This window comes from Triticum urartu, chromosome 2A, assembly GCF_056163025.1.
Source record: "Triticum urartu cultivar PI428250 chromosome 2A, HENAU_Tu73, whole genome shotgun sequence".
Lineage (NCBI taxonomy): Eukaryota > Viridiplantae > Streptophyta > Magnoliopsida > Poales > Poaceae > Triticum > Triticum urartu.
Genome location: NC_141874.1, coordinates 7,517,055 through 7,588,695, shown reverse-complemented (window position 1 = coordinate 7,588,695; position 71,641 = coordinate 7,517,055). Strand labels below are relative to the sequence as shown.

The 71,641-nt window shown below is 44.0% G+C and overlaps 3 protein-coding genes and 2 pseudogenes across 4 annotated transcripts; 2 read left to right on the top strand and 3 right to left on the bottom strand.

The window, feature by feature from the left end:
* Positions 1-32,028: 32,028 nt before the first annotated feature.
* On the bottom strand, positions 32,029-33,947 carry LOC125540568 (uncharacterized). The gene is made up of 3 exons (XM_048704179.2): positions 33,640-33,947; positions 33,308-33,522; positions 32,029-32,771 (listed from the first exon to the last, which is right to left on the bottom strand). Exons 1-3 carry the CDS (start codon positions 33,854-33,856, stop codon positions 32,184-32,186), a joined length of 1,020 nt encoding a protein of 339 aa, XP_048560136.2. The 5' UTR covers positions 33,857-33,947; the 3' UTR covers positions 32,029-32,183.
* Positions 33,948-37,933: 3,986 nt separating this feature from the next.
* LOC125530737 (uncharacterized) lies at positions 37,934-40,037 on the top strand. The gene is made up of 3 exons (XM_048695137.2): positions 37,934-38,214; positions 38,567-38,784; positions 38,888-40,037. Exons 1-3 carry the CDS (start codon positions 37,995-37,997, stop codon positions 39,479-39,481), a joined length of 1,032 nt encoding a protein of 343 aa, XP_048551094.2. The 5' UTR covers positions 37,934-37,994; the 3' UTR covers positions 39,482-40,037.
* Positions 40,038-40,233: 196 nt separating this feature from the next.
* On the bottom strand, positions 40,234-44,494 carry LOC125534969 (fructokinase-like 2, chloroplastic; annotated as a pseudogene). The gene is made up of 7 exons (XR_015615511.1): positions 44,342-44,494; positions 44,090-44,132; positions 43,809-43,985; positions 43,009-43,297; positions 42,281-42,893; positions 41,158-41,625; positions 40,234-40,847 (listed from the first exon to the last, which is right to left on the bottom strand). The product of XR_015615511.1 is annotated as a fructokinase-like 2, chloroplastic (transcript).
* Positions 44,495-54,319: 9,825 nt separating this feature from the next.
* Positions 54,320-56,038, bottom strand: LOC147982778 (uncharacterized). The gene is made up of 3 exons (XM_087539344.1): positions 55,624-56,038; positions 55,380-55,520; positions 54,320-55,058 (listed from the first exon to the last, which is right to left on the bottom strand). The coding sequence occupies exons 1-3, from the start codon at positions 55,702-55,704 to the stop codon at positions 54,522-54,524; spliced, it is 759 nt and encodes a 252-aa protein (XP_087395470.1). The 5' UTR covers positions 55,705-56,038; the 3' UTR covers positions 54,320-54,521.
* A 3,039-nt stretch (positions 56,039-59,077) lies between these two features.
* Positions 59,078-59,624, top strand: LOC125534682 (alpha-amylase/trypsin inhibitor-like; annotated as a pseudogene).
* The last annotated feature ends 12,017 nt before the right edge of the window (positions 59,625-71,641 follow it).

Genomic DNA, 71,641 nt, shown 5'->3' with positions numbered 1-71,641 from the left:
CATGGTGCGATTGTTATCACAAAGCCGAGCATAAAAACTTTGAATAATTATTTCTCTTGAGAGCTCATGATTGGGGCATGAATATAACATTGATTTAAGCCTCCCCCAAGCTTGAGCGATGCTTTCTCCTTCGCGAGGCCAAAAATTATATATATAATTGCGATCACGATGAACAAGATGCATAGGATAAAACTTCTGATGAAATTCCAATTTCAATCGTTTGTAGTTCCATGACCCCGTATCATCACATAGCCTATACCATGTCGATGCATCTACCTTCAAAGATAAAGGGAAGGCCTTCTTATTAACAACCTCATCGGGTATACCTGCAAGCTTAAATAATCCACAAACTTCATCCACATAGATTAGATGCTCATCAGGATGCTTTGTTCCATCTCCTGCAAAAGGATCAGCAAGCAGTTTTTCTAACATACCCGAAGGAACTTCAAAGGGAACATTTTCATTTTCAGTAGGTTCAATAAGTTGAGGAGCAACTGTTTGCTCTACTGGTCGTGGTGAAGATACCCCGAACAAGCCCCTCAGAGGATTACTTTCCATAGTAACAAGTGGTAGTAAATTTCAGCACACTATATAAATTTTTCCTTACCAAATTCCACCTACCAAAGGCGCTTCACTCCCCGACAACGGCGGCAGAAAAGAGTCTTGATGACCCACAAGTATAGGGGGTCTATCGTAGTCCTTTTGATAAGTAAGAGTGTCGAACCCAACGAGGAGCAGAAGGAAATGATAAGCGGTTTTCAGCAAGGTATTCTCTACAAGTACTGAAATAAGTGGTAACAGATAGTTTTTTGATAAGATAATTTGTAACAAGCAACAAGTAACAAAAGTAAATAAAGTGCAGCAAGGTGGCCCAATCCTTTTTGTAGCAAAGGACAAGCCTGGACAAACTCTTATATAGAGAAAAGCGCTCCCGAGGACACATGGGAATTATCGTCAAGCTAGTTTTCATCACGTTCATATGATTCACGTTCGGTACTTTGATAATTTGATATGTGGGTGGACCAGTGCTTGGGTGCTGTTCTTACTTGAACAAGCATTTCACTTATGATTAACCTCTATTGCAAGCATCCGCAACTATAACAAAAGTATTAAGGTAAACCTAACCATAGCATGAAACATATTGATCCAAATAAGCCCCTTACGAAGCAACGCATAAACTAGGGTTTAAGCTTCTGTCACTCTAGCAACCCATCATCTACTTATTACTTCCCAATGCCTTCCTCTAGGCCCAAATAATGGTGAAGTGTTATGTAGTCGACGTTCACATAACACCACTAGAGGCTAGACAACATACATCTTATCAAAATATCGAACGAATACCAAATTCACATGACTACTAATAGCAAGACTTCTCCCATGTCCTCAGGAACAAACGTAACTACTCACAAAGCATATTCATGTTCATAATCAGAGGGGTATTAATATGCATAAAGGATCTGAACATATGATCTTCCACCAAATAAACCAACTAGCATCAACTACAAGGAGTAATCAACACTACTATCAACCTACTAGTACCAATCCCGCACTTGGAGACAAGAGTTGGATACAAGAGATGAAATGGGGTTTTGAGAGGAGATGGTGCTGGTGAAGATGTTGACGGAGATTGCCCTCTCCCAATGAGAGGAGCTTTGGTGATGACGATGATGATGATTTCCCCCTCCTGGAGGGAAGTATCCCCAGCAGAACAGCTCTGCCGGAGCCCTAGATTGGTTCCGCCTCGTGTCGGCGGAGTCTCGTCCCGAAAGGTTGCTTGTGATTTTTTCCTCGGTGAAAGACTTCATATAGCAGAAGATGGCCACCGGAGAGCCAACAGGGGGCCCACGAGGCAGGGGGCGCGCCCCCACCCTCGTGGACAGGTGGTGGCCCCCCTGACGTATTTCTTCCGCTCAGTATTTTTTATTATTTCCAAAAATGACTTTCATGGAGTTTTAGGACTTTTGGAGTTGTGCAGAATAGGTCTCTAATATTTGCTCCTTTTCTAGCCCAGAATTCCAGCTGCCGGCATTCTTCCTCCTTATGTTAACCTTGTAAAATAAGAGAGAATAGGCATAAGTATTGTGATATAACGTGTAATAACAGCCCATAATGCAATAAATATCGATATAAAAGCATGATGCAAAATGGACGTATCATCCACAAAAACACTTTTCCACCGCCGCAACCTTCTGTTCCCGTGAGATCCCATCTAGGAGCCTTTTTCGGCATCCTGTCGGAGGGGGATTCAATCACGGAGGGCTTCTACACCAACGCTATTGCCCTTCCGATGAAGCATGAGTAGTTTACCTCAGACCTATGGGTCCATAGCTAGTAGCTAGATGTCTTGTTCTCTCTCTTTGATTCTCAATACCATGTTCTCCTCGATGTTCTTGGAGATCTATCCGTTGTAATCTTCTTTGGCGGTGTGTTTGTCGAGATTCGATGAATTGTGGATTTATGATGAACTTATCTATGAATATTATTTGAATCTTCTCTGAATTCTTTTATGCATGATTTGGTATCTATGTAATTCTCTTTGAACTATCGGTTTGGTCTGGCCAACTAGATTGGTTTTTCTTGCAGTGGGAGAAGTGCTTAGCTTTGGTTTCAATCTTGCGGTGTCCTTTCCCAGTGACAGTAGCAGCAGCAAGGCACGTATTGTATTATTGCCATCGAGGATAAAAAGATGGGGCTTACATCATATTGCTTGAGTTTATTCCTCTACATCATGTCATCTTACTTAATGCGTTACTTTGTTCTTCATGAACTTAATACTCTAGATGAAGGCAGGAGTCGGTCGATGTGTGAAGTAATAGTAGTAGATGCAGAATCGTTTCGGTCTACTTGACATGGATGTGATGCCTATATTTCATAATCATTGCCTTAGATATCATCATAACTTTGCGCTTTTCTGTCAATTGCTCGACAGTAATTTGTTCACCCACCGTATTATTTGCTATCTTGAGAGAAGCCTCTAGTGAAATCTATGGCCCCCCGGGTCTATTTTCCTCATTATATTTTCAGATCTATATATTAAAAATACCAAAAACACATTGTTGCAATTTATTTAATTTTATGTTTTAGTAATCTTTTACATCTATCTCTATTAGATCTCACTTTTGCAAGTGACCGTGAAGGGATTGACAACCCCTTTATCGCGTTGGGTGCAAGTGTTTGATTGTTTGTGCAGGTATTAGGTGATTTGTGCGTTCTTCTCCTACTGGATTGATACCTTGGTTCTCTAACTCAGGGAAATACTAATCTCTACTTCACTACATCACCCTTTCCTCTTCAAGGGAAAAACCAACGCAAACTCAAGAAGTAGCAGCCGACAACTGGAATTCTGGACTGAAAATGAGCAAATCTGAGATCCCTATTCTGCACAACTCCAAATTTCCTGAAACTTTACAGAGAATTACTTTGGAATATATAAAAATATTGGGGGAAGAAATACCAGGAGGGGACCCACCAGGTGGCCACAAGCCTGGGGGTCGCGCCCCCTGAGCTTGTGGCCCCCTGGCTAGCCTCTGGTGCCCATCTTCTGCTATATGAGGTGTTTTGACCTAAATAATAACAAGAAGCCTTTCGAGACGAAGCGCCGCCGTCTCGAGGCGGAACCTGGGCAGAAGCAACTACAGCTCCAGCAGAGCGATTCTGCCGGGGAAACTTCCCTCCGGGAGGGGGAGATCGAAGCCATCGTCATCACCAACGATCCACTCATCGTGGGAGGACCAATCTTCATCAACATCCTCACCAGCACCATCTCCTCTCAAATCCTAGTTCATCTCTTGTATTCAATCTTTGTCTCAAAACCTTAGGTTGGTACCTGTGGGTTGTTAGTATTGTTGATTACTCCTCGCAGTTGATGCTAATTAGTTTATTTGGTGGAAGATCATATGTTTAGATCCTTAATGATATTCAATACCCCACTAATCACTATAACATCCCAAAATTCTAAATTTTGGAATGCTATATTAAATAAATATTTATTATTGTTTGTTTGATTTGTTGTGTGATTGATTCTGTGAAATTGAGTAGAATTTGAAACTTTTTGGAAGTTGGATGAGAGGGAATGAAATGACTTTCCCAAACTTTCAAACTTGCATTTGGATCTCAGTGAATTCAAATTCAATTCAAACACAAAACCCTAGAGTGAAGATGACATGACTTATTCCATTTGAAATGAAAAGGGTTTGGAAAAGATTTGAATTCCATATGAAAATATTTCAAACTCAGAAACTTTATGCAACTCAAATGATTTTCTTGAAAGAGATAAATGACTTCTTCAAGTTATATGAAATATGAGTTGGAAGTTTAGAGGAATCGAATTGAAAGTTCGTTTGAAGCTATTTGATTTTCAGATTTCAAAACCTCTGCAAATATTCAAAAAGAGAGAAACAATATGAACTTCAAATATTTAGAAGCATTTGAAATATTTTGGCCAAGGGAAAAACAGGAAAGACTTGAAATTGGTTTGAAATCCAAATTCAAATCCAATTGGGAGTTATTGGGTTTTTATTCAGATTATTTTTCTCCAAAAATAAAATATATGGAAAAATAGGGTAAAATGATTCACTGCAATAGAAAAGTGGAGAAAAATAATTTTGAAATCACTTTGGTACTTTAAAAATGATTTTTATTGGGTTTTATTGCAACAGTAGCACTGTTTGCCTTATTTGATTTTTTGTTCATTTTATATGGACTTGAAAAATAGTTCATGTTTTAGGATTTCTTTTTCTCAATATTTTGATGTATTATATGCCTATATACTCCCTTCGTTTCTTTTTAGTCCGCATATAAGGTTTGTCAAAGTCAAACTTTGTAAAGTTTGACTAACTTTATATTAAAAAATATAAACATTCACATTATAAAATCAATATTATTAGATGCACCATGAAACACATTTTCATACTATATAGTTTTATTATGGTAGATGTTCATATTTTTTTATATAAATTTGGTCAAACTTTGTGCAGTTTGACTTTGACCAAATCTTATATGCGGAGTAAAAAGAAACGGAGGGAGTAATATTTTTCTTTATTCTGTTTATTTTGTTTTTGTTCTTGTTTAAAAGAAAAGGGTAAAGGTTTTAAATTAGGAAACCCCCGGTGCGGCCCACTTCTCTCTCTCTCTCACTCACCTGTTGCCCACTGGCCAGCCGGCCTGATTGCGTCGCTGCAGATAGCAAAACCCGAAGGGATCGGGCACCTGGTCCGATCGATTCCTCTCTCTCTCTCTCTCTCGCTGACGCTGAGCCCTGCCCACCTTCTTCCTCATGCCACACCCACCCGGTGCCGTCACCTTCGGATCCTCCGGGATTTGATCTCCCCCGATACGCCCCCTCTCCCAAGACTCTGCCCCTATATATAACCCTCTCCCCTCGTCAGATCCCCCCTAAACCCCCCTCCAACGCCGCCTAAATCGCCACTGATTGCTCACCGGAGTCCGAGACTTGCGCCACGCCAATGACACCCTGGAGCCCGTTCTCGACCACCTCACCCCTCCCTGAGTCCACCAACTGCCCCTCGCAAGCTCACCCGCACCTCCCCAACCCCTCGCCCGAGCTTCAACGCCTCCAGAACGCGCTCGTCGTCGACCACCGTACGTCATCGTCACCGTCACGCTCACCACCGTCGCTTCCGCGGTCACCGCGCCATGCCGAGGCCACCTACATGCTCGCCACCGTCGCCCACGTCGAACGGAGCCCTCCCTAAAGCTGGAGACCCATGGGTGGAGCCTCCCACGTCAACCCCGAGCCACCACCGCCGACGACGACCTCGCCGAAGTTCACCTACACCATGGTGAGCTCTCCACTCCCCCTCCACTTCTAGATTTGCATTGGACACATTGGATTAGATCGTTTTTTCTTTAAACGATGAAGCATTTTCTGTTAATACCATCCGTCCGCCCATGGCGCTCGAACACTCACCTCGCTGGCCCAACTAGAGGGCGACACATGGCCCTTGCCCGCTCGGTAGGTTTTTAGGTTTTCTGTTTCTCTTTTAGTTTACAGAAATAGTTCTGAATTAAGATTTTCTTATAACTTTACGTTTTAGATCCAAATTGAGTGATTATTTTTCCATTAGATCCAAAATTTGTTGAATTTCTGTTGGTGCACTTGGATTTCAAATTGAGTACTTTAATTTGAATTTGATGAATTTTTTCAAATCACTATTTTGGCCGTATCTTGAGTTTTATAAAATATTTTTGATTGATTCTTTTTGCTACTTTTTATTGTTTTGTCTATCCAGTAGCATCTAGTGATCTATTTTTAGTTTATTTTAAATTAGGTTTATTGCAAAAATAGTCTTATGTAGTTGTTTTAGTCATATAATTAGTGTTTTTAATTATTCTTAGTTAATTCTTTTTGTAACTTTTTAGCTGGTGTTAGATGTTTCTGTTAGACTACAGTAGATAAAATTTTGTAGTTATTCATTAGTATTTAGCTACTGTTTTTGTGTTTGCTTGTTTAGTTCATAGTGATAGTTGATAAAAATAGTTTTATTAGTTTTAAAAGTAATTCTTTTTTCACTTAAGTTATGTTGTTATTGTTTCTGTTATTTAGGAGTAAATTAGTTTCATAATTATTTTAGTATTTTTTACTATTGTCTTAGTGTTTTTCTAGTTGTTATAGTGTTAACTAGTTAGTTATAATAGTTTTCATACTAGTTCTTTTTGCTAGTAAATGCTTTAGTAAATTATTTTCTGTTGTTTCATTAGAATTATATTTTCTTTGCCGTAAAAAAGTTATCATAGTAATTTAGTGTTGTTATGAGAGTATTGACTGTTATTGTGTGAGCTGGTTTCTCCCTTATTTTCTTGAAGTTTTCTTTGGAATTCTATTTGGTTTTCTTTGACTTCATTATGGTTTTATTTATTGCTTTTTGATTGTTATTTTGATTGCTAGTATTGATTGCTAGGATTATTGTTTATGTGAATACAATGTTTGACTATATAGATTTTTTTGAAGTGACGAATAGTTTATCAAAGATTCTGAGAGCGTTATTATCTTCATCAAGTAATACCAGGAAAGTTCACTTTGACCATGTTCTTCATACCTATGTTTTTACATGTAGTGCCACCCTTTTTTATCATTCCCTCTAGTAGTGTTACTGAATTCTTGTAGTTGAGTAGAATGCATGAGGTAGGAACCCATCTCCCTGTTACCAAGCCCGGGACGTATATAGTTTTACTGCTACGCTATTGTAGACGGGGATTGGTATGAGTGCTCGGGAGTGGTGTGAAGGAGGACTCTACGTCAATGACGACAACTCCGTGATGGCATCTCCAAGGACTGCATCTTCAGGACCTCAAGACTTCATGACTCGAGATAAGAATTCACTATTCCTCTGGGTGAAGAATGGTTAAGAAGGGTATATGGTGCGCCCAGTACTCAGTGATTCTAGAGAAGCGTCGTGATACCATGCGGAAAGCTCCACCCAGGCTCAAAGAGACGGAAGAATACTTCATGCCCGGAAGCTTACCTGTGCAACCGCAAGTCACTATGGGCTCTGGCTTGGTTGACCTTAGTGGTGACTCTGGCTGGGACGGTGCCGGCAGATGTAGAACTACGGTAGGATTATATTGGATGGGTACCGGACAATGGTCAGAGGAACTCTTCGGAAGACCATGTTTCGGTCATCTTGTTCTACAACATCATGAAGTGTGAGAACGTAAAAAGAGGGATCGAATCTTGCGGGGAAAGTGTACAAACCTCTGCAGAGGGATAAAACCTAATCGATTAGCCGTGTCCACGGTTACAAACAAATTGAGCCTCTGGACTTGGATCTATCTTGGAACTCGCAACACGGGATCAAAAACTTAATTGTGGGCAACTTATGATGATATGGGTTATGAGACATTGGTTGGCGGAACCATGTCATGTATAGGTATCTGCTTTGTAGTGGAGATTCCTGAATATTCCTTTGATGTAGGAAAAATAAAATCAGCTTTTACGCAAACAAAAAATCAGACCCAGAGCCACAAAGCCATATTGCATATAGTATAGTTTTATCATCTATTTTTCTTACAGTGATCTTGCCGGTACATTCAATGTATTGACCTACACAGCTGTAACGTATCATGTTGCAGGATTATTTCTATGACGCGTGAGTTTCGTTGTTGGGTTACGGTCTACACTCAACCTGCTGATGGCGTTGATGGGACTCCACACCCGGTTGTTTGTTCCCACTGTTACTTATGAGGTATATATCAGTTTTACATTATTTATACATGTGATTGCACTTTGATATATACATTGATGTACTGTGTGTGCCAGCATACTGGTCCAGGGATGGCACAGATACACAGAGGCTTGACCGTTTGAGGTTGGGTCGCTACAATCATGAACATGAACATGCTTTGTGAGTAGTTACTTTTGTTCCTGGGGACATGGGAGAAGTCTTGTTATAAGTAGTCGTAGGAATTTGGTATTCGTTCGATATTTTGATGAGATGTATGTTGTCTTTCCTCCAGTGGTGTTATGTGAACGTCGACTACATGACACTTCACCATTATCTGGGTCTAGGAGAAGGCGTTGGTAAGTAGCAAGTAGATGATGGTTTGCTAGAGTGACAGAAGCTTAAACCCTAGTTTATGTGTTGCTTCGTAAGGGGCTGATTTGGATCTACATGTTTAATGCTATGGTTAGATGTATTTTAATTCTTCTTTCATAGTTGCAGATGCTTGCGAGAGGGGTTAATCATAAGTGGGAGTTTTGTCCAAGTAAGAACAACACCCAAGCACCAGTCCACCCGCATACCAAATTATCAAAGTAGCGAACGTGAATCATATGAGCATGATGAAAACTAACTTGATGATAATTCCCATGTGTCCTAGGGAGCGCTTTGCTTTATATAAGAGTTTGTCCAGGCTTGTCCTTTGCTATAAAAAGGATTGGGCCACCTTGCTGCACTTTTGTTACACTTGTTACCCGTTACGAATTGCCTTTCTACCAAACTATCTGTTATCGATAATTTCAGTGCTTGTAGAAAATACCTTGCTAAAAATCGCTTGTCATTTCCTTCTGCTCCTCGTTGGGTTCAACACTTTTACTTATTGAAAGGACTATGATTGATCCATTATACTTGTGGGTCATCAAGACTCTATTCTGGTGCCGTTGTCGGGGAGTGAAGCGCCATTGGTGAGTGGAATTTGATAAGGAAAAATTTATATTACGTGTTGAAATTTACTTTTAGTTTTCACTATGGAAAATAATCCTTTGAGGGGTTTGTTTGGGGTATCTTCTCCTCGATCGGAAGCACAAAGAGTTGCTCCTCAACCTACTGCACCTACTGAAAATATTTATTAGGAAATTCCTTCGGGTATGATAGAGAAACTGTTAGCTAATACTTATGAAGGATGGAACATTACATCCTGATATGCACCTAATCTTTGTGGATGAAGTTTGTGGATTATTTAAGCTTGTAGGTTTACCCGGAGATGAAATTAAGAAGAAGGTTTTCCCTTTAACTTTGAAGGGAAGGCATGGTATAGGCTATGCGATGATATTGGAATGTGGGACTGGAATCGATTGAAATTGGAATTTCATCAGAAGTTTTATCCTATGCATCTGGTGCATTGTGATCGAAATTATACATATAATTTTTGGCCTCATGAAGGAGAAAGTATCGCTCAAGCTTGGGGGAGGCTTAATTCAATGTTGTATTCATGCCCCAATCATGAGCTCTCAAGAGAAATTATTATACATAATTTTTATCCTCGGCTTTCTCGTAATGATCAACCCATGTGAGGGAGTCCTGGATTAGGGGGTGTCCGGATAGCCAGACTATAACCTTTGGCCGGACTCTTGGACTATGAAGATACAAGATTGAAGACTTCGTCCCGTGTCCGGATGGGACTTTCCTTGGCGTGGAAGGCAAGCTTAGCGATACGGATATGTAGATCTCCTCCCATTGTAACCGACTCTGTGTAACCCTAGCCCTCTCCGGTGTCTATATAAACCGGAGGGTTTTAGTCCATAGGACGAACAACAATCATACCGTAGGCTAGCTTCTAGGGCTTAGCCTCTCTGATCTCGTGGTAGATCTACTCTTGTACTATCCATATCATCAATATTAATCAAGCAGGAGTAGGGTTTTACCTCCATCGAGAGGGCCCGAACCTGGGTAAAAACATCGTGTCCCTTGTCTCCTGTTACCATCCGCCTAGACGCATAGTTCGGGACCCCCTACCCGAGATCCGCCGGTTTTGACACCGACATTGGTGCTTTCATTGAGAGTTCCTCTGTGTCGTCACCTTTAGGCCCGATGGCTCCTCCGATCATCAACAACGATGCGGTCCAGGGTGAGACTTTTCTCCTCGGACAGATCTTCGTATTCGGTGGCTTTGCACTGTGGGCTAATTCGCTTGGCCATCTAGAGCAGATTGAAAGCTATGCCCCTGGCCATCAGGTCAGATTTGGAAGTTTGAACTACACGTCCGACATCCGCGGGGACTTGATCTTCGACGGATTCGAGCCACAGCCGGGCGCGCCGCACTGTCACGATGGGCATGATTTAGCTCTGCCACTGAACAGTGCCCTGGAGGCCGCACCCGCATAAGCTCCGACCCTTAGCTCGGAGCCAACTGCGCCGATCACGGACGGGTGGCTAGACACCGCCGCGGGGACCGCAATCTCAACGGCGATCGAGCCGAACACCAGCCTTATCCTATGTGAAGCCTGTGACTCCAAGGTGCCAGACTCGTCTCCGGACTCCGAAACCCCCGCGCCCCTGCCAATCAAATCCGATTGGGCTCCGATCATGGAATTCACCGCCGCAGATATCTTTCAGCACTCGCCCTTTGGCGACATTCTGAATTCACTAAGGTCTCTCTCTTTGTCAGGAGAATCCTGGCCGGATTATGACCGATAGGATTGGGATGTGGATGACGAAGAAATTCGACGCCCACCCACCACCCACTTCGCAGCAACTGTCGATGATTTAACCGGCATACTAGACTTCGACTCCGAAGACATCGACGGTATGGACGATGATGTAGGAGACGAACCGGAACCAGTGCCCACAGGGCACTAGGCGGCCAGCCCGTCCTACAATGTATATATGGTAGACACACCCAAAGAAAATGATGACGAAGAACGGGAGGACGCAACGAAGGATCGCTCCTTCGAAAAGCAGTCAAAGCGGCGGCATAAACGCTGCTCCAAGCCCCGCCTTGACAGAGACAGTGGTCATACAGACCCAGCCGCAGAGCAGGGCGAGCCGGCGGACGATGAACAAGGAAACTTGGATAAACAAACCGAACAACCCGTCCCTGGCAAAAATAACAGTCCGGACGACCTCACGCCGGACAAGTTCCTGGAGCAGAGGAACCTCCACAAAAGGCTCATCGCCACTGCGCATAGCCTGAAAAAACAGAAGCGGAAGCTCAAAACTGCGGAAGACGCACTCCGAATCAGGTGGAGCAAAGTACTCAACACCGCAAACAAATACGGCGACAGTCGCCACACAAAGAGCTACCCGAAGCGAAAGCTGCTGCCTGAATTTGATGAGCAGGCCTTAGAGCCCCCGAAATCAAAAAATAAGGAGGCCACCTGGTCGGATAGACGACCCCATGGACAACATAGAGCGGCAACCGGCGCCGCACACAAGCCAACACGCGATCCACCCAAGGATTTGAATCAAAAAGATGGCCCAGCCAGATCTATCTACGGGCCAAGAAAGAAAGCTCCAGTAAGCAATGCAACGCAACAAATATCCGAACAACACGGCACACCCAAATACAGGGGTGCCGCACACCCTCTATGCTTCACCGATGAGGTGCTGGACCATGAATTTCCAGCGGGTTTCAAACCCGTAAACATAGAGGCATACGACGGAACGACAGACCCTGGAGTCTGGATTGAAGACTATATCCTACATATCCACATGGCCAGAGGAGACGACCTCCACGCCATAAAATACCTACCCCTCAAGCTCAAAGGGCCAGCCCGGCATTGGCTTAAAGGCCTCCCCGAAAACACCATTGGAAGTTGGGAAGAGCTCGAGGACGCGTTTTCGGGCAAATTTTCAAGGGACTTATGTCCGGCCACCGGATGCAGACGATTTAAGTCATATAACTCAACAACCAGGAGAGTCAGCCCGGAAGCTCTGGAACAGATTTCTTACTAAAAAGAACCAAATAGTCGACTATCCGGACGCCGAAGCCTTAGCAGCTTTAAAACACAGCGTCCGAGACGAATGGCTCTCCAGACACCTCGGCCAAGAAAAGTCAAGAACAATGGCCGCATTAACAAGCCTCATGACCCGCTTTTGCGCGGGTGAGGACAGCTGGTTGGCAAGATGCAGCACCAGCGACCCAAGTACATCCGAAGTCAGGGATGGAAACGGGAAACCGCGGTGCAGCAAGGATCAGCGTCGGAATAAGGAAAACAGCCCGAAGAGCACGGCAGTCAACGCCGGATTCAAAAACTCGCGGCAGAATCAGAAAAAGCCGCCCCTCAAGGATAACAGGGACGAGCTATCTAACCTAAACAAAATCTTGGACAAGCTATGTCAAATCCACAACACTCCCGGGAAGCCTGCAAATCATACCCACAGAGAATGTTGGGTCTTCAAGCAATCCGGCAAACTCAACGCCGAACATAAGGGGCTTGATACACCAAGTGAAGACGATGACGAATCCCACAAGAAGAGCACTGGGAAACAAAAGAATTTCCCACAAGAAGTCAAAACAGTAAATTTACTTCATGTGACAAAAGGGAAAAATAGAGTGGCGCCTATAGAGATACGCGCCATGCGGCCTATCACAAAGGACTCTCGCCACTGGTTGTTAAAACCGATCACCTTCGACCATCAGGATTACTCCGGAAGTATCCGGCACACAGGCTGGGCCGCCTTGGTATTAGATCCGATAATTGATGGATTCCAATTTACACGAGTCCTGTTGGACGGCGGCAGTGGTCTAAACCTGCTATATCAGGACACAGTCCGCACAATGGGGATAGACCCAACAAAAATTTGCCATAGCAACACTTCCTTTAAAGGAGTAACGCTAGGCCCGGATGCCCATTGCATGGGTTCTCTCCTACTAGAAGTTATGTCCGGCTTTCCCGATAACTTCCGTAGCGAAAAGCTAACCTTCCACATCGCCCCATTTTCAAGTGGCTATCAAGCACTACTGGGACGTGAAGCTTTTGCCCGCTTTAACGCAATACCACATATGTGTCTCTCACACTTAAGATGCCCGGTCCACGAGGCATCATATCACTAAAGGGAAATATTGAGTGTTCCTCCCGTGCAGAAGACTGTGCGGCTGCCTCGACAGCCACACACTAGAACGGCTTCACCAATCAAAATGCCTAAGCAGGTCATTAAGACCACGGACGTGGCTAGACAAGTCCGGCGTCAACATACAATTAATAAAGGCTTAACAGCCGTATACCCCTGTACAAGGGGCTTCGCGCATTTAGAACAAGAGACAATAAGGCTCAACTTTACCCATTTTGAATTATACTTTGTTTATTTAGTATAACGTACATTTCGCACGACCTTCTTAAACTAAGTTCCTCTCTTTTTCAGATGAACACCATGCTATACCCATCCAGGACACGGCACAACGGAGACACAGGCGCAGACGTGCAGCAGGGACCCATTCCAAGGATTCTTTTTAGATTAAGACCCTGCGTAAACCTTTTTTACTGTCTCTTGTTGATACACATCCCCCAGATTCTTAGTATAACCGAGGAGGAGGCTGGCGTCTTGGCATGTGGCCACATCAGGATTTTGCGCGTACCTGGACACCAGGGGCTTATTATCAAGGGCACTGTTCGGCCCGTTTTCATAAAGACCGAATACCTTAGGGAGTGTTCGGCGTCGCGAGTTTGGCCTTATATGCATCAGCTCCGAATCATGTCTTTGGTCAAATGTTGGGTTTGCCCGGCTCCTGTGTTTTGCTGCCTTACGTTCCGCTCTATCGGCTAAGGCAGCACCAGGAGAACTACTGCGATTATGCCCTGGTTCAGCCAGGCGAGCACCTCAGTAGAGAAAGCCGAAAACTGACTGTCATGATATAGCGTGAGACTGGTCAACCACTCGATGACCTATCGGAATCTTCGGGATTCCTCCGCATTAACGAAGGGTCGTTTCCCGGCCAGGCACACACGCGCCCTGAGTTCGGGCGAGCGCGGCGCCACCAGGGGCTATATAGTAGCCTCATTGTCAAACTCCCATGGCTAAGTGAAAGTGATAAAGCATTATAGTCTGATTGCCTAGTTCGCTGCGCTATCACCTCCATCATGGACCAAGACATTGGATCAAGTGTGAAAATGCGCCTTCTGCGAACACTCCCACATTATATGCGTGGGGGTTGAAGCCGACGACTGCCATCTTTCAGATTATATATACATATACATTAACGGCCGAACATGAGGTGTTATAATTCTTGCAGGCACAAGTATAAAAAGCCTCTATAATTCATCCAAATATTGTTTTACAATAATACATGTTATCCTTCGAGCACTGCGTCTCTATTAAACGAGCGCCTTGCAGAACTTCCTGAAAATAGTGCTCGGCAGGCACTCGGCTTCTGTCCGAATCTTGGGATGCAACAGTGGTGGCCTCCATCTCCGCCCAGTATGTCTTGACACGGGAAAGGGCCATCCGCGCTCCCTCTATGCATGCTGACCTCTTCATCGCGTTGATATGCGGCACTGCACAAAGGAACTGCTGCACCAAGCTAAAATAACTGTTCGGCTTTGGCCTTTCCGGCCACAGATGATCCACGACATCCTTCATGGCGAGTCCATATAACCTATTCAGCTCCGCCCATTCGGCCAAACGATCAGTTAACGGAAGCGGACGCTCTGGATTGTGGAACTGCGACCAGAAGAGCTTTTCCACTTCGCGATCTTTCTGATCTCGGAAGTGTTCGGCCGCATCAGCGGCACTCGCAGCTAAATCCAGATATGCGTCCGCCGAACTCCACATCCGGTCCAATGGAGCATATTTAGGATCGCCGAACTTCATCCGCAGCATAAAGGGCTTTCCAGCCGCGATATCTCCGGCCTGATGTAGCTCCTCCTTCATGGCCCTCATCGCAGAACGAGCATCTTTGGCCGCTGTAGTGGCCTTCTCCAGGTCCGTCCCCACCGCCTGATCTTCTTTTTCAAACAGCTCGCAGCGGTCAGCAGCGTTCTTTAGCTTCAGAGCCATCTCGGTCATTTCCTTCTTGCTTCGGCAGTGAGCAGCCTGTTCGGCTTTCAGCTCCTCAACCGCCTTCAAGGCAGCCGCATCACTTCTCTTGGCTTGCTCCTTGGCTCGGGCAAGTTCCGCCCGAAGATCCTCCACAGCAGCAGCCCCATCTGCATCAAATGCACACATCGTAAGATACTGGCATCAAGCTCCTCTTACCAAGTGTCTCCGGAGAAATCACGTACCATGCGCCTCATCAAGCCGCTTGTTGACAAGCGCGATGTCGGCATCTGCCACGTCAAGTTGCCGCTTTAGCTCGGAAAATTCATCAGTCCGGCTGGCCACCGGACACTTCGCCACCTACATAGGATGGCAGTACAATTATACCTGGGACTATGATTCTCTGCATACTGTCGTCTTCGACAGCACACAGAGTCTCAGGGGCTACTATCTACACAAGGCGCATCTTAAATATGCGGAACTGTCAAAAGGTACACCACTTCGCGTACCTCAAAACCCGTCAGCAAACTCCTGACAGCCTCGTGCAACCCGCTCTCCGCGGACGAAATCCTTTCAATTACCGTACCCATCAATGTACGGTGCTCCTCTGAGATAGACGCTCGCCCTAGCAGATCCTTCACACCTCCGACCATGCACCAGGCGGTGCCGGACTCGTTCGATTGTTTTTTTCAAAGGCCGGACGCGGAGGGCTTTGGGGGGCCATATGACTGCCTTTCGGCCCGGCCGACGACACCTCAGGGTCGCCCGCCTCGTAAGGCGGCATGGCAGGGGAAGGCGTTCCGCTTTCCATCATCTCTGGAAGAAGATCCCCCAAAGATGAGCTCTGCTGAGAAGGGTTGAGATCCGAACAACAAGGTAAGATTTCGGTCATTTTCCTCAGAAATAAAACAAGGATTTCTCTCATTTTAAACCTCCCCTCTATACTTACGGCTCGGTGGAGGGATGATCCCCTTGAGGGCATAATACGGCCGAGGTCTCCCCCGGCACAGGACCCTCTGGCGAAGACTTCTTCCCCCGCTTTGAGACCATGGTCTCCGGGTCTTCAGAGGCGGTCCTCTTCCTCCCCTGAGTAGAGGAATTTTAGATTCCTCCTTTCCGGACGGCCTCCTTCGGGGAGGCAGTAACTCCCTTGTCCTCCCCTTTGTTTTCTTCCAAAGGCGCGATCTCCAGCATCCTGGTTAATATGGGATCCGGCGAGGTCTCAGGAAGGGGGGCCGGACACCTGATTAGCTTCGCCTTCGCTACCCACTCCTGTTTCAAGGACAACTCTTTTAAGGGTGATGTCGTAATAAATGAACGGATGGTGTGTCCGGGCACAGGGCTACTTAATTGAGTATCCGGACGGTTACAGCTCAGACCTGCGTCCTCCTTAGAATCCGGACACACCACTTGTGGTCCGAAGAACAATTTATACATCTCCACGGGCGTCTTGCCAAGAAAATGTTGGAGAGCTCGCGGTCCCTCCGGATTGAACTCCCACAGGCGGAGGGGGCGACATTTGCAGGGCAGAACTCGGTGAATTAACATAACCTGCGTCGCCACGACCAAACTGATATCTCTTTCTAGGAGATCTCGGATGCGGCCCTGCATCAGGGGCACGTCATTTGCCGGCCCCCAATCCAGCCCCTTATTGACCCATGATGCTAGTCGTGGCGGGGGACCCGAGCAGAAAGCAGGCGGCGCCACCCACTTGGTGCCCCTAGGAGCTGTGATATAAAACCACTCCCGTTGCCATAAGCTAAACTCCTCTTGAAAAGAGCCCTCGGGCCAGGGGGCGTCCGCATTCTTGCTTATAGCAGCGCCTCCGCACTCTGCGTGCTGTCCCTCGATCATCTTCGGCTCTACTTTAAAGGTCTTAAGCCACAGTCCAAAGTGAGGAGTAATGCGGAGGAAGGCTTTGCACACGACAATGAACGATGAGATGTGGAGGATGGACTCCGGAGCTAAGTCGTGAAATTCCAGCCCATAATAAAACATGAGCCCCCTCACGAAGGGATCCGTCGCGAAGCCTAGCCCTCGGAGGAAGTGAGACATGAACACCATGCTCTCACCAAGCTTGGGAGTGGGAATAACCTGCCCTTGAGCAGGCAGCCTATGCGAGGTTTCGCCGGTCAAAAACCTGGCCTCTCTCAGCTTTAGCACGTCTTCCTCTGTGACGGAGGAAGGCATCCGTCGGCCTCGAAGGTCGGAGCCGGACATCGTCGAAGGTCCGAAGCGCCTAAAATCTGGGGCCTTGGGTGTTGGAACTCGAGGCGAGAGGCGGATTCGATTGAGATCGAAAGAAAGGAGTAAGGTCTTGGTCTCTTTATAAGAGGTTGAATACCAAGAGCCCTCCCCGTGACCGTTTGGGACTCACCTTTGATTGAGGGGACATACCAACGGGCACGCCTGGGTTACCCACGTTCGTGATGATGAGGATCCCGTAAATAAAGGGGACACGATCTCTGCTTCGACAAAGATGTGCCAAGGAAACCGCCTCGCAAAATGCGCTGAGGTGGGGCAATAGAAACGATTCGAATAAAGACTTGGCTGAGGTGTGATGTCACACTACGGAATACGTCAGCAGATCAGATTTGTGGAAATATTACTCTCTACGGTGGTATGTGGAACTTATTTTGCAGAGCCGGACACTATCCTTGTGTTCAAAATCTTCTATGAAGTATTCGGAGGAGGAACCCGCCTTGCAATGCCGAAGACAATCTGCGCGCCGGACTCGTCGTCATTGAAGCCTGGTTCAGGGGCTACTGAGGGAGTCCTGGATTAGGGGGTGTCCGGATAGCCGGACTATAACCTTTGGTCGGACTCTTGGACTATGAAGATACAAGATTGAAGACTTCGTCCCGTGTCCGGATGGGACTTTCCTTGGCGTGGAAGGCAAGCTTGGCGATACGGATATGTAGATCTCGTCCCATTGTAACTGACTCTGTGTAACCCTAGCCCTCTCCGGTGTCTATATAAACAGGAGGGTTTTAGTCCATAGGGCGAACAACAATCATACCGTAGGCTAGCTTCTAGGGTTTAGCCTCTCTGATCTCGTGGTAGATCTACTCTTGTACTACCCATATCATCAATATTAATCAAGCAGGAGTAGGGTTTTACCTCCATCGAGAGGGACCGAACCTGGGTAAAAACATCGTGTCCCTTGTCTCCTGTTACCATCCGCCTAGACGCACAGTTCGGGACCCCCTACCCGAGATCCGCCGGTTTTGACACCGACACCATGCATGCTCGATACTTCTTGTACTGGTTCTTTTATGAAGAAAACTACTGAATTCAGATGGGATCTTTTGAAAAGAATTAAACACAACTCTGAAGATTGGGAGCTCGAGAAGGTAAAGAGTCAGGTATAAAGCTTGAAATTGATTGTGTTAAAACTTTTATGGATACCGATGCTTTTCATAATTTTAGCGCTAAATATGGACTTGACTCTGAGATAGTAGCTTCTTTCTATGAATCACTTGCTACTCATGTTGATCTCCCTAAGGAAAAGTGGTTTAAATAACATCCACCTATTAAAGTAGAAGTAGAAGAACCTACTAAACTTGAACAAGAAATTATTACTTACAGTGCTAATCCACTTATTCCTACCGCTTATATTGAGATACCCCCTTTTCCTATAAGGATAAAAGAACAGGCTAAGGTTTCAACTGTGGTTTGTAATAATTATAAAAGAACACCTACACCCTCTGAACAAATTAAAGTTGAACCTAATGTTGCAATGGTCAAAGATCTCTTGGCTGATAATCTCAATGGGCATGTCATTTATTTCTGTGGTGAGGCTGCTAGAATTGCTAAAACAGACGATAAAGATAAAAATAGACCTATTGTTGGCATGCCCGTTGTCTCTGTTAAAATAGTAGATCATTGTTATCATGGCTTTATGTGATTTGGGTCCTAGTGTGAGTTCTATACCGTTTACCTTATATCAAGAAATTATGAATGATATTGCACCTGCTGAGATAGAAGAAATTGATGTTACTATTAAACTTGCTAATAGAGATACTATCACACCACTTAGGATTGTTAGAGATGTTGAAGTCTTGTGTGGGAAAATAAAATACCCTACTGATTTTCTCGTTCTTGATTCCCCACAAGATGATTTTTGTCCTAGTGTGAGTTTTGGTAGACCTTTCTTGGATATGGTTAATGTTAAGATTGATTGCACTAAGGAAACTATTAGTGTAAATTTGGTGATGTGTCTCATGAGTTTAATTTATCCAAGTTCTGTAGACAGCCTCGTGATAAAGAACTACCTAGTAAATATGAAATTATTGGTCTTACTTATATTGCTATGCCTCCTACTGATCCGTTAGAACAATATTTGCTAGACCACGAAAATGGCATGCATATGAATGAAAGAAATGAAATAGATGAGATATTCTTTAAACAAATGCCTATTTTGAAACATAATTTGCCTGTTGAGACTCTTGGAGATCCTCTTCCACCCAAGAGTGATCCCATGTTTGAGCTTAAACAATTGCCCGATACATTGAAATATGCTTATCTTGATGAAAAAAATATATCATGTTATTATTAGTGCTAACCTTTCAGAGCATGAGGAAAAGAGATTATTGAAAACTCTGAGGAAGTACCGTGCCGCTATTGGATATACTCTTGATGATCTTAAGGGCATTAGTCCCACTCTGTGTCAACACAAGATTAATATGGAACCTGATGCTAAGCCAGTTGTCGATCACCAACGACGATTAAATACTAAGATCAAGGAAGTGGTAAGAAATGAAATATTAAAGCTTCTAGAAGCAAGTATAATCTATCCTATAGCTGATAGCAGATGGATATGTCATGTTTAGTGTGTCTCGAAAAAGAGAGGTATTACTGTTGTCCCTAATGATAAAAATGAACATATCCCACAAAGAATTATAACAGGCTATAGGATGGTAATTGATTTTACAAAACTAAACAAATCTACTAGGAATGATCATTACCCTCTACCATTCATTGATCAAATGCTAGATAGATTATCAAAACATACACATTTCTGTTTTTTAGATGGATACTCTGGGGTTCCCCAAATATCCATGTCACAGGAGGATCAAGAAAAAACTACTTTTACATGCCCTTTTGGTACCTTTGCTTATAGACTTATGCCTTTTGGTTTATGCAATGTACCTGCTACCTTTCAAAGATGTATGAACAGCCGCCTCGCTCCCTTTCTCGCGCGTCGCCGCCTGCCTCCTCCCCACCCGTGTTTCCCTCTCCTCCTTCCCCGCCGCCACCCGGCCTTCTCCCCACCCGCGCCTCCCTCTCCTCCTTCCCCGCCGCCGCCCGGCCTTCTCCCCACCCGCGCCTCCCTCTCCTCCTTCCCCGCCACCGCCCGGCCTCCTCCCACCCGCGCCTCCCTCTCCTTCTTCCCCGTCGCCGTCAGGCCTCCTCCCCTCACAGCCTCCTCCTTCAACCCCTCCGATCTGGCGCCGCCCAAACCCTAACGCCCCGGCCCGTCCCCGGCTCCCACGGGAGGGAAGAAGGAATGGCGAGGCGAGGCAAAGGCGGCGGCGTACGGGACGCGGCGCGGGCGGCGTGGCCCAGGGGGTCGGCCTCCTCCTCCCCCACGCCTCTCTCCTCTGCCCCCAGCGCATAGTCGCGCCGCACGTCTCTTCCTCTCCCGCGTCCATCCCGGCGGCGGTGGCGACTTACAGGCAATGGGCGAGTCCCTGTAGCCATGGCCCATGGCTAGGGTTTCGGGCTGGGCATTGTCTTCGTCGCCGGCGCGGCTCTGGTGCACTCCGGCGGCTCCTCTTCGTCTCCTCCCTCGCGCCCATGCGTGGCTCCGCTTCCTGCTGGCCATGAGGTACAACCTTGCAGGGGCGCATCGGACTGGGCCTCCTCCTTTTCCGGTGAGTACGGCAAACTAAAGACCACAATGTGAAGGTTCTATGCTTGTAGGTTTTTGGTCTTCTCTGTCCAGAGATGTTGTTGGATTAGGACTACTATATTCCAAAGATTGGGGCCTTTGTGCTCTTTGGTATGGCCAGATTCCAAGTAATAGGAGTTTTTTTTTGGCTGGATGGTCTGGCTAGGTTCCAAAGATGGCACTTTTGGGGGCCTTTTGTGCTACCTTGATTGGAATCGATGGGAGATAGAAGGCTTTAGCTAGGTTCCAAATATTGGAATCTTTTGAATCGGTGGTTTGACTAGGTTCCAAAAAAATGGACATTTGTTGCTGCCTTGTTAGCTTTAGCTGGTTTGCATAAAGTGTGCCTTTGTTGTTTACAAGGGACTTGGTTCTGCTTAGATTCTTGAAGTCATTTAGTAATTAGGAGGTTCTCTTATGATGTGGATTGGGATTAGTGTTTGGGATTATGGATGTGCTGCCAGGAAGGTGAGCAGAGTGAATTATGTGGGCTTTAGTTTGGTCTGGTCCAATTTCTTCCTTGGGTTAGGCTTAGGTTTGGATGCAATAAACTATGTGCCCTCTGGTTTAATTTGGTGCATTACAGTTTACATTCGGGATCAGCAAAGTCGCATGGTTGGTTAAGTAGAAGATGTGGGATCTATGCCTGCTCCAATTATTTGGATTACGTCATGGTTGCAGTTATTTGCATCAAAGTGTTGTTTTCAGGTGCTAGATTAATTTGGTCCTTGCTTACCCATATAATCACATGCCAGATAAGTCACATGGTTGATTAGAAAAAGAGCTTCAAGGGTCTACGCTTATTGTGGTTGCAGTTCTGCAAATCAAAATGTTATTCTTGATTATCCAGTTGGCTCCCAATTTCCAATTTCTGATTATATGAGGAATTGGTGTTTTACTGCTAACTATATTGTTTGGTTCTTCTATTTTCTGATTCTTTGCTTGATGTGTTTTCAATTGGGAGCTCTCCACTTGGAAGATACCTCCACGCCCAGCCACCTCTTCACCACCATGTGCCAGTCAGCGCACGAGGCGGCGGAACTGGCGGCGCCGTCCAGCGGGAGCATGGACACGGTGTAACCCTTGCTCGTTCGTGTGCGTGAAGTCGAGCATGACTGGGTTGATGGGTGTTGTCGCCGTCGACGGCAAAAGCGCAAGTCACGGCTCACGCTGCTGCTCCGTTGAAGTCACCATCGTGTGCGGTTGTTGTACTCGTGTTGCGCGTGCGCTCAGGTACTGCATCTCAGGTTCCCCTCTCTCATAGATGTCCATATATATAGTTTTGATCTCCTTTTTTCTGCTGCTCCATATAGCGTACAACCGAGTCGTTGATGCAGTGAGAGCTCGGTGTCGTGTCCGCCGGCTGAGCAGCAAGCCGGAGCTGCAAGTCTCTAAACATGGTGGTGCTACTGTGAGGATCTCATGTCTCTCACTCTGTGTATCTTTCATCAGCCCGTTCCACTTTTTGCTAATCATTCATGCCTTTCATGATCACTAAGGCTTTTCTTGGTTTTGTAGTTGTGGATTGTGATTAATAATGATGATGACCCTGGTTAATTATAGGATTTACCATGAGAGCATGAGATCTTTGCACCTGTATGTCTTACCTATTAGTCATTCTGCTAAATAGTAATTACTAAATAATTGTTTCTGATAAATAACGATGCCTTTCTTATACAGGTTTTTTGGTGCGTTTGTGTTCGTCGGCGGGACGGTGCAAGGCGCAACTTCGACGCGGTTCCTTGCCGGTTGGACGGCGTTCACGCGCAACCCCGGCGTGCACTGAGTACTGCCTCGGCTACAACCTCCCTCGGTGAGCTCCATCTTCCTCCTGCTCCTCTGCTTCGGCTACTGTATGGGACATGGCCATGGCTATATTGATCCATCCATCCATCCAAAAATAAGAGATGAAGCATCCACCGAGCTCTCTCAGAGCTCAGGCTGCTTCAGTTTGCTCTTCCCACTCTCACTTACCTTCCCTCTCATGCATGCGCTTGGTTTTTTCCTCATGCAGGCAGGCTGGGTGGGCTCCTCGTTAGCGTCGGCTTTCCCTGCCTGCCACTCCTCTCTAATGGAGCGGACCTTTGGATGCTCCTGCGCCTCCGATCGTGGGCTAGGTAACTCTCTTTCTTTAATGTGCTCGTGGATGTAATAGGATTTTAGTGCAGATTGTCATGGGACAGCTAAAACAAAAAATCTTTAAACCTTTGCTGGGCATTATAATTGAAAAATAACCTAAAATCCTTAATTTCATCAAGCTTGCTATCTAAAAAATGCTTAGCACTATTGCTAATATACCATCCTACGGGTGCTTAAAGATCTACTTATGAATCAGTTGCATTTTCCAATAGGCCAGCTCCTAATCTACGGCTGTTTCGGCTGTTGGATCAGATATGTTTAGTATAGAGTAACCGCATCGAATAAATGTGTACAGAGCATACAGATTAAATATACTTTATAAATGAATATGGGGTAAGCAATGTCGGTTAGGTAATACTCCATTCAAGCTCGCTCTTGGGCTACCGCTAGGTGAGCTAATTGACTCGGGGGTGTCTTTTCTCAAAAAAAAGAGGCTCAACCATGAGAGCATGAGATCTTTGCACCTATATGTCTTACCTATTAGTCATTCTGCTAAATAGTAATTACTAAATAATTGTTTCTGATAAATAACGATGCCTTTCTTATACAGGTTTTTTGGTGCGTTTGTGCTCGTCGGCAGGACAGTGCAAGGCGCAACTCCGACGCGGTTCATTGCTGGTTGGACGGCGTTCACGCGCAACCCCGGCGTGCACTGAGTACTGCCTCGGCTACAACCTCCCTCGGTGAGCTCCATCTTCCTCCTGCTCCTCTGCTTCGGCTACTGTATGGGACATGGCCATGGCTATATTGATCCATCCATCCATCCAGAAATAAGAATAGAAGCTCCTCAGGACGCACCACAACGATTTGGGATTCCTGGCCATCGGATCGGGTTGCTTGATCGGATCTGGGCCGTCGGGTCGACCCCTGTAATGACCTCGTCCGTCGGATAAAAAAAAGTTACTGCTGGAATGAATAGTTACTCCCATTTCGTGCCACTGCTCGTAAATAGCCTGCCCCGCCGGGGGCATTCTCGCCATTTCGCTTTGTCTTTGGCGGTGGCGTTCGTGCTAGGGCGATGATGATTAACTTTGGCTGGAATAAGTGTGCCTTTGAGCAATCAAGGCACCTGTGGGTATCAAGTTGGATCCTCCCTGTTGTCTCTAGAATCCTTTTTAATCCTGTGATACCTATTGATCTGTCCTTGGATGGTCATTCTTGTTGAGTGATAACCAGGGCAGCTCCATTGTATAAATAGATTGATCCGGTGATAAGAGATGATGGGGGTAGTTTATATGATCGAGAAAAGGCGAATCTGAGCCCACTATGCAATAAAACTGCAGCTACCTCCCCTAATGTGTGTAGTATTGAAGGCAAAAGAGAACTTTTAATGTCTTGATACTTTAAAATTCCAAAAAGGTGCATTCTTCCTTTGCTGGTTACTTAACCATGATTTGTTTTGTTTTGCTTTGGTTCTAGTTGAGATACTAAAGGTTGTTTATATATGAAAATAATAGACACTTGTAGTTTTGTATGCCTCACCTGTAGCTTAGGATCCAGTGTTGTAATGTTTTGCCTGAGTAAAAATAATTCTAATCAATAATAGTGGTTCTATCCTTCTGATTTGAACTGAGAGAGGGCCACTGATTCTTCATCTTAAGGTGACCCCATCTTTCTATGCCTCATGCTCCTGCTGCTCTATGTTCCCTTTTAAAGACTCTTGCTTGCATTTTGGGTTGGTTTTCTGCTCTATGTTCCCTTTTAGCATTTCTTTCCGCTGTTGCTGCATTCCCTTTTTTGGTATATTACATGTTCTTTTTGTATCTCATTCTGCATGTAGCATAACTAAATAATACATTGAGATGAAAGGTTATTTATGATATCATCGAGAGGAGCAGGCCAACATCCCTACCTCCCTCTTCAACTCCCACCCAACACAATTGTGGTGAGCTCCCCCTCTCATCTACCTGCTATTTGTACCTTCGGTTTTGGATGCATACAAATTGTGTATGCCATGACTGAAACTCGAGCAGCAAATTGTGTGTGCGTGTGTGTGTGCACGCACATCGCGTTTTTGTTTAATTTTGGATGGCTCAAACCGGCTGGAGCCAACTTTGTGTGCATGTGAGTGCGCATCCATTGCATGTAAAAATCTTGTGATATTAATGCCCACTACGTTTTATTTCGCTTGTTTCTTACCATCTTCCTTGCTTCTCTGGCTGTTTCATGGTTGGGACGGTGGCGTGGCGTTGGGGTTGTCTTGCGGGTCGGCCGGAGAGGGAGCACACCGAGTGGGCTTCTAAGATGGCTGAGGTGATTATTTGCTCCCTTGTTTGTCTTTCCCTTTGTGATGTGTATGTGCTCATCAAGGGCTTTGTTGTTTTTTAGGAATTTGTCTAGGGTTTCCTGGTTAATCCATTCTGATTTTGGTCTGCTCATGCTCTTGGCTTCCGGACCGTGGTGATCAAGGTGGCACGACGTACAAAGAGCTTTGCTGCTCGCAGGACCAGGAGTGCAGCAGCACGGGGGTGCCGGGAGATGGACGCAGGCCAAGAAGAGGACCATGACCGTACCAAGGAGGTGATGAACACAACAAACAGCCGGTGTTCAGGGTGAGTTTCTTTTGTTCCCTGAATCTCTCTCATGTACGTCCGGCGTTCCTGTATGTGGGTGTGCAACTTGTGCTTGGTCCCTGGATCCCTCTCATGTATGTTGCAAATTAAGTATTTCTTTTAGTTTACAGTAGTATTTGGAGCAGTAGTATTTTTTTTTTGTTTCTGAATCCCTCTCATGTATGTCTGCATATTAGGTATTTCTTCAGTACAATAGTAATTGGAGCAGATTTTTTGTTCCGTGAATCCTTCTCTGTATGTATAAAATTAAGTATTGTATTTCTTTCAGTTTATAGTAGTTATTGGAGCAGTAGTATTTTTTTGTTTCCTGAATACCTCTCATGTTTGTCTGCAGATTAATTATTTCTTGCAGGTTGCAGTAGTAATTGGAAGATATTTATAGAGTTAGGTAAATTTTTGCTGGTTATCAAATGAGCACATATCATTTGGATAGATGACATGATCTGTAGCTATGCAGGTTAATTAGTAATTAGGTTATACCACATGAGTGTATTTTAATCTATAGGCTTGTGAATGATTAAAATTCATTAGAATCTGACTTGTAATCTGGTAGGCCTATCTTATTCCATAAAAGAAGATAGAAAATTTAATTTAGGTTGGTAGTTACCATTCACTACAATTTAGAGATTACAATATTTCCAAACCTGTAAAATTTAGACACTATGTATGTTGACTCACTTTAATTGAAACTGAAGATTGTTTTTTTTCATGTATAGGTCAATACCTTCTCATGATGGAGCACAAGGCCCTGTTGCAGTTAGCCCTGGAAATGTTAGCTCCGCCGTAGGCCACCTTCTCTTATTCGTCCCTTCTCTCCGCTCCGTCCCTTTCCGCCAGATCCGGCGCCCTTCCGGCTTGTCGTTGCCTCGTTGTCGTGACAAAGGTTCGTTTCTTTCGCCCTTGTCCGCTTCTTACTTTTCCTTGCGTATAATTTGCCTGGTCGTCTTCTTGCAGGAGCAACTGAAAACCAAAGGAGCCCCACATTTCCCGCACGCACGCGCGCGATGCGTCTTGCCGCCGCCATTTTCGGTCCCTGTCCCCAGCTCCGCCTCCTCCGCCACGCCCCCACCGCGAGTTCCACGTCATCTGTCACGGCCCACGCCACGAGATCCGTCGTCCACTGCACGCCGTCACTTCAACCGAAGAGCAGCGGGGGTAGAGACGCAGGGTGAGGAGCACCCGTCGGAGGCGCTCGATGCGGCTCCCCCGTCACTCCTTCTATGCCCACTGCTGGTGCTCCCCCGTCGCTCCTCCTCCTCCATCATGAGGCGCTGCACTTGGTCGCAGTTCTACTCCAGGTCCCCCCCCCCCCCCCCCCTCGCTCTCTCTCTCTCTGACCGCTGCTCCATTTTTTTCGTTCGATTTGTTATCTCCAGGTGCTCATCTAGCTCTTTTGTTGCCCTGTTAATGTTCTAGGGTTAGGATTTTCTATTGGATTGGTGACTGTTGTGAGCTGGTAATATGTCATGCTCGGCCATCCCGTTGCAGCTGCTCATCTTCTCCCATCTTTCTCTGTTCGTATTTTAGTTTAGCGGCTGTATTTTAAGCAAGGATTGTGCCTTAATAGATCTATCTACTATTATTGTTAGGCTTTCTTTTTTGTGGGGGGTTTGCTTATGTTCGGTTTTCATCGTTTGTGGCAGGATGTTTGCTGTCAAAATCTTGTGTTGCTCAGCTAATTTGTATACCAGCCATTCACCTATTTTGTTGATAATGGAGTATCTGTCGAGTATTTTTTTTAAGCCAATCTTATGTTTTTTTTCTTCAGGTTGCCACCAATGGGAATACAGCCAGTGGACTGGTTTTGCTTGTCAGCGACCAAAACAAGAACAAGTCAATTCTTATATGTACATATTCAATTTGTGGATGGTTGGAGGCTCTGTGTTCATGGTTTATATGGGTCATCTTTATATCTGGGCCATGGTGGTTGTGATTCAAATGTTTATGGAAACAGAGCTTTTTAACCTACTGTATGCTGTCTTATAGTTTCATGACGATGTTGAACTCAATGATGTTTTGCTCCTATTACATGTGAATGTTTCTTCTTCCTTTTATTTTGTTGTATCCTGTTTGAATACGTATGCTAAATTTGATTTCCTACTAAACTGAGCATTCACTACCTTGCCAAGGCACGTTTCCGATCTAGTTTTTGCTGTTACCAATCTCCCTTCATCTCTCGCATCAGCTACCCACCATGGTTGGCTTGCTTCCATCGTGGGAACTACATGGTGTCACATCCAAGCCCCCGCAGATCCAGCCCATGGAGATGATGATTTAGTTGGAAGTAGGAGCCATGGGTACGCGATGCTAAGGTACGCTGAGTTGCTGAAACTCCAATCACTGCCGCCGATGTTAGCTGCCTTGATCGATCGCATCACAGGGCATCGTCGACGCAGCCGACTAATCGGCAACCTTCACGGCGGCACTTCAGCACAGACCGTTGATGGTGTCAGGCAGTGTGGCGTCAGCACAATCCAATGCGACTTCTACCATTGCGACAGTAGCACGCACGGACGCACCGTCCGCGACGGGCAGCATGCTAGCGCTGGTGCAGATCGATAGCTCAAGTGGCGACAAACGCAACCAGAAGGTTTTTCTTTCAATGATCCACTGTACAGACTATAAGGAAAAGATATGCACATTCTGGTGTTATCTGTCCTTCACAAGCGTTGCAGATTTATATAGTACTGTATAATCTTACATTCGGACCATGCAACAGAAATATATATATTTGCATGTATTACTATCTACAATGCCATGTGGACCAGCGTTAGAACAAAACTATATATATAGTATTACTATTCATCACCCAGGTACAGAATAAGTTATTCTTCATCCGAGGTAATCTTACGATCATTTCATAATTAAATTACGTTTGGAATTCAACTAGTTACATTCTTATTGATTCACTACATAAAATTTGGCATAAAAAAATAAAAAATATAGGGCATAAGACAAGAAAATTTGCAGTTTATGTGTATTTTACACTATGTTTTTACGTTTGTAATTTTACATAACAAAATATTTTTTACGACGATTATATATTTTCTTATGATTTTTTTTACGTCAGAAATAAGACAAAACTTACAAAACGTAAAATTACGATGCATTGATGATAAAATAGATGGGAGTGAAGAATAACTACAAATAATCATATATAGAAAGTCTATTAGACACCCAGAATGAAGAATAAATTATTCCTCACCCTGGTCAACCGACCCACCCAAAGTATCATTGCTCCCGGTCCCACCGCACCCCATCCTGGCTCCTCTGTCGTAACCTTTTGTCCCTGTTGGAGGTAATTTTACATCGATGTTACAGCGCCCACGCCTCTGAATGTCACATGTCGTGGGATGGATGGAGTAGAAAAAAAAAGTGGTCCAGGGATTACAAGCCAGCCACATCCCAGTTGCGGTTCCAGCGGCGGCGACTGGGCTCGACCGTGTGATGGTCAACGCCTCAACGGGGCAGCCGGGACGCCGTGGTGAGCGGCGGCTGGCCTCGGTCGCTGTGGTGGATGGTCGGAAGCATAGTTTGCGGAGGCGGCGCTATTGCGGCAGGGGCGGTCACCTCGAATCCTCCATGGCTGGCTCGACTCCTATGACTTCCTCTCCCTCGGCTCGTACGGTTCCCGTTCCTTCCATTCCCCAACTCTCTTTTCTCCATTGTCTTTGATTCCTCCCTGTGAGAGCAACTCCAACAGGTCAACCCAAACGGACGGCGTTTTTGTCCGTTTGGGTCGGCCCCGTCCGCCGTCTTTCCTTTTTTAGTTTTGAGTCGGCAGTGCGTCCAACGGGCCAACCCATTTCATGACTGTGCGCGCTTTACATCATGCCGGCGGCCATGCCGTCCCCCTGATTTTGGCGCTCCAGCACGCAGGAAAGGTTCGCGCGCGCGCGGGAAAGCGGTCTAGCGCGTGCTGGTTTTCGCGCTCCAACACGCGGGAAAGGTTCGCGCGCGCGCCGCTGCCGGCGCTCGTTATATGAATTTTTCCGACGTGTCGAGCCAGCGGGCGCAGGATCTGGCGCCTCTCCCGCGGCTTTTCACCGACGAGGATCGTCATGTCCATCGGAGGTGATAGCATCGCCTCGCCATCACCGAGATGGACGTGGAAGCCATGGTGGTGTGGCGCGAACGCTTCCCGCAGGACATCGTCGACGAGCGCCAGTTCTACAAGCAAAGGAGGTTGGAGAGGGACGCGAGGAGGACGGAGCGAGCCGCCTATCGGGAGGACAAGCGTTCGCGGAAGCAGACGCTCAACTGAAACTGAAGCTATGAGAAACGTCGGGTTGGGATTTTGAAGACGAGCAGCATGCTGACGCCTACATTCAAACGTCGGAGGAGGACATTACCGAGTCGGAGTCAGAAAGCGACGAGTAGTGGTCTTTTCTTTTATCTATGTACGCTAGAACTATCTATGTATCCATTTTTATCGGAAAAAATGGCCGGCGGCGTCGGCGACGAAGCAGGCGGGCGAGGGTGTGTTGTTTGATGTGGAGAGGCCAATCCAATGTGTCACTGACCAGCGAACCAGGTGAGAAAAGAGAGCGAGCGCGCGCGCGTCCGTCTTGTGTCCGCGCCGACGCAAATCCGGCTCAAAAATGAGCCAGGAATGGATCGGCAGACGGACGAAAGCGGACGTGCGTCCATTTGTGTCGGCGCATTGGGCCGATTTTTTTGTCCGCGCCGATTCAAACGGACGGCTGCGAACGAAATGGGTCGCCTCATTGAAGTTGCTTTGAATGCCCATTGTGAAGGAGGCCACCACGCCATGAGCCCAAGGACTGACATCGGATTGATTCGGGGGCGGGAGAAACTGCTGCATTGGCCTCGCGGTTCGGCCATGTAGACGACATCGTCGTAGTGGTATGACGCCGGGCGGCCGGGGGACCATTTGGAGCTGAAGCGGTGGGTTAGAGGAGTGCCAGATTGGATAGGATACATGGCCTTCATTTTTGCAACATGGATTTGTTAGTGTTCGTAACTTCCCCAATTTTCTGATGTAGATTTCCGATATCTGAAGAGTTGGATCTAAACTACAGAATTATTCACCTGGCCCAATAAATTCCCCGCTGCAGGGTGTAGCTCTGTTACAGACTACCAGCTCATACCTTAAATACAAGTATGTTGATCAAATCCTGTTTTAACTTTATCCGCCTCATTCTTTGTTTGGGCACCTCTCTATATAGATTCATCTATGTGTTTGATTGTTGTATTCACAGAAACAATTGTGTACGAGAGATTAATTTATGCGTCGTTTGAAATTGAATTTTAGGGCTAGTAAGAAAATGCATTTTGTTTTTAGTACTTATCAGTGCAAGTAGTTGTTTTGTTTTTCTTTTCTTAGTAAGTTTATACAAAATTTGAGTTTCAATTTACAGTCAGTGTTCTTCGGCAGGTATATAGCATGTAATTAGCCAATACTTCTGGATGGGCAAGCTCACTGCACAGTTGAACTTGTAGCAACCTTGATATGTATTAGTAGCACTATTTTGTGCTGATACACCAACTTTCCTTTGTTGAAGGGTATGCTCTTTCCTATTTTTCTTAAATTTCATTTGACCACATTTTAATTGGTCATGCTATTATAAAAACATAGCTTTATTTCTGTTTGTTGAAATTTATCTAGAAACAACGTTTTTTCGCATCAAATTTCCTACGTTCTTGTTTGTAGAATTAGTGTGTGTTGTATCCATGCACATGCTAAGCTGGCGGCGCTCTCTACGGATCAGCTGGCCGAGCGACACGGTGGACGACGACTACCCGGAGAAGCATCCTGCCGCCGGCCGAGCGACGGGCTGGACGATGGCAACCTGGAGAAGCATCTTGCCTCTCTCTTCGTACTGCACTCTATCATCATTTCTTCGGAGTTGGCTGGGAGATTTTTTTGTTAAAAGAAGTTGACAGATGATAGAGGAAGATGCGGTAGAGATCTTATAGACAGTGGTAATTTGAGTAGTCTATCCACAGTAAAATTACGTAGCACGCAAAACAAAGCAAAACCGGATGGGTTGCTCGCATGCACGATATGTAACTTACCTCCATGCATCTTGTAAAATCACCTTCAAAGCCTTTTTACTTACGGTAGTTTTAGTCGGACATGCTCCTTCCTCCACAATGTAATTTTACCTTACAGTGTGCCATGCGTGGCTGTAGATGCATCTTATTCCTCACCCAGATGACGAATAGCGCGAGTGCACATATATATAAGACTCGAGTGCTGAAACAAAATCAAAGTGATGCACATAGAGTTTGTTTGTTGCCAGATATATAATTCTTACCTCACTCGGTTGTAACGAACAGAGTGGTAACAAAAAGTGATAATTAAGCTTCCACCAAAAGCATAGACATATTTAGTATGAAAACATATACAGAGCACACACATCTTAATTTGGATATAGCATGTTCAACCAGGAACATAAGGAATCAGCGATGCACAATGGACCAAGTGACCTTCACCAGCATCTTATAGTCGCCGCAAGTGATTCTCTCTTCATCATAGCTGCCGTGCTTTGGAGTAAACTCGACAGTGCGGACACCGCCTGTAGCAGTGGCAATAGTCAACAGGAGCGTCTCATCAACCGAGACACTGACCACGCGGCGCGCTGTTTGCAGGATCCCACCCTCACCAGCTATTAGCATCCCAGCAAGTTTGCTATCATGTAGCATAATGTCACATGGAAAGCTGCTAGTGCGAGCGATGATTTTCCCATGGAAATTAACAGGTCCCGCCTCAAGGATCCTCATCTCAACGGTGCCCTCCACCGCCTTTCTTACAAACGTGTAGTTTAAATCCAATGTGCTGTGCATGCTGACAAGCGTTTCGGTTTGAACCTTGTATTTCGGTGGAAATGACAGTCTGGAGATGCCATTAATCTCCATTAGGCCTTTGCTAACTCTCTTGGCATTGACCTTTCTGCTATTCACAACCTTGACCTTCAGATCAACTTCAAAAATTATTGAATCAAATATCATCAGCCCTCTCTTCGGGCCAGTGAGAACCAACGGATCCTTCTGCACAGGAAGTTTGAATAAACACGGCATTCATTTAGCTCTGTTTGTTTGAATAATAAAATAAGGTTATAGATCAAAATAGATTAATTTCAGTAGCTGTCATCCGGATTTACTGCTAAAATCATTTGCTTTGCTTTAAGGAAAAAAATTGTAGTATTGGTGGTATTTAAAATCAACACTAATTATATGGGGACTAGTCTCTTTGTAGATGCTTGGCAAAATGAGAACAAGTCTACCAGGTCCATAATTTATTTAAATATAATATACAAAACATAAACCCCCTTTTAAAAACATTGTAGAATGAATGGCCTTCCAGCATGACTAGTAACATGGATGTGCTTCTTTACTACGGGTTCACGTTCACCAATGTTTTTTACTCTAAAAAAAGTTGAAGATGAGGCAGTTTATCTGATGACTTGATACAAGAAACTTAACAGAGAAAGCAAACGAATTTCATAATATGAGGAACGAGCAAGCAAGTGCATATATATCGCAATTCCACTTGGGGTGGGTTAAAAACAATACAATAATAATACCTTGGAGGTGATGTTCTGGCAATCGTCCTCGCCACGCTGGAATAAATAGACGCATTTGCGATCCAGACTGTCCCTAGCTATGATGGAGCCGTATACATTGAGCGGGTATCCATAGTCAGAGGAAACAATATTGACCGAGACAATATTAGCCGAGTTGCACATCCGGAACCCATCTTGGAAGATCCTGTTAGCATTGTGCATCGCACCAACAGGTGCTGCCAGAAAAAAGAAGAATGAATTCAGATCAGACGCACAAGTAGAACTAGGTTGCCAAACTTTTTAAACAAAAAAATAGCAGTGGATGGAAAGATGGGAAGGGGAAAGGGGCGTACACTCCATGTCGAGGTCGAGCGTGGGGTGCTGGAAGCGGGTGAGGACGTATTCGCCCTCCTTGGGGTCGTAGTCGCTGAATCTAGGGTCCACAGGGTTCGGCCCTTTGTCTTCCTCGTCTTCCTGCTGCTGCTGCTTCTGCTTCTTCCGCCGCCGCGCGCTCGCCCTCCCCTCTCTCGCCGTGGAAGAGGAAGGAGAAGAACCGCCGCCGCCGGCCATGGAGGGAGGGATCGAGGATTGGATTGAGTGGGGAAGTGGGGGAGCGGCCAGACCGGACCCGCTGTATGCCGCCGCTCGAACGCTCGATCGGGTTGTGAGAGGCCCACATATTGTAAAGAAAATTACACGTTTCGTCCCTGGACTATAGTTGAAGAAAATCTCTTCGTTTTTCTTCTTATGCTGTCCTCAGTTCGTGGAAGCTCCCTTTTTTCGTTCTTGTTTTTTCTGGACAGCTTTTTGTGATTGTTTTTTATTTCATTGTTCGTTCTCTTTTAATTTCTTTACATTTGTTTTTTCTTTTTCGAATGCATGGGATTTTTTTCAAAAAGCAATGATCTTTTGAAAGTTTTGTGAGTTTTTTTTGTCAAATTTGAACAACTTTTTGATTTTATGTGAACTTTTCAAAAATGAATGAACTTTTTTCAAATCGATAAACTTTTTTTCCAAAATCGATGAACCTTTTTCCATTTTTGATGAACTTTTTTCATGATTGGTGAACTTTTTTCGAATTCGTGAACCCTTTTTGAAAATCCGTGAACTCTTTTTCAAATCGATGAACTTTTTTTCAAAATCGATGAACCTTTTCCAAATTTATGAACTTTTTTCAAATTCGTGAACCCTTTTTTGAAAACTCGTGAACTCTTTTTCAAATCGATGAACTTTTTTCCAAAATCGATGAACTTTGTTTTAATCTTGATGAACTTTTTTCATGATTGGTGAACTTTTTTTTTCAAAAAACTTGAACTTTTTTCGATTTTGTGAACCCTTTTTGAAAATCCATGAACTCTTTTTCAAATTGAATGAAAAAAATTCAAAATCGATGAACTATTTTCCAAATCCAATGAACTTTTTCCAGACTTATGAACTATTCTTCAAAAATGATGAACTTTTTATAAATTGATGAACATATTCAAGTTCACGGTTATTTTAAATAATTCAGAAAACTAAGTGCATTAAATAGCTCGGGCGCATTTCCTTATATTATTGACACTTTTGTCAAGCACTAGAGTTGAGTAGGTCTACTGGTTATGTGCGCTTGTACGTGAAGGTAATGTCCAGAGTTCAAATCCTGGAGAGGGTGTCCCCTTTTTCGCGCTTTTTTCAGGTCGTGGCAACCGGCCGCATCGGCCTTCTTGGGCCAGGCCAAGGTGGGTAGCGCGCGGGCGCTAGTACCTGTTAGCGGCGCCAAAAGCGCTGCTTAGGAGCTCCCTCCCGCTCGATCGTTTCCTTTACTCGAAAGAAAAAAAACGCTCGATCGTTTCATGGTAGACCAGTGAACCATTGACTTTGGAGGTTTTTATTTTCGAAATTTCAGAAAAAAAAAGTTCACAAATTATGAAAAAAGGTTCAACAAAATTTGGAAAAAATTTCAAAAAGTTCATCAAATTTTGAAAAAAGTTCATCGGTTTTGGAAAAAGTTCATCGGTCTTGCAAAAATGTTCATTGATTTTGAAAAGGTTCATCTAATTTCAAGAAAAAAGTTCACAAATCTATAAAACGTTTATCTACTTTCACGAAAAAAATTCACGAATTTCTTTCACAAAAAGAAAGAAAAGAGGTACTGAGAAAATAACGAAGAAAGAAGAAGAAAAGGCGAACCAAAGCATGATGTGAGCAGGCGAGGTTACTTGGTCAGGTGGTTAAGGCGGCGTCGTATTAAGACGTGGGTCGCGGTTTCGAAACCTGGCTCACACGCAGTTTTTGCAGTTTACAGAAACAGAAAAAGAGCAGAAACGAAAATAGGATGGGCCGGCCCGCTACAAAACCAGGCGTACGGCGGGGTGTGCGCCCTGTACCGAATGCGCTATATTCGGCGCTTAAGGCGCTGAATAGGATTTGGCCCGTGCTAGCTAGGTCGGCCCGGTAGCACGCAGGAATGGCATGGCCCAGACACGGCCCGGGCTAAACGGGCCAGGCCATGCCTGGGCCTGGAGGCTGGGCACGCGGGCTGGCACGGTATGGCCCGCTTATTATTATTTTTTTAGAATTTTTTCATATACATGTTTAAAATACAGCTCAATATGCCTAAAAAATAGCCCAACGGACTGAAAATATGCAGCCCAACCGTGCTAAACGTGCCACAGGCCGGCTCGTTTATTAGCTGGGTCGTGCCTGGGCTGGAGGACACATCACGTGGGTTGGCACGACACGGACTGACTAATAATCGTGCCATGGTGGGCCGTGTTGTGCCAGGCCCGATTAGGGTGGGCCGGGCCGGCACATTTGGCTAGGTCTGCCCTGGATCTCCCTCGCGCACTAGGATTTTATTCTGTGACTCGACAAACACTACAATATGATCCTTATAAATGCGAATACATAATATTTTATGGTCCTCCCACGGTCCCTTCAATGGTACAGCACACTCGTGCCGCCATCCTTTTCCAGATAATCCACTCAGTTTTTTGGAAATAACCCGCGCTCCCTTGATCCACCCGCCCTGCCACCCGGTCTCCGGGCCCACTTGTCATGCTCCCCGCACGAAGTAGTCAAATCAGCAGACTTATTCAGTAAGTCAGCCACCTCCAGTCCACCACTCCGAGCCAGCCGCCTCCCACACCAGCACTCCTCTCGCTCCGTCTCTTCCTCATCTCCCTGAAATCTGTCACCTTTCTCACACAAATCCCTAACCCTTCTCGCCCTTGCCAATAAATCTGCAGCCTTCGCTCCTACAGGACCTCATCTATGCCCCTACAGCAGATAAATCACCTTCATGTAACTGAAAAAAAATCTTTTTACAGGAGCTTGCTGACCAAAGAGGTCAACTTGGACCTCCTATGTGCCCTACAGAAGATAAAAAAGCTTCATCCGACAGCCAGGGGAGCAGCCGGATGGGTTGAAGAACAAGTTGATGATGGTGATCCCTCTCGCGCCAGTACGCTTGCCACTCAAGCACCTTCTTCTGCTCCGTTAAGTCGGTCACTGTCGTTGTCATCAAGGTCCCTCCCTCACGAGTGTGTTAGTTTATTAGACCTTTTTTTAGTAGTTTATACAAAATGATCGATTAGAAATTAGGAGTGTTATCGTGAATTAAAGAGTGTGCTTCTGAATATTATTTGGAATTGTGTATTGAGTATCTGACATACAATTTCTATTTTCACACTACATCAATTTAGTTAACTTATGTTGCATGGACCTTTGTTTTTTCGTCATGGCTCACAACTAGTGACAAATATTTAACTTATAGTTCACAGTATATGTTGATGGTTAGTAGATTAATTACACAAGTTAATAAGTGATTAGTTTAAGTTTAATTGGTTCTCTGTGTTCTTTATTTGTTGTGTACATTCTTGATTTTTAGCATAAGCATGCTATCATGTATGGTACCTTCATACCTTTTCGGTTATTTTATATGGACACATCAAACTTTCTTGGAGTTTTTCTTCCTTGATCTTCCACTTAGTAAAACTGACCCATTTTTTATAAATTCTTACTTTTTTAAAACGAAAGACATGGTGACGGCTCAAACGAAGATTTAGACACCACTACTAACGCGCATATGCACTTTATTAACTATTTATACTAAATTTGTGTACTTATTTATAACTCATTTTTATCACATAATAGTTGTAGTTAATACATATTTTTTTAATTTATTTGTTTTGACTAACTATAAGATTATGATACTAAATATTAATAAAATTCTTCCTTATGTTATAATTTTAATGTATATCATTGAAAAGGGTGAATACTTTGTGTTAAATTTCAATATTTGTAATGATTAGATTGGTAAATACATTACACCTTAAAAAGGTATTCAAGCCTAATCATCATAAAATGTTGGTAAAAAAATAGAGCTACAAAACTGCATGATTCTAAAGATTAATTTTGTAATGCTGGCATGAACATAGTGTATATATATCTAGATGTTTCCTTAAATATCTTTGTAGATTCGTAAAGATCTCTAAAGTGCATAGTCTGAATATAGGCCCAAATCAGCCCAATAATCTGAATTCTACACGGGCCGGCACTCCGGCCCACCATGCCAGCACGACTCATGTACTTGGCGTGACTGGGGTGGGCCGTGCCGGGCCGTCCCATTTCGCCAGGTTTGCACTCGATCGATTCGAGCGGGCCGGTCCTCCTCGCTCCCCTTCCACCCCACTCATTCCTCGCCTCGGGAGCCCCGAGCCCTAACTCCATGGCCGGCGGCGATTCTTCTTCTTCTTCTTCTTCTTCCACGGCGAGAGAGGAGGGGAGGGCGAGCGCGCGGCTGTGGAAGAAGCAGAAGCTGCAGCAGCAGGAGGAGGAAGAGAAGGGGCCGAATCCTCTGGACCCAAGGTTCAGCGACTACGACCCCAAGGAAGGCGATTACGTCTTCACCCGCTTCCAACACTCTACGCTCGACCTCCACATGGAGTGTACGCCACTACGCCCCCTTAATCTCTACTGTTAGTTTTTTTTTCAGTTTGGCATCCTAGTTTTGTGTCTGATCGTCTGAATTTAAATGCAAATCGTCCGGCGATCAGGTGTTCCACTCCACGGGGCCAGTTTATATGTGCATGCGTAATCCCATGTTTTGCCAATATATCACAATCATTTGAGAACTAAAGTCCAGTTACTGTCAAAAAAAAAAACTATATGATGTTTTGCCTTACTGAGTACTGTAGCTCTGCTACTTCACTGCTGCATCCTAGATAGATGGACAACTAACTTTGAGTTTGAGGACTGCATTTTGATTCATTCCTCAATCATAATTTCTTCTTTCGGCAGCACCTGTTGGTGCTATGCACAATACTAACAGGATCTTCCCAGAGGAGGGGTTCCGGTTCTGTAACTCGGCAAATATTGTCTCGGTCAGTATCGTTTCCTCCGACTATGGATACCCGCTCAATGTCTACGGCACCATCATAGCCAGGGACAGTCTGGATCGCCAACGCATCTATTTATTCCAGCGTGCCAAGGACGATTGCCAGAACATCAGCTCCAAGGTATTATTGCTTTTAACTCCGACTGATAAATTCCAACCGCTTTTTCCATTTTAACCCAGAGCTAAGTAAACACCATGTTTATTCAAATTACTTCCTTTTGTAGAATGATGTGTTGGTTTTGACTGGCCCGAAGAGAGGACTGATGATATGTGATTCAATAATCTTTGAAGTTGATCTGAAGGTCAAGGATGTGAATGGTAGAAAGGTGAAGGACGAGAGAGTTAGCAAAGGCTTAATGGAGATTAATGGCATCAAAAGACTCTCATATCCACCGAAATACCAGGTTCAAACGGAAAAACTTGTCAGCATGCACAGCACATTGGATTTGAACTACACGTTTGTAAGGAATGCGGTGGAGGGCACCGTTGAGGCGAGGATGATCCTTGAGGAGGGACCTGTTGATTATTTCCATGGGAAAATCGTCGCTCACACTAGCAGCTTTCCATGTGACATTATGCTACATGATAGCGAACTTGCTGGGATGCTAACAGCCGGTGAAGGTGGAATCCTGCAAACAGCACGCCGCGTGGTCAGCGTCTCTGTTGATGAGACGCTCCTGTTGACCGTTGCCGCTGCTACCAGTGGTGTCGGCACTGTTGAGTTTACTCCAAAGCGTGGCAGCTATGATGAAGAGAAAATCACTTGCGGCGACTATAAGATGCTGGTGAAGGTCACTTGGTCCATTGTGTGCTGGTGAAGGTCACCTGGTCCATTGTGCATCGCTGATTCCGTGCATTCCTGGTTGAACATGCTATATCCAAATTAAGATGTGTGTGCTCTGTATATGCTGTCGTACTAAATAGGTCTATGCTTTTGGTGGAAGCTTCATTATCACTGTTTGTTTGTTACCACTCTGTTCGTTACAACTGAGTGGGATAGGAATTATATGTATATCCGGCATGAGCTTTGAAGTAGGAGGAACAGACAAAGTGTATGTGCATCACTTTGATTTTGTTTCAGCACTTGAGTCTTGAAAATGTGGTCTATATAGTTTCGATCTTTCAACAAAAAGCTCTGGCCCACATGGCATTGCAGATAGTAATCCATGCCACACTATACATTTTGCATACAGATATATATGTATATATTTCTGAAGCATGGTCAGAGTGTAAGATTATATATAAGAAAAATGAAGTCTGCAACGCTTGTGAAGGACAGATAACACCAGAATGTGCATATATTTTCCTTGTATAGTCTGTACATGTGCAAACCGAACTTGTGTCGATTCCACTTTGACGCGAGTAAATGAAATCGTTCCCACTTTCGGATTTTGGAATGGACATCATCAAATGTGAAATACTTAGCAATAACATCTCCTGACGTTCCAGTTAACAAAACAATAGAAATACTAGGCCAAGTTAGGCATAACACAGCCAACAACATCTAAAGCTAGTACAAACTTTGAATTGAACGGTAGGTCTCTTTGGTATCATGTATTGGGAGCTAAGATTTCTAACAAGTACCTGACTGGCACATGCATTTCATATAGGATGTTGTTATTAGGACAATGAACCACAGCACAGCTCACAACCCACAGGGATTTGAACACTAGTACAGGGCAGCAGCTAGAGGTCTAGACCTCATCTTCTTACTAGTGTTCCTTCTATCTGAAAAAGAAAAACATACCAAACTAGAAAGCAGCAGGTCTAAAACTAACCCTCCTGAACACTAACTCCAGTTGCGAACCTAGGCGAGAAACTGCAGGTTTAAGCTAATCTTTCTGAACACCAACTCCAACTAAGAGCACGTAAACGCCGTGTAGTGTATAGATATCGACTTCCTTCCTACACATTCTTCAGTTCACTCCACGTGCGTGAGCTCCCTGTCCGATGGGTTCGCAGGTTGCATGGCGTCGGGGATGGTACGGTATTCCCTCTCCGTGATGAACCTCGCTTTGTCATGCTCGCTGCTTGGTTCTGCTATCCCTTTGGGAAGGAATCCCCGCTCCCGTGCGGCCAGCCACTGATCGATGACGCCGCATTTGATGGCGTGCTTCGCTGTCTTGTGCAAGTAGACCTTGTCCGTCACCAGGTGAGGGTTGATCGACAGCATATTCATCAGGGCTGAAAAAAAAGAAGCAATATACACATCTTGTCACCTCAATTATATTTAGTTCACACAAACATCAGGAGTAATTACAAAAACACATAAAAGATGAAGCGTCATTAATCATATCAGTTAACATATGTTGATATCCAGATTTAGAAAGACTAAAAAATAGCATAATAACAAATGGATATTACACAGTAAAAATAGGAGGTATTAAGTATTGTGCTGACAATTCCTAATGTTTTCTTGATGATGTGAAATTAGTGCCAATGTGCCATATTCTGCACAGGTCAAGAGGGAAAAAATGTATCATATATTTGGTACCTGCAGCAATGGTGTCTCCTGACTGTGACATTTCACTGGTGAAAGGAGTAATCGGCGCATCTTCCGTCCCACGAACCGAGCCATTGTGTTTTTCTGTGTAGTAGTGTATCTTCGAGGTCCCGTTGGTCACAAAGAGGACCTTCAGATTGTCATGCCATATCTTCATAACAACTTCTGGGCTGTAGTGTGCGAATTCAGATTTCTCATCTTTTGTGTCAGAATTCGCAGATGGTTTAATACCACAGAGGAACTCAAGTTCCTGCTTCGTGACTTCGATGATATCAGCAGCTTCCCACGCCTCCTTGATGAGTGATTTGGTTTCCTTACTAGATGACCATAGTGGCATTGAAGATTAAGATCAAAGAATGTTATCCCGCCAAATTTCTTGGAGACCTCGATTGCTTTTAACAATGATGTCCGTGTAGTCGGCTCTAGCAAAGCTGACGAATTATAGTAAAACATCTTAGCCTGCATTAAAAGCATAAGAAGGTCATATCTCTGTTAAGACATACTGCATCCGTCCACTTTAAAAATAAACAAATAATAACTACTTGATTTACCTAAAATCAGAGTGGATATTACACAGAGACCTTTAGCCTCTGAAGTTTGAACTAGTTATTATTCCTATAAATTCTTGATATGCTCTTTTAATTTGGGGGAAAACAATTAGGTGCTCAACTGTAGTGAAGATACTATCCTACTGGTTTTCAGTATATGGAGCGACAGTCAGCACTTCACTATTACATACTCCCTCCGTCCCGTAATATAAGAGCGTTTTTGACACTACACTAGTGTAAAAAACGTTCTTATATTATGGGACGGAGGTAGTAGGTTTTTATGTAATTCTAATTTTCATCAAGTCATACAAAAAAAAAACCATAGCACAAGTCTCTGCTGAAAAACAACAAACTGGAAATATTTCTGCATCTTCTGTCTAAAAAATAAAGGTACAAAGTCTTCCTCAGGTGAATTACATAGAGACTATTTTTATGATCATTAACTAACCGTCAATCAGGAATTACCATATTAAGTAGTCCCTCCGTAAAGAAATATAAGAGGGAGTAGTAACAAGAATGTAGGATATGGTGTGATTGGAAATTTATTTTGATGGGCTTGTCTTTACCTCTTTTAGAACATCTGGGTTGATATCAGATTGCAGAAAACAATCCTCTGCACATGGTTTAACGCAGCTTGTGTTCAAGCTACCTCTGCTGGTCACCTTCATTAAGGACATGGCAGTTGGCGCTGAAGGATCCAAACTAACTGCTCGAGTTTGAACTCCGTTGACATTTAAGTGATACAGCATACTCTGACCATACTCATCATCACCTAATTTTCCCATGAACACAACCCGGCCTCCAAGAGCTGCTAGAGCAAGGCAAATTCATCAGGAGACCAGAACATATCCTTCATCCTACTATGAATCTCACGATCCACCAACCTTTTAGCAGGTCTTCCAGAAGGAACAAATGAGTACTTAGCTGGTCCAAAGCAGCAGACAAGAGGCACTAATTTGTCAACCTCTTCAATATCTTGTGATAACAATGCCTCTACTTTACTTTCAAGATCATTGGCTGAACTGTGAACTTCTATTTCATTAGACGGCATCAAATCTTTGCTCTGATCTTCTCCTTCATCATCACTTAATTGTTCAACCATCTTAACTTTTCTTCTGCCCCTCTTTTTTGGTTCTTTTGGCTTGTCAGCCTCCTCCGGAGAGGATGCAGTAGTAGCAGCTGCGACACAGGAGAGAAGTTGAATTGCTAAGGGACGTGATCTAGCAAAATCATAAAGTCCATTGACCAAATACAATAAGAAGTGTGCTCTTCAGTGCAAAAATATGTGTGTTACCTTTCTTCCGACCTCTCTTTTTAACTTTCTTAGGCTCTTCAGGGGATGCATCTTCAGTGTCACTTTGGCCTTCTTTTGTTTCCCCTTCTGATGCATCGATGGTGGCTTTCTTTCTTCCACGTTTTGCAGGTTTTTTGGGGTTTCAGCATCACTGTCTTCACCACTTGAGCCTTCCTCTACATCTTGAGAACTCTTCTTTGACACAAAACTCACATTGCGGTGAAGCAACCCCATTTTAGTCTTTGTCGTATTCTTTCCCCAAATGGTGGGCTTATAATGTAACTGACCCCTGTGATGAGCGACCAAATTAGGGAAGTTCATGGTTAAAGGGGTCAAGTAGCTATCAGTAAAAACTGAAGAAAATGTTGGTAAGGTATATAAGCCTAACGTCGTCACACAGATACGGTTGAGCATGACTTCATTTTTCAGATTTGGCAGCATTGGTAAGATATCGTTGGTGAATGACACATCACACTTGTGGATAATTTTAACTTGTTATACTTTTTCTAAGATTAACGAGCTGACTATGAGAATGAAGAAAATGCAAACTGAAAATGCAACAGACAAGTTGGCAGTAATCCCAGGCTCCCAGTGAAGCACCATATATGCAAGACAAGATTGAAAAGAAATCTGCAATGTTCATGTAATATTTTTTTCCCCGACTCGCCACTTCCATGGCGACACAATCCAAGAGAAATCACCGCAAATTCAGATTCGTCAGAAGGGAAAAACAATCCATCTCCCTGAAGGAGTATATCGCTGGCGAAACATACCAAGGCGAGGGACGGTGAGTGAATTACCTGATGCAGTAATAAGGCATGGAGCAAGCGAACTGAGGAGGGAGAAGAAGAGACGCCATGGATGGATGCTAGATGGATAACTCGCTGTTTGAGCAAAGAATCCTCACTGCACTGAAGAAATGTTTGGATGTCAGTAATGGGTGTCGCAATCCACAGGTGACAGGAACAGGATACACCCTGCACAGGAACAAGTTAACACAGGGAACTAAGAACTCGTACCTACACACACAGAGAGAATTCATGGCGGAAATGGAAAAACGAATGCATGGTACCGGCGTTACCTTTTCTTGGCTTGGTTTGCTGCTGCACTGAAATCGAATGAACCTGGAAAAGGAGAGAAAAGGATAGAGCCTGAGACCATGTTCGTGTTCCATGGCTGAAGCAGAGGAGGGATAGAGGGGCGCCGCAGCAGAGTGGAGAGGGAGGGCGCCATGGGAACGGGGAAGGGGGCGGGGCGCCATGGGAGGGAAGGGCTCCGCACATGGAGGGGAGATATGGAGGGGGTGAGAGCATGGAGAGGATAATGGACTGACCAGCGCCGCCCGCCGTCGCCGCCGCCGTCCGGTGTGGAGCTCTCCCCTGTGAGCGGCTCGGTGAGAAAGAAGCGCGGGGATTTGGTGCTGAAAATTACACGCCTGCCCTCGCTCTGAGGATAAGGTGCGGAGCCGTAACACTCTCCTAATAAAGCCGCATTATGGATAGATACGCCAGACGAACGGGGAAACGGCTTTTATACATCAAGTTCCCGCAGTCGGCTTTTATTATATACAGTCAACCAAGAGGTTGCTCGCAACGCCCCAGGCCATGGGACCTGCCTACACCCCTGACAACATACATGGCCGGCGAGAGCATATACCAGCATACGATCTCAATGATGGCATTGACCTACATCCTACCAACCCAAATATGGCACATGAACCGATCTAGGAGAAGATGGGCTTTGAGTTACTTCGTGTTTGGTACGTTTAGTGCCATTTGTATGAGTAGCCTATTCGGCAAGGTTCTGGCTAATTATGGATTAACATTTCGGTTGTATTAGTACGACGGGCAGTCAAGATAGCCATATGCAACAAAATGCGCACACATGGACAGTCCCGGCCCCGCGTCGTCTCCCTGGGAGAGCGACCGGGAGGGGAAGGGCCAAGCCGGCCGCGGGCACCGGCGACGGCGGCGAGAAGGAAGAAGGGAGGGAAGCCTGGAGGGAGGAGGCTCGATGTGCGGCCGGTCGCCCGCGGGAGGGGGGGGGGGGGGTGGCAACGCGGTCGCGAGAGAGAAGGGGCCGGAGTAGGTTTCTCAATCGCCATGTCAGTTTAATGCTGGCAAGGAGACGGACAGAGCAGCCGGTATGGATGTGGTAGATAGATGTCTTGTCCCGTTCAGCCACGGCGCTCCAACATTGAACATGCGCGGCGACTAGGACAAGGCGCGGGCAGCGCTCTTGTTCAGCGCGCCGCTTTAATGCCGGCTCGAGTGAGAAGACGCATCCACTCTGGGCCTGCATAAATGCGGCACTGGCGCTATAGACCGTCATGAATGTGCGGCAACCACTTCGCACGGGAGAAGGGACGGAAGCGGGAGAGCTTTTTGGGTATAGGACCTAGGCGGTGGCGTGCGCGTACGTGGCACACCAGCCCTGGTTCGCATCCGGTTTGCGAGAAAACATACGTCTCAATAGGTCCACCGCCTTGGATGGGAAACTGCATTTATAGGGCGTTTCGAGGGTCCGTGTTGAAGATGCCCTCCCTAATGAGCACAATGTATGAAAGAACAATCCAACCCAGTGACACCAGAAGAGAAAGTACAAGAAAGCAAACTAAGACCAATACTCTAATGGTATCCGTCCAGATGAGGTGAGTGGGAAGAAGGGATGATGAATATGAAAGAAATATGATTTGTTCGTAACTAGTGATCAACTAGACATATTCACGCAAAAAATAGACATATTCACCATCACAAAAAGGAAAACTAAGCATATTCACAATGGGAGTTGGTGAAACAAATATAGCATCGAAAGACAAAACCACTGAATAACATTTTTTTGAAGGTTTCATTTTTCACTTTCCGAAAGCCTTCACCCGATTTTTGAAAACATGTCCCAACAACGTGTTTGGTAACTTTTGGGAAGGGGAATGAGAATTTAGACAAGGGAATTGTGACGAGATTAGACATGGCAAGTGACATTTTATTTTCACTCCGTTGTTCGGTATCACGAGAGTATTACATTTGGGAATTTGGGAGATTTGCTTATTCCCTTGTTTGTTTAGTGAGAATTCATTAGGGATGAGCTGAGAGATGACAAGCTAAGTTATGATGAAAGGCCGAGATGTTCTCCATAGATCAATTCCCACTATTTTCCCACCCCTCCATTGTTAATAAAATGCTGGGAGTGAAACTCTAAACTCACAAGCCCAATCCTTCATGAATTCCTATTCCCTCGAACCAAACTGATGACTTTATATCTCATAGGCCTAAATTCATATTCCCTCTCTCTAATTACATCAGGGCACTAGGGTTTTTGAAAGCTGCCGACACGACAAATTGTCTAACAGCATCTCCAACGTGGAGTCCTAAAACGGACACGCTATCCGTCCGCGGACTCATCCGTGAACAGTGATACGGGAGCCTACCATCTAATCATGCCCGCATACATTCCAAAGTGAATTTGAACAAACCGGATGTTTTCCATGCAAGCAGGTTAATTTTCAATTAAACCGGACCAAGTTCATTATATTTTTGACCTATTTTATTAGAAAAGTTTGGACACTAACCTCATCTACATCTTCGCCAACACCCGTCCTCCAAATCTGTGTTGCCCCCCCCCCCCCCCCCCCTCCAGTCACCTGCGAGGGGGACATGGGACGCCGCCGTCTCCCATACCCTACGCCTCCTCATCAGAGTCCATGACCTGGCCGTAACCAGTGGAGATGAGGTCCACGATGGAGAGGACGGGCCAGCCTCGTGGTCGTAGCGGCACGAACAAGGCACCGTTGTCGGCGCGGATGACACACAACTCCTGGCATTCTCTTCTGCAATCGCCGGTGCTGCCTCCACGTCCGACTGCGCCACGACCACGTTGCAGTAGGCGCGAGCACGAGCGGCCTCGTAGAGCGCCCGCTGCTCGGCAACGAAGTTTCGATTCTTCACGACCATGGCTGCCACGCCCCCTCATTCGCAAACTTGCTGTAGAGTGTCCCTACCCCAATCGGTGGTGCGCTAGGAGGGCTATGTTGTACCACAGCTCCTCCTGCGCCTATTAGAACACCAGTAGCGGCTATAGCATAGCCTGCTCTTCTACCATGATGGCGTCGAAGTGTGTTTGTGCCATCTCCATGGTGAAGCCGGTAGGGACCGGCGCTAGACCCCCCCCCCCCTCCCCACTCTTCATTAGAGGCCTCCACCATTGTTGGGTTGTCGTGCTCCCCTCGGACGAGGTCGCCGGCAGGTCGGCTAACTCACGCTTTTTCCCTGTCAAGAGTCTCTCCCACATAGCTCTAGAGCTTGAGGTTCTTGCGGATGTGGTGCACGGAGGATGGTTGAGAGCGGACATGTTTGTGATGCGGATGGTGTCGGGCAAGGCCACGTTTAAATAGAGGGTGCCGGCCATACAAAGCGGCGGGACGTGTCAACATCCGGGTGCAGAGTTGGTTTCTCGATTGTCGTGTCAGTTTAATGCTGGTAAGTGGACGAACGAGGCAGCCATTATGAATGTGGTAGATTGCTGTCCCGTTTAGTCACGTCGCTCCGGCATTGAACAGGCGCAGAGACTGGGACGTGGCGCGGGCGGCGCTCTCGTATGCGCACCGCTTCAATGTCAGCTCTAGTGAAAAGAAGCGTTCGCTCTAGGCCGACATGAATTGACACTGTGGACCGGCATAAATGCATGGCAACCGCTTCGCGAGGGAGAGGCGCAGAGGTGGGAGAGGTTTTTGGATGGGACCTAGTGGTGACGGACGCTTACATGGCAGCGGTCCGGGCGCCCATAAGAACCTCTAATTAGTGTCCGGTATGTCAGAAAACAGACGTCCCAACCGGTCCACAGACCAATAAGATACGTGGATAACACATTCGGACGTACGCGGTTGCTTCCGTCCTGGAGATGCCCTAATTGCACATTGCCGCCGCTGACGTTGGCTGGTTAAACCCCACTGCTTCGTTAGCTGGAAGGCATCGACCGCCATTGCGGCCGCTGCTGCGATCTGCGAGTGCACGAGCAAATTAGGGTTCGCATTAGCCGTTTCCCCCCTATCCAGTCCCATCCCATCCGCAGTTCGGTGAACCCTCAGCGGCTCAACTCCTCGACCCTCTTGGTTTCTCGGGCTGTACCCAGGCCGCCGCGGTGACGGCGCGATTCGTCCCCATCCAGGCCGCCGCCACCGGTAGGCCGAGCCCTTCCTGGAGGTCCGCCGGCGCCGGCACCGTCTCCGATCTTTCTTCCTCACTGAATCATCGCCCCGTTGCTGCTCTCAGGCTTGGTTGATTGATCCTCCTCCTCCAGCGCAATGCATCTCCGTTTGCTCAAGGCCAAAGCGCTGCTACTCTCAGGGTACGTAATGGATCTGTAAACTGCTATCGATGGCTTTTGTTCACTGCTGCCGTTTGTTCATTCGTACCAATGAAACCAAACAACACCTTTAGATACATGCATGGGACTGGAGATGAAATCTTAAGGCTTCAGTGAGATCAAGAAAATGAGCTGCCTATTTGACGCTTATTTTCAGCTTAATTATTTTCTGCCAACGTTGGTTGTTTGGAACTCTGCAGTTCTGCATTCAAGAGAACATATCTTTTCCCCTTGTTTAGAGGGTAGACCAGTTGAATAATAAACTGCTGCCGATATGATTATGCGCATGTTACTTTTTGGGACAGGATAGAGAATCCTATGTGCTAAATATGAGAATAGTAAAACAGAGATCAAAAAGACAATTGACTGGGAGTAGTTGTGTTGAATTCGTACATTGATGCTGTTGCCTATGGTTATATAGTAGGAGAATGACAGTTAATAATAATGCCATTGTTGTGATGAACTGGATTCACATTAAAAAGAATGATTGCTGGGAATGACAAATCTTCTTGCTGCAAAGAGTAAATTGCAAAAAACCACCACATTTGGGGACGCTAAAACAGAAAGCCACCAGGTTTCGTAATTTTTTCAAAAAACCACCACGTTTGCGCTGACAGTTTTCAAAAAACGCTGATCGCACGGTTTGGCGCGTCTGAGTGGAAAACTGACCGGTTGGGCCCGCTGTCAGGCGCCACGTGGCCAGGGGGAGACGGCGCCCGTGACGAGCGCCGTTAGACGGCGCCGCACCTGTCGAGCGCGGCCCGACCCAGCCATCCATTTCCCCCATATTCCATCTAGTCGTCCTAGGTCACTTCCCGCATGGCGACCGGTGGTGGCGGCGGCGGCGTTGACGACGGCGGCGGTGTTGACGAAGGAGGCACATCCGGTGACGGTAGGGACGACCGCGACCTCGCCATCGCCGATGCTGGTGGCCGCCCCGTCCTTCCTGGCTCTCCGACGGCGCTCCCTGGTACGTTTGGCGCCTCTCGATCCGCCGGCGTCGGCGGAGATGAGCGCATCGGAGACGAGTGCAACATCTTCAACTCCGACGACGTGGAGGCACGTGCGGCCGCCAAACTGGCCCAGGTCTGGAAGGCCAATCCAGGGCGGAGCCACCACTTCACATCCGGCCTCGGCGGCGTGGAGTGAGTGTTTCCAAAATTCTCTTTTTGATTATGCCTGTGTAGTTGAACAATTTGAGTGATTATGCTACTGTAGTTGCACAGTTTGAGTGATTTTGCTAGTGTAGCTAGACTCTTTCCTCTGTATGAATCTCAATTTAGGAATTAGGGTTCATCTTAGCTGAATTAAGTTTTATCTTACTTTGAGTGAATGTACTGTTAAGTGAATATGAGCTGTTAAGTGAATATGAGCTTATTTGTGGATAACTGAATTTAGTTTTATCTTAGCTCAGTTGTGTTTACATAGCTCAATTGTAACTGAATTGTGGATAACTGAATTTACTGAATTTCACTGTTAACTTAGTTTTAATTTAGTTTTAACTTAGCTCAGTTTTAACTTAAAGCAGATTTTGACTGTTAACTGAATACGAGCTTAATTGTGGTTAACTGAATTGACTGTTAACTGAATTGACTGTTAACTGAATTTACTGTTATCTGAATTGACTGTTATCTGAATTTACTGTTAACTGAATTTACTATTAACTGAATTTTCTCTTCACTTTGTTGTTTCTCTGAATGTAATCTTGACTGTTATCTGAATCTGTTGTTCAATTAATGGTGTTAACTGAATGTAATGCTAACTGAACTTGCAGTTTGGTTGATGATGAACCATGGGATATGAGGTTTCATTTCCAAGGCTGTGACAATCTGGAAAGGACCTTATGTGAATCAGATATCACATATATCAACATGTTAGCTATTATTGGGATAGAGGGGTATGATCAAAAGGATTCAATGTACTATGTGAAGCAAGAGGGTGTAGGAATGACAGGCATGCAGCTAATCAGATCTGAGGAAGATGTAGAAGAAATGTTGGAATTGTATGAGGAGAAGAGGTGTGTTACTATCACAGTAATGAAAGGAAGAGAGTCAGAGATGGCAAAGTTGCAGATCAACATTGGAGATGGATGTGAAAAGCAGATTCCAATATCTGAGATTGGTTCTCCAAAGGTGTACAATATAGATGATGCAGGTGTGCTCTACCAAAGTCAGACCAGTGGACATGAAGCAGATATATGTGCTCCAGTTGTTAGTGTTCACACAGAGGACTCCTATGGACAATGTCTCTTCACTCAGGAGAGTTGCAATGTTAAAAAGGGAAGGGACATAGCTGGTGTGAAAGAGTTAGATGATTTTCTTAAAGAGTTTGCAGATGACAGTCCAGTAGTACAAGGAGAAGAAAGAATGGAAGAGGATGAGTTGATGGTGACAGAGGACATTGATGTGGATAGCTCTGAAGAGGAGGAAGAGGAGCAGAGTGATGATGCAGATTTGCACCAGAAATTAAAAGATCTCAAGAGGAAGAGGGTATATGAAGGTGATTCAGAGCCAGAAGATATGTTTTGTGAGGCTGAGGAGGAGGATGAAGTAGAGGGGTTTGTTGATGCACCACTAGTGGAGAAATTACCTGTTAGAAGAGGTCCAACAAGTAGATCACACTACAGTTCCAAGGCCAACCTTGAGGCAGACTATATTCCCTTATCTGATGAAGATATAGATGATGAACTTCAAAATGATTCTGATGAAGAAGTAGTGTTGTATTGTTCCTCATCTGGGAGAAAGTCCAGGGCAAAAAAGAAGAAAGCCAGGATATGGTATGATGAAAATAGGCTTATGCCACAGGAACAAATTTGCTGGCACATGTGTTTTGTTGATGTTTACCAATTCAGAAGAGCATTGGTTAACTTGCATGTGACACAGAGAAGGAACTTCCATTACCACAGAAACAACAAAGATAGGATCATTGTTGATTGTGTGGAGAAAGGTTTCCCCTTTCTCATGAGTGCATCTGTAGTTGGGCAAGAAAAAACATTATGTATTAGGAAGCTGCAATTAGAGCATACATGTGCTCCAAGTGGTGAGAACTGCAAGGTTCCTGCTAGGTTTGTGGCCAAAGCAGTTGAAGAATGCTTCAGGACAGATCCTAAAGCAGGAATTCAGACACTCATAGACAAGACAAAGGAGAAGTATGGTGTGGAGGTTGGTAAGATGATGGCATACAGGGCAAGGCAGCAAGCTCTCAGTGTTGTTCAGGGTGATCAGGAAGCCCAGTACACTAGGATTAGAGACTATCTTCAAGCTGTTTTGGACACAAACCCTGGTAGCAGATGCATTGTAACAACTAGAGTTGTTAGAGAGCATCCCAGCAAAAATCCCAGATTTCATAGACTCTTCATTTGTCTTGCAGCCCAAAGGGGGGGTTTTCTTAAAGGATGTAGACCATTCATAGGTATGTCTTTCTCTACAGAAATTTTACACTCACATATACATTGTTGCATCTCTTATGAAGTACTTGTTTCAGGTCTAGATGGGTGTTTTGTGAAACTAAACACAGGGCAACAAATCTTAGCTGCAACTGGCAGAGATGGAAACAATAATATATACCCTCTGGCCTTTGGAGTTGTAGAGAAGGAGGATACACCAACTTGGTGTTGGTTTTTAACACAACTGAAGATAGTTCTTGGTGGAGAATCAGGACAATTTGGAAAGTACACAATAATTTCAGACAGGCAGAAGGTATGTAATGTTGATATCTGTTTCTTTAGTTTCCTTAGTAGTGTATTGCATAACATAGATGTAGTGTATTGCACAACATAGATGTACCAATCTAAATTAGGTGTATCATACATGTAACCAGGGTCTGCTAAATGCCATTGACCAAGTATTTCCCAATTGTCCTCAAAGATATTGTTTAAGGCATATATATGCAAATTTCCAAAGTGCTGGATTTAGAGGAGAAGAACTTAAGCAATATATGGATGCAGCAGCTTATTCATACACAAAGTATGGGTTTGATGAGGCAATGGAAGAAATAAGAAAGGAAAGTGAGGATGCTTGGGTCTGGCTTAAGAAAATTCCTGTAGAAACATGGGCTAGATATGCTATGGATACCACTTGTAAAACTGACTTAGTAGTCAACAACATAAGTGAGGTGTTCAATAGGATGATCTTGGATATTAGGGGCAAACCCATTAAAACTATGGTTGAAGGGGCTAGGTCCAAATTAATGGTGAAGTTCAATGAAAAAAGAACTGGAGGGGAATCAGCCAGATGGACAATTACCCCAACATATATGGAGATGCTAGAGGAGTCAAAGGAATGGGCTAGGAATTGCAGAGCGTTGATGGCAGGGCCTGATCTATATCAAGTGAATAGTGGTGAGAAATCATATGCTGTGAACTTGAAGGAGTGGACATGTGGTTGCAGAAAATGGGACATGAGAGGTGTACCATGTAACCATGCTGTATGTGCAATCTATAAGTCAAAACAACAACCAGAAGATTTTGTCCATGAGTTCTTTAAGAAGCCTATGTACCTAGAAGCTTACAAGCCAATGATATACCCAGTTCCTGGACCTGACCTATGGACAAGAACAGACACTAGAGACATAGATCCCCCTGTGTTCCATAAGAAAAAGGGTAGAAACCAAAATCAAAGAAGGAAGGGCCAATTTGAAGTGCCAAAACCCAAGGATACTTCAAGAGTTGGAACCATCACATGCAGCAACTGTGGGAAGCAAGGGCATAGATACACAAACTGTGGTGATCAATTGAAGCCATCCCTTGCTGCTAGGAAGAACAATCACAAGGTATTACAATGCAAATCCTTGACATGTTTTCTTTGCAATGTTTAGTTTTGTACTATAAAAGTAATGCAAATACTTTACATGTGTAGGAAACAAGAACTGCCCCTCCATCAACACCTAATGCTGCAGCTAGTGGTACCAGAAAAGCAGCAGCATCATCATCTGGTGCAAGAGCTACTGGTGCAGCTAGTGGTACCAGAAAAGCAGCAGCATCATCATCTGGTGCAAGAGCTACAGCTGCAGTCTCTGAAGCTTCTGGTGCAAGAGCTGCTGCTGCTTCTGCTGGAAGAACTGTTGCTTCCTCATATGCTCCAGGAAGAGGTGCTTCCTCATCTGCTCCAAGAAGAGGTGCTTCCTCATCTGCTCCAAGAAGAGGCGCTACTTCTTCATTTGCTCCTCCAAGGCCTGCTGCTGCTAGTGCTTCTGGTTCTACAAGGGTCAGGAAGAAGCCAAGCAAGTTCAAAGACTATTTCTATGCTAGTGGCAATTAGTTAGACCATTAGTTCAGAGACTAATTCTGTATTTTGGGTAAAACTGCTGTGATGTTGGCAAAACTGTTGTGATGTTGGCAAAACTTGCTGTATTTTGTACTTGCTGTGATGTTGGCAAGCTATGGTAACTTGATATGATGAACTTGCTGTGATAACTTGATATGTTGGCAAGTTAATTTTAGTGTCTACATGGGTTATGATAACTTGCTGTTTGTCAACTTCTAGCCTATGGTTAGCCATGAAGTTGTTGGTTCATCTTGTCGACGGTTGTCGATAGGCTAGGTTAGCCCATAAAGTTGTTGGTTCATCTTGTCGACGGTTGTCGATAGGCTGGGTTAGCCAATAAAGTTGTTGGTTCATTTTGTTGACGGTTGTCGATAGGCTAGGTTAGTAACCTACCTATCTAGCCTAACCGTAGCCTCTCGACAACCGTCGACGAAAGGAACCTACCTCTCTAGCCTAACCGTAGCCTCTCGACAACCGTCGACGAAAGGAACCTACCTATCTAGCCTAATCGTAGCCTCTCGACAACCGTCGACGAAAGGAACCTACCTCTCTAGCCTAACAATAGTATTACAAACTTTTGCTCCTCTATCAATATGAGAAACCTAGAACACAGTTCATATGATCAACATAAATCCATATGCTCACATCCAACAAACATCTTAGTGTTCAAATATGACATAATAATCCATTACAACTAAACATCACATGACTAAGGTTCAGAAACAGCATAGTTCAACCTTGTTGGCCTCATACATTGTGCCAACAGAAACATTTTAGAATACTTAGTTCAACAGATTAGGATACTTAGTTCAACAGAAACAACATAATTTGCTAACAAGTTCACAACAGATTTGCCTCACAGGAACAACATAATAATCAACTTAATAATCACTCATCACAGAGTTCTTTGATTTTCCTCAACTTAACCTTGTTTGCCTCCCCATCCTTCAGCAAATCAGCTATGATATACTCTAACTTTTTCTTCTCCTTCTTCATCTGTTCAATCTGTTGAAGACCTTCATCTGCTACATGTTTCTTCCAATTGCTAACAAGTTCATCATTGCTCTGCTTAATGACTTGTAGTGATGTCCTCAGCTCAATATTGTCTTTCTCAAGCTTAGCCTTCTCTTCCTGGGCTTGAAGTACAGCATTCTCTACATCACCATCCTGCATAATCTTCTGATAGTTCTCCCTCATCACATTCTTGTGAATTGTTGAAAAAAAATTGCTTGTTTCTTTGATGTGGTTGTGGTGCTTCTCTTGGATTAGCTTCTTCTCTTCTCCAAGCTTGACTATGAGCTTTTCTTTAGCATCATTCTCTTTGCTACTCTGCTCATACATGTCCCAAAGTTTGCGTAGTGCATTTTTCATGGGTTCTGGCCATTCTGGGTCAATCCATTGAACCAGACCACAATTGTCTCCTTCCTATAATAATTCAGACAAAACAAAAGTTAACAACAGCACCACAGATTTAGATAAGTCAGTTAACACCCATATTCAGTTAACAGCTACATATATTCAGTTAACAGCTACATATATTCAGTTAACTTAGCTCATTTAACAGCATACACATTCAGATAAGCATTGACACATTCTTTCCTCAAAACACCTGATAAAACAACATCTTCACAAAACTATATACAGAACTATATTCAGTTAACAGGCAAAAATATATATATTCAGTTCACTGAGCACCAAACAAGGATCTGTATAATCTATGACTACCAAAGAGGACCTGCAACTAACCTGATTAGCGCATCCATAAAACCTACGGCCAGTGTTGATTCCTTGAAACACAACAGCCCTATGAACATGAAGGTTGTGACAGCACATCGGTCCTCCGGCAACAATACCGCACCACTCCGGGTCAACAATGGTCTGTGGGATCTACATTAGTGGAACAGTGCTCAATATCCCAACTCAAATTCGTGAAAACTAAGCTCAAATCGAAGAAAAACCTAACCCTAAGTCAAAGAGAAATGATACTCACATAGGTCTCCTCCTCGTGCGAGTTGAAGAGGGGGGACACAGAATCTTCGCTACTAGTTTCGCCGTCCTTCCAGGACACCATTGCTGCGGCGGCCGGCGGCGACAAATGGACAGCGGAGGCGGCGGCGGAGGCAGGCAGAGAAGAAGGCGAGACAGAGGGGAATGGACGAACGGGTCGGGCTGGGTTGGGCCGGCTCGTTAAGACAGGTGCGGCGCCGTCTAACGGCGCGCGTCACGGGCGCTGTCTCCCCCTGGCCACGTGGCGCCTGACAGCGGGCCCAACCGGTCAGTTTTCCACTCAGACGCGCCAAACCGTGCGATCAGCGTTTTTTGAAAACTGTCAGCGCAAACGTGGTGGTTTTTTGAAAAAATTACAAAACCTAGTGGCTTTCTGTTTTAGCGTCCCCAAATGTGGTGGTTTTTTGCAATTTACTCTGCTGCAAATGACTTCTTTCTTGTACAAATGACATATGGTGTTCATATTCTGTACATAGGCCTTCTTTAGTTTCTATGGCCCTGTATGTATTGACATGTCTTAACCAGTATCGCGTATATTGTTTCAGGATAACATCCGTGGATGTACAACTCTCAGGTACTTTCCACAGTGCACTCTAATTAAACCCCTGTATTTCTTGCATCCATGATTCCATGGTGTGTCTTTACACTTAACTCTTGGTTTGTCAGTACGGCGCTGCCAAAAGTTGTCACAGTTGGAATTGACTTTGGATGCAAGAATTCAAGAGTTGCGATCATAGATTCCTTGGTACGCAAGCTGTACAGTAACGCGTTCATATTTGTTCAGTTTAGTTTTAATAACCTCATGTTTTTGGAAGACTACTTGATGAAAGTTAATGATGGAAGGTATGCCTAGGTTATTATAGTAAAAATGAAGTCCTTGTGTGAAGTATGCAAGGTTCTTACACAAGGCTTCTCAGAGTCGTCGATGATGCTTACCTGATGTGTTTGCTTTCACTTTCTGATTGAATATACAAGCAGGCCGAATCGTAGTACAGTTTACATTGCGTCTAACTTGGCAATTACAATGCTCTTTCTGTGTTTGTTTTCAGAAATATATTTACTTGTTTAGTTAGGGAAATCTTGAAATTAATGTGCACACCAGAGCTAATAAAAAAGTAATGCCATTAATTATGTTCTAATCCCCTTATTTACTCTCTTGTTTCAGGTACCGGAGGTTATCGACAGTGAAGGTGGGCATTGCACTCCATCTTATGTTACTTCAATAGAGCCAGAAATTAGTGAACGATATGCGTTGGCCCTGCAGCGTTTGGAAGGTCTTGGCAAATGTGTCGCAGTTGGAGAACTTGCAAAGCGCAGGATGTCTAGACAACCATCCGATGTTGTCTTCAATATAAAAAAGTTGATTGGAAAACAATTTGATGACTGCTGGGTGCAAGGAATGAGGAAAAGAGTCCATTTCAGCATCGTTGAAGGGGGGAGAGGAGAAGCTTGCGTCCAAATCCATGGAGTGAGATTTTCTCCTGTTGAAATTGCCAGTGTTATTTTTGCAAAGCTCAAGGATGTCGTCCTGATGTACCAATTTCATCACGAATTAAAAGCGGTGATAAGTGTGCCCATTTTCTTCAGTGAACAGCAAAGAGGAGGCCGGGTCGCGAGGAGGCGAGGACCAGGAGACGGCGACGAGACCTGATGAGGTGCCGACTGGTGCCTTGATGCGAAGGACGACAAGGCGATGTCGCGAGGAGGCGAGGAGCGGGAGAGGGCGACGGGATTAAGGGAAGGGCGGCCGGATGAGGCGTCGGCCGATGCCGCCCGCCGCCGGTGGTGGTGGATCTAGTGATGGGGACTTGGGGAGAGGAGGCGGCTAGATCAGGGGAATGGGGAGAGGTCGAGAGGAGGAGTGGAGGCGGCTGCGGGTCGGGGGAACGGGGAGGAAAGGAGTGGAGAGGTGAGCGACTTAGGGTTTCTTCTTTATATATTCAATTGAATGTTTGACTGACAGGTGGGGTCCCAGGTATCCATGGAGCCGGTTTGCCCCCCATCCCCGCCCCGTTATACCCATGGGGGGATTTTGATCCCCATCGCCGCTTCTTAGCGGGTAAATCCCCACGGATACCCGCCCCCACGGGGAAAATTGCCATTTTGATGCATGACATTTTCTTCCTTGATTGATCGGAGGCACTAAATCCATCATGGATTCGTGGACACAAATCCATCCCCAATTAGCCAAAAAGACCAGAATATTAGTCTGGTCTTCAACCAAACTACGAAGTTGTCCTCAACCAAACTCTAAGCTGGTCTATCTCGATCATTGGATCAACTTAATACTACAACTTAAAATAGGCAGTACGATGTACTGTAAAAAGATCTTCTTTTTACTGTAAAAAATTCTCTAATGTTAAAGTCCACTTCTTACAGGTGCTCATAGGCCCTGCATCTTGGAGATGCAAGGAGGGCTCATTTTGTGGAGATGCCAAAAGGGTATGCGGTTATATATATATATATACTGCAATCTAAGACTTTGGCATATATACGTTGGACATGTTTCTGAGTTGTATAGATGTGTCTCTGGGTTGTATATGAATGTGTGTCTGGGTTGTATGGAAATGAGGGTGTATAGTCCCTCACCGCAAACGGTTCGTGGCGCATACACGTTTGCGATGTGGTCACATCTCACATGGGTTGATAATCGTGTGTTCTACCCTTCACATAAGCGACCGGTAGCTATGGGCCAATATACCTTTTGGGATAGGGAGTTTTACCTGTATGAAATGTGTTCTTATTACGTACAAGTGTGTCTTGCATGCTATCATTTAGAAAAGAATGTGCACAAATGGAAGCAAGAAATTAAAATAATTGCACGGTGACTTGCAGAGATAAGGACGTCCACCCTTGTCGTGAAGTGATCAAGGATTTAGCTGGACACTCGTGCTCATAATAGAAGTACTTCCACTGGATGTCTCGAGATATTTTTTACAAGTTATTTATGTACTACATCCGTCCCATAATGCAAGACGTTTATTAGCACTAGTGTAGTTAGTAATTGACCGTGATGGAAGTGGAACAATGCTCGTGTGTTTGCTCGCTGCAGAAAAAAAAATCCGTTGTTGGTTTGAGAAGGCAAAAGCCATACACACATGGACCAACTGAAAGTTCACTTTAAGTAAGAGTAGAGATCACTACAGAAATAGACGGAGCATAAAGTTAAGACTCCAGCGGTTACAAATCCTCCCTTACTTGCACGCAAAAGGCAAAACCCAACTAATTGCATTCCCCGCCAAATATGTTCCAGCAAATTAATCAAGACACTCCACTTCATCGATGTCATACACATCATCCAAAATCTCTCCCACAAGACACTCCAGTCTTAATAACGGTTACTGTTTTTTAGTTGCCTTTATTTATAAAGGTTACTGGCAATACCACGCGTATATATACATGCAATGCAATATGTCTAGCTCCACCAACTATCAAAAATGGCATCCAACCATGTCCTCCTCTCGGCCCTAGTCCTGCTCTCCAATCTCCATCCTCGCCACCGCCGCCGCCGCCGCAGCCACCATCGCGTGCAGACCAGGGGTGGGCATCCCGCCCAAGCCACTCCCAAGCTGCCGCGCGTACGTGGTCCAGCAGACCTGCAAAGACACCCAGCAGACCACGCCGGGCAAAGTGGCCTCCAAGGATCCGTGCTGTCGGGAGCTGGAAGCCGTCTCGGAAGAATGCCGATGCACCGCGATGGAGGACTTCATGCAAGGGATGCTCCGCTTGGAGGGCGTTCCTGAGGGGTGCACTAGAAAGGACCTGTGGGAGTTCACCATGTCTCTCGTCAAGCCGGAGACGTGCAACCTGAAGACCATCACTGGCGGCCCGTACTGCGGCCTCCCTCCTAGCAATGATGCCCGTCTCGCCGACGGTGTGCTAGATGTGTAGTTAAGCATGTGACGGAATGACGGATGGTTCATGAATAAGCGTGTAAATTGCGCATGAATATATAGTAGAATCCTCGTGGGTTCAAAAATTTCGGTGTTTTGCTACCTACAGTGAATCAAACGAGCCTGCTGCATCAAGTTCATGATGAATAAGCGGTTTTTGGCGGCGGGCACGTGAGTGTCACATTTCTTATTACCTCTCTCTCAGTTTACAGGGCATGCGCGTGCCCCTAGGTCGTCAATTTGACCAACCTAATATAAGTCATATATTACAAAAAATATATCAATATAAACTTCAGATGTTTTATTTTCAAACCGTATAATTTTTGTGTTGTATAGTTTATATTAAGGTGATAAAATTGCCAACCTAGGTATACGCGTAGGACTTGTAAACTGAAACGGAGGTAGTATTCCTGTTGGCTGAGTACCGAGAGCATAATCAATTTTACTGGAGGCAGGTTGCGGGGCCGACATGACAATCATTTGGCACACAGAAAAATTTGAGTTTCTGGTAGTGAGCTTGCCTTACAAAACTACTACTGGTATTTATTAATTCCAGAAAAAAATTGTTGCTAGAATTTATGAATTTCAAAAAATGTTCATGAATTGTGTCCCTTGCCTCACAAAACTGTTGGTAGTATGACAAATATGCATCATATCTGCTAGATTTTAAAAAATTAGGGAGTCCAAACAATGTTGTGAACTCAAAAAAATTCATTGTATTTTAAAGATTATATTCATATATATATATATATATATATATATATATATATAAACGTTCATGAATTACTTCTATAAAATATTTATGAATTTAATTTTTCCATTTTTTTGGAAATGTTCTTGACCTTTTCTTAGAGAAAATAAAGAAAACTAAAAAAGGGAAAAGGAAACCTGAGAAAACACGATGAAAATTAGTAGAAGAAAAAAAAACGCTAGAGAAATCAGAAGATACCCACTCCCGATGAGAGCCCCATGTCTATAAGTAGCAGAAAAACAAAAATAAAGAACATTTTTGAAATTTGTAAACATTAAAAAACATAGAAGAAAAAAAGAAACAAAAAAGAACCCAAACGAATAACGCGATCGATGGAAAATTGGCTGGATCATGCTAGCGACCCTTGTGAGTCTGACCGTCAATTAGGCACTGTCGAACCACCAGTGCTATTTCTCGCCCATGCCGTGACGTAACTCGGTCTCGCCTGTAGGAGCGAGGGAGTGGGCCAACCCACTATTTTGGCCTCCTCTGGATCGAGTGTTTTCCTCTATGTTCTTCTTATAGGGATATTTCCATTGCATGGGTTTTCTTTAGTTTTTTCCTGTTTTTGATTTCAGTTTTTTGCGGAAAAAGTTTTGATCTATTCATCTTCAATCATGGCAGTACAACGAATACCAGAAATAATAGAAATTACATTCAGATCCGTAGACCATCTAGCAACGACTACCAGTACTGAAGCGAGCCGAAGACGCGCCGCCGTCATCGCCTCTCCATCGCCGGAGCCGGACACAAATTGTTGTAGTAGATAGTCGGAAAGTCATCGTGCTAAGGCCCCATAGGACCAGTGCACCAGAACAGCAACCGCCGCAGATGAAGAATAACGTAGATCAGAAAGATCCAATCCAAAGACACACGAACATAGAGGAACAATGACGAGATCTGAGCAAATCCATCAAAGATAGATCCGTCGGAGACACACCTTCACACGCCACCAACGGTGCTAGACGCACCACCGGAACGGGGGCTAGGCGGGGAGATCTTTATTCCATCTTTAGGAGCCGCCGCACGTCTCGTCTTCCTGAGCAGGACACAAACCCTAGCAAAGATGAAAGAAACGACAAAAAATAGAGCCCTCCCGCCGGCCCTTGCCGAGATTCACCGCGCCCCCATGGCCCTAGGGCCACCGCAGAGGAGGCAGACCTACGGCTGCCTCGGCGGGAGGCAGAAACCCTAACTTTTTTGTGGAGGAGGAGGAGGAGCCGGCGGCGGCTAGAAAGGCTTCTGTAAGATGCTATAAAGTTTCCAGTTTTTCATTTCATTTTCTCCCACACAGGTCTACTTGTTCATAAACTTTGTAAATTGTTTGTATACATGAGGAACATTTTTTATACATGTTTAAAATTTCACAAGTAGATTAATAGAATTCAAACATTTATTTTGATGTTTAATCTTTTCATACATATTTCTTGCGTACATCTAAAAACAATATACACATTTCATATTTTCTGAATAGATTTTTTTGGCAAATATATGGTTTCAAAGTTTTTGGTTAAATTTTATACATTTTCAAATATACGTCTAAACATTATTTTGTTGAATGATATGAACATTTTTAAACAATACAAGCATTTTTTACATTGTATATAACATTTTTAATTGTAAAGTACATTATTCTAGGTGTGGGAGCATTTTTATAAAAATGTAATATAATTTTTTCAAAAGTAAAAAAGTCTATGTTTAATTAAATAAACAGATTTTTACATTTCACATATATATATATATATATATGAAATTCAAAGCATTTTTAAAATGGTATGAAAATTTTATTTTATTGCCAAAAACATTTTTTAACTATACTAACAAAATATTTACACTACTTTAACGTTTTTCGAATTCGTGGTTTTCTATATTTCTTTAGTAATATAAAGATTGTGGAATATATGTATAATAATAATTCTTGCAAGTACAATAAAAACTTACCTGCATGGAGCTAGTTGTACCAGCCGAATAATAGTAAAGAAAACGCAACATTGAGGCGACACCTCCTTTGGACTCGTAGCAACATGCGATACATAGTCGTGCCCTTCCCGAACAGGCATTCGCATTCTAGGTCGATAGCATGGTGCGTTTGTCAAGCTAGCCATATAAGTTACCTACTTCCCGATGAGAGGATCATGCGTCTAAATAGGAGAAACCCCGAAAACACTTCTAAAATTTTATAAAAATACAAAAAATGAAAGAACAAAAAACAGAACCCAGACGAATCACACTATTGAAGGGAAAATCGGTTGGTACATGAGCCGGCTCGTGCTAGCGACCCTTGTGCATCTGCTCAGCACATGGACGCATTGAGTGCCAATTAGGCATTGTTAAACCGCCAATGCTTTTCCCTCTCGTACCAAGAGGGATCCACTACTGTAGCGTCGGTAGCTCAAGTTTTTTCTGGGCGGAGGGAGTTAGGCAGTACATTTAACATTTTCAATACATAATAAACAAAAACAATCAAATATTTTTTTGATATGTACTTTTTTATACACATTTCCAATATACATGTAAAAAAATCAAGTTAATATTATATATATAAATTATTTTCCTTTTTTAAGTATTTAGAAGTTTTTCTGAATATAGTTAAACATTTTTCAAATACACGTCCAAACATTATTGTTTGAATGATCGTAAATACTTTTTTAAACAATGCAATCATTTTTTTTTACATTGTAATCCCTCCATTCCTAAAGATAAGTCTCTTTAGAGATTCGAATATGGAGGACATACGGAGCAAAACGAGTGAATCTACACTCTAAAAAAATTCTATATACATAGGAATGTAGTTTGTACCAAAATCCCTAAAAAGACTTATATTTAGGAACGGAGCGAGTATATAATATGTTTTGAAATTTAACGTATATTATTTTAATGTGGGAATTTTCCCAGATGTAAAATATATTCTGAATATTACGTGATAGTTTTTATGAATTAAACAAAACAAATTACCTTCTATAGACATTTTAAAAAACATAATGGACATTATTTTAAATATTTTAATATTTATAAATGCTACGAACATTTTATTTTTATGCTATCAAACATATATTTAAACTACACTAGCAAAAATCACCCTGCATTAACATTTTTTAAATCCGTGGTTTATTTCTCTGTAGGTAATTTGAAAATTTAGGAATATATATAGCAAGAAAAGAAGGAAAAAGAACAGAACCCAAAGAAATCACACGATGGAAGGGAATCGGCTGGTACATGTGCCGGCTGATGTCAGCAACCCTTGTGCGTCTAGTCAACACTTGACCGCATTGAGCGTCAATTAGGCATTCTCGAACCGCCTGTGCTATTTCTCGCCCATACCAAGAGATAACTCGGTCTCATCTCTGTGCGCGAGGGAGTATGCCGGCCCACTACTGTAGCACCTCTGACTTGAGTTTTCTGAGAGCAACTAGTTAACCAGCGGTCTTTTGGGAGCCTCACAACGACCATTGCCACTTGGCACGCTCTCAACCATTCACCATGTGTCGCATTCTGAGCGCTTCCTTCGGATTTTGTTTTATTTTTATTTTTCCGCACGCATTTTCGGCTTTTTTCCAGTTTTTTTCGACGTTTTGGTTTTCCTCCGGTCTTCCTTAGCTTTTCAATAAAAAAATTGAAAAAATAGATATTGCGCGAAAAAATGCGTTTTCTTTTTTCCCCCTTTCATGAGAGTCACGGTTTTGCTTCCGCGATAGGCACGGTTTTGCTTTCGCGAGAGTCACGGCCGTGCCTCTCGAAAACGAAAAAAAGGTTTTGCCTCCGCGAGAGGCACGGTTTTGCTTTCGCAAGAGTCACGGCCGTGCCTCTCGAAAATGAAAAAAACACGTTTTTTGTTTTTTTTTCTTTCGCGAGAGTCATGGTTTTGCTTCCGCGAGAGGCACGGGTATGCTTTCGCGAGAGTCACGGCCGTGTCTCTCGGAAACGAAAAAAACGCGTTTTCTGTTTTGTTTTTCTTTCGCGAGAGTCATGGTTTTGCTTCTGGGAAAAGCATGGTTGTGCTTTCGCGAGAGTCACGGTCGTGCCTCTCGGAAAAGAAAAAAACATGTTTTTTTCATGAGAGTCACGGTTTTGCTTCCGCAAGAGTCACGGTTGTGCTTTCACGAGAGTCACGGCTGTGTCTCCTCGAAAACGAAAAAACGCGTTTTCGTTTTTTTCTTCCGCGAGAGTCACGATTTTGCTTCCGCGAGAGACACGATTGTGATTTCGTGAAAGCCACGGGCGTGCCTCTTTCGGAAAGGAAAAAATATCCGTGCTCCCGGTTAGATTTTTTCATTCGGTTTTTTTTTGTGAAAAAAGTTTCGTCAAAACCCATCAACATGGGATCTATTTTTGAAGATCTCGACACGAGGAATCCAATGATGAAAGCGGTTCGAGATTTAGACGCACGGTTTGAAGGATAAAATGTTTTGAATAAACGGATCTATGAAAAAAGAGAAAACTCTCAGGTTGAGACAAGTGACGCGCTGCATGTGCGCCACTTGTCGCAACTAGGGGCATTGGAGTGATCTTTGCAACGAGTACTCCTTAATTGGTGATTTCGGAGATTTCTCTCTCCTTATCAGTTTTTTTTTCTGTTGCATCAGTTTTCTGCGGGTTTCCTTTTCCTTTTTCTGAGCTGTATTTTCTTTTTCTTTTCTCGACATATGTCTACTTTTTTATCCCCATTGTAAAAAAAATCATATACATCAGGAATAATTTTTTATGCATGTTTAAATACATGGTTAAACAAAGGAATCCAACATATGTTTTGATCTGTACTTTTTTCATACAAATTTCACATTTCTCGTATACTTCTTAAAAATAATTCTACACATGCAATATTTTCTAAATAAATGATTAAGAAAAGGTAAGATATCTGTTTTTGATTTTTCAAATAGTGCTAAAAAATTTAAATACACATCCATATAATTTTTTGAATGATACAAAAAGGTTTCTAAAACAATTCAAACATATTTTTAGATTGTATGTAATTTTATTAAATGCGGGAACATTGTTTAAACGTGGGAGCATTTTTTAATGTAATATTTTCTTTAATAGTACAAAATATTTGATTTCATTTACATAAACTTTTTCCTACCTTGTATATTTTTTAAAAATATAATGTATATTTTTTGGATACATTTGAACCTTTTTAAATTTACGAAACTTCTATTTTAATGCTATCAATAATTTTTTAAACTTAGCTAACAATTTTTATGTTGTGATAACAATTTATGAATTCGTTATTTTTTTCAAATAATTTTAAAGTATTGGAATATATGTATTTAGAACTTTTGTTTCAAAAATATGAACACAAGAAGAAAAAATAACTAACCTGCAAGAAGCTACTTAGACCGGCCTGATAGTACCAACGAGAGTGCGCCATTGAGGCGAGACCGCCTTCGGACTCGCAATAGGTGATGCATAGCCGTGCCCTACCGAACATACGTTCCAGGTTGATAGCACGGTCGGACGGTCAAGCTAGCCACATGAGCTATGTGATGCCGGCCATGGGCTTCAAACAAACAGTTGCTCAGATCAGCCCAGGGATGGGGTACCGTCCTCTCACTCGTTAGTATCTTGATCGAACACCTACACCAACTTCAGACTCGATGCTCCGTCTCAATTTCAAGGTTCGTGATTTCGATTCGATGGGGGCAGTAAACTACTATCCCTCCGTCTCTAAATGTAAGTTTTTTTAGAGATTTCAATATGATCTACACACAGAGCAAAATGAATGAATTTATACTGTAATACGTCGTAAATAGATCGACGCACGAATGCATGGCCGGTTTACTAATCACAAAGTGGTAGTAACATGCATGGCAACCACGTGTTGGAGGAGGAGCATCCTATGCATCTGCATGAATGCACTGCCCATTGCGTACATGCATTGCAGCTGGTCATCGGTCGATGGAGGGTTGGAGTCAGCCCCTTTTAATGTCTCAAACTCAACACTTGTTGGAATGTGAAGCAACATGAACAAGTAGACGAGAAAGGACCGCTGCCGTTCCATCTAGTTCACCTACTGTGTCTCCGTCATGTTTTTCCAACATGAACAATTAGCAAATTTTTACGTTCGTCATGTTTGTCTAAAATAAAGTTTGCAATGTGACGTTTGTGGGTAGCGCCGTGCTACCAGTACTTCATGGTTTGATTAGTGCTAGCACACGGAATGAGGAGGTGGCTGCAAATTCGCCTGTCCGATTTGGGCAGATCCTCCGACAACCTGCCACCACCAATTAGGTTAGTGGCAAACAAGGACAATTAGCTTACTGATTCCCAGGCTTTGCGCTGCCCTAAGATCCAAAGCTTTGAAATTCACCAAAAGGTATTGCGAACCAGCCAATCCACTTAGTATTAGCTTGTCGCACTAGTGATACGTCTGATGAAATCAAGGACACACATTTGATATTTTCAAGCAGCGATGGCCACTTTCAGATCCTCAATTGACCGGGTAATAAAATGCATAGCCTACCCTACCTCCATCCTAGGTTTTTAGTCCTATTTTATGCCAAATTTTAACCATAAATTTAACTAGCAAAATGTTAATGCATGTCATAAAAAATTATACCGTTGGATTCGTATTTGAATATAGTTTCCGATAACATTATTTTTGCTATGTATAATTTGTATTTTATTACTGAAAATCATTGTCAAAGTATTGCCCTAAATACAAGGGGACCAATAAACTAGGACGGAGCCATCAAGATTCAAAGGAAAACGTGAATACTTGAGCTACTAAGATCACGATCAAATGAAAAAGGTGTATTCGTTGGTATTTGAGCTACCTCATTTGATTTGGAAATGGTTTTTGTCACCAAATATTATTAGCTGTTTTGATGAAGAAAAATTTGTTTTCTGTGTTGCTTGAATCTCAGTATCGATGTTTAGATTTGACGACTGTTAGTGATGAACTTATAGTTGTTCTTAGTCGCGTACCATGAGTTGTATACCTGAATGGGCTGAGGATGGTCGTGAGCATATCATTCATGCAAAGCGCAACGTGGTTGTCATCGATATCTTACGGCTTCGTCGCCGTATCTAACTCGACGGCTGCAAACCCATTGATAGGGTTTTGTGATGAAGATGTACCGGGGATGTGTGTGTGTGTGTGTCTCTCTCTCTCTCTCTGTGTGTGTGTGAGTGTGTGTGTGTGTGTGCGCGCGCGTGTCTATGTGTGTGTGTTTGTTTGGGGTGGGGAGGGGGGGCAATAGTCCCCCTGGTGTGCCATAATTTGTTGTTGCATGTAGTTGTCTCATGGGCATGTAACAATACAACATGTTTTTTGTTTGGTAACGACTATTAAGGGGGGATGGGGGCGCATTGCCCCTGGCTAGCACATATGTCAGCCACTGCACGTAGGCGACTGATCAAGCTGAGTGTGGGAGGATTTTTCCTTTCCCTTGGTGTTAACTCCTAAGAACTACTTGTTGGCCATATTCATGCTCTGGCCATATTTATCGAGCACGGTCGCGCCCTGTTCTGGCTTGCCCTTATTGTTCAAGTTTTTGTCCTTTTTCTTGGTTCCTTATAGTCGAGATCCTTGGGCCGCATCGGGATTCTCCTAAGATTCATGGTCCCATCCTGGACCTTCTTCCACTTTTTCCTAATGTAAAAGTAGCCGATGAAAAACCCGAGGGCCAGGCCGACAGGGCACGACTAGGCAATAGCCATCCATAAATTCCACCTGGAAACACTTGTTGGGGTTGGTGTCATCACTGAGAATCTTTACCATCATGATTCGCATGTGTACGAGGCTGAGATAGTATTATATGCCGGTAGACTCCGAGTAGCCAAGTATGCCTTATTGCCGACTAAAACCTTTGGGGGGTCCAATGACCAGTTGTGGATGACGATGGTAATCTTGGTCCCATTCTTCGCAATGTACACCCACACTCGCCGCAGAGTACCATTGCAGTCGATCCAGACCATACAGACCTTTGGGGGGGTCCAACGACCAGTTGTGGATGACGATGGTAAGCTTGGTCCCATTCTTCGCAATGTACACCCACACCCGCCGCAAAGTACCATTGTAGTCGATGCAGACCATACAGAATCCTCTGTCTCCACGTACCATTGTAATTGACTAGAACATAAAGGCACGCGTTACCACGCCTGCCTATCTTAAATGTTACATTGTAGAGTCATGATAAAATGCTTTAGGAGTCAATGAGAAGGAATTTAGAGTACAAAACACACATTGTGGTGCATGCATCTTGAAGCTTGAAAGATAGTGCACACACATAGTCATGAATTAAGCCCCTGAAATGCATAGAATTACAAGCTCTCTCTCTCTCTCTCTCTCTCTCTCTCTCTCTCTCTCCACACACACACACACACAACGCTATGGAATTAAACTGATTAGCTCGAACTAAGAACTCAAGGTGGTGTGAACAGAACAACAGTAAGCATGGTTATGTTTGTTTTCTGCACCATTATTCATGATAAGAAGCAAGGATACTTCCCTATTATTGAAACAAAAGATATGTTTGATACATTGCGAAACGGATGTACCTGTTAATACAAAATCAAAAGTCATTAGCAGAAGTTTTTAAGTTAATGGGTTGATGTACGTTACTGTATGAAGAATTAGCAGAACAGGAATTGTTTGAACAATTTCCTGGCAACATATTCAGTTTGAGAGACAACTGCAGACATAATATAATCTGTCAATTACTGTGTGCAATTTTAGGGAGTGGCACACACATAGAGGTAAACCCAAAATTTTATTCACAACAAGTAGTAGTACCTAACTTTTGTTATCTCATTTCCTAGTGGTAAAATTTGCATCATTTGTACAGACCGGTGCTATTTTTAGGAAAAATGAGAGACCTATGTATGGTAGTTTTGAATGTTTTTCAGCACGAACAGTCCAAACGTTTGAAAGCATGAATAGTCCAACGAGGGCACCTAGGACCAAACAAATAAAAAACACCTACCAATGAGCCATTGTGACTGGACTTTATCCAAACCCTTCCTAACAAGAGCAGTGGGGAAAAACTGGAAGAAAGGGGCTGCCGGTGCTGATGATCCCATTAGCATGACATAAGTGGAAGGAATACTTAACTCAGAACGAACTGGAAGGAGTAAAAGGGACAATTCAGACGATAATATATGTCATCTAAGAGGCACAACAACCGGTGGATGAGGAGATCAACTTTTTTTGTGATAAGATGAAGAGATCAACTTTTGGGGCATAAGAACATACCTGAGCGAGGATGCGGACGAGAGGAACCGAAGTGGAAGATACGCGACAACGCTCACCGCCAGCGCTGAGCCTAATTGCGGAATCGGCGCATCGTGGGGACTGAGCCTAATTCCCGTAGATGTAGCATTTTCATTTCTCTTTTGGACAATTAGGCTCAGTCCCCCATGATGCGTAGAATCCGGACAGGTGGAAGAATCCCGTGCCAATGCTACATGGGATTTTGGTTGCTTTTTTTAGGCTGGTTGTAATGGGGAGTGTCATATACTAGTATCATGCATATGATACTAGTGTGTGATACTATCTCCGTAATGCAGAGTATCATAAGTTAGTATCTTAGATTGCCTTATTAATTGTCATGCATGACACAAACTAGCGGAGCATTTAATATGATACGGTATCATGATATGATACTACATCCTCTATTTCCTCATTTAATTGTGTGCCACATCATCCAAAACGTCTAGTTGGCATGCATGATACTACTTATGATACTCCCACTACAACCACTACAATGATTCGGGTCTATTGCAACAAAATTGTTCGTCGCAATACATGCTGATTTGTGGCGATAAGTACCTATTGCCACGAAACAACATTCGTTGGCAGCCGTTGCGACTGGACACATGGTAATAGGTTATTGCCACAAAAAAGCAATTGTGACAATAAAGTGTGCTACTGCAACAACCATGTGGGAAGTTGCCACATGTTTTCCCGTGGCAACACTCACCTGATGCCACAATTTGCTTTGTGGAGATAGGTTTAATGCAACATGTAACAAATCATGGCGACTAGTAGCTCGCGGACGATAGACATTTGTGGCAACACCCTATGCCAACGATGTTTGTTTCGTGGCGCATACTCTTCCGTGGCAATAGTCAATTGTTGCAATAAACTATGGCAACAATCCTTACTTTCGTGGCATTAGGCATTTTGCTACGAACCGCTACACTTGTGGCATTAAGTTATGGCAACAAATATTCCAGTTGTCGTAACAGGAGATTGCAATATACTAGTTTTGGTGGTGATAAATAGATATCACAACGGGTGAACTGTTTGTAGCGAGAAACTATTGCGACAATATAAAATTTTCGTGGTGCTAACATGTGGCAACCAAAAGTGCGTTGTGGTAATATCCTATTGCAATCGTAAAAAAATATAGAGGAATTCAATTACAATATTCAAAACCATACGTATAATATGTAGATTCATAAAATTCATAATTCTCATAGCAAATATCCATCAAATGAAAATCAAATGTAATTTAGCCATCCTAATTAAGTGCCAAGACTAAATTGCCCATGATCTAGAGTCCAGTCGATCTAGTTCTTTGGATCCTGCAATCAAGAAATAAAAAAATAGTTCTATTTAATGAGTCCAACATAACATACGCCATACAATTTTTCCAGACCCATTGTTAAAAAGAACTATTGCTAGACTAACTGGAGTAATACTGTGTCAGCAGGCATGTAACTGAGGGATCAGAACAGTTTTACAAGTGTAAATGTCTAAAGCATAAGCACAAGTACATGTACTAAAAGCTTCAGCTATTGATTTAAGTTGTGACTCAATCTATAGTTTCAGTTAAGTTCATGTCCCTAGCTGGCACATATTTGTTTTCTGTAAGTTCTGACTCGATGCAGTAACAACACATGGTGAAAAAGAAGAAGCAGCTAGTTAATTAGGAAGGCCAATGACGTAAATATAAAATGCAGGTGATCATGAAGAGAAAGCAATGTTGTGACTTACCATTGCTTCAAACATTTGAGAATTCTTTGTTGCAGCTTGTATGAGCGCATTTGGAGAAATAACAATTAGCCTTCCACCTTGAGTCTTATTAGGACTAGATCTCTGTAAAAGAGTATTTTGTAAGTTTGTACTACTATTTTCTTTCTCAATCCTCTTCGTAGTCACCTGCAAATAGAAGTGCACTTTTAGCAATGTACTAGTAAATGTGCATGTGCAATGCACGTCTTGACTAATACTCCCTCCGTCCCAAAATTCTTGTCTTAGATTTGTCTAGATATGGAAGTATCTAATACTAAAACGTGAATTGATACATCCATATTTAGACAAATCTAAGACAAGAATTTTGGGATGGAGCGAGTATTACAATCGTATGTGAAACTTCACTTGTGTATGTATTCAATGTGCACCAGTGAATTAATCA

What these genes read in the sequence shown, in the direction of transcription:
- LOC125540568 (XM_048704179.2), bottom strand. Translation starts at nt 33,856, where the DNA reads ATGGCCGGCGGCGGCGGTTCTTCTCCTTCCTCTTCCACGGCGAGAGAG. An exon ending in GCTCGACCTCGACATGGAGT is followed by an intron (nt 33,523 to 33,639) that starts GTACGCCCCTTT and finishes TTTTTCTGGCAG; the next exon opens with CACCTGTTGGTGCGATGCAC. An exon ending in GCCAGAACATCACCTCCAAG is followed by an intron (nt 32,772 to 33,307) that starts GTATTATTATTG and finishes CTTCCTGTGCAG; the next exon opens with AAGGATCCGTTGGTTCTCAC.
- LOC125530737 (XM_048695137.2), top strand. Translation starts at nt 37,995, where the DNA reads ATGGCCGGCGGCGATTCTTCTTCTTCTTCTTCTTCTTCCACGGCGAGA. An exon ending in GCTCGACCTCCACATGGAGT is followed by an intron (nt 38,215 to 38,566) that starts GTACGCCACTAC and finishes TTCTTTCGGCAG; the next exon opens with CACCTGTTGGTGCTATGCAC. An exon ending in GCCAGAACATCAGCTCCAAG is followed by an intron (nt 38,785 to 38,887) that starts GTATTATTGCTT and finishes TTCCTTTTGTAG; the next exon opens with AATGATGTGTTGGTTTTGAC.
- LOC147982778 (XM_087539344.1), bottom strand. Translation starts at nt 55,704, where the DNA reads ATGGTGTCCTGGAAGGACGGCGAAACTAGTAGCGAAGATTCTGTGTCC. An exon ending in CGCACGAGGAGGAGACCTAT is followed by an intron (nt 55,521 to 55,623) that starts GTGAGTATCATT and finishes CCACTAATGTAG; the next exon opens with ATCCCACAGACCATTGTTGA. An exon ending in TTTATGGATGCGCTAATCAG is followed by an intron (nt 55,059 to 55,379) that starts GTTAGTTGCAGG and finishes GAATTATTATAG; the next exon opens with GAAGGAGACAATTGTGGTCT.